Raw genomic sequence first — 63,419 nt, forward strand, 5'->3', positions numbered from 1 at the left:
TCATTTTTCTTATTATTTGCCCGACTTGATTCCACAAGATTCACCTTTGAATCTATCTCATTTTCATTTTCTTTGTGGTCCCTGATTCTATTGGCCTCCTCCATTCGTACGTGTACGATAGTAGTTTCCAGAGAAATACCGTTCTTTTTATGTTTCATTCTATTCTTATATTGTTTCCAAGAGGGCGGTAACTTTTCTATTAGTGCTCCTGACAAAAACACTTCATCCAACTTAATTCCTTCTGTTGACAGTTCATGAATTAGATTTTGAAAATCATGAATCTGATTTGTGACAGGTTTATCGTCTGTCATTTCATAATGAAGGAAATTAGCAATTGCATGTTTCTTAGCACCTGCATCTTCCAATATGTACTTCTTTTCTAAAGCAGTCCATATGTCTTTAGCAGATTCATAAGAAGCATATACGTCATATAGTTCGTTGGACAAAGAGTTTATAATATAGTTTTTACAATTATTTTTATCTGCTACTTTGGTTTGATTTGCTGGATCTATAGTAAATGATTCAGATAGTATGTATGAAACTTTAAGGGTGGTCAATGCGAACATCAGTTTTTGTTTCCACCGTTTAAAGCATTGTCCAGCGAGCGGTTCAATTTTGGCTAACTCAGCAGAAGCATTTACTGTTACTGTAGCCATAGCCTATGTAATTCAACAAATTTGATTTAAAGATTGTTAGAATATTTGGTTAAATTAAATAGACTAGTAAAATCGAGAACAAAAATAAAATAAAATTTTTGAGGAAGAGAACTTATTGAATTGAGTCGAGGCGTGACTAAGTTACTCGGCTTGAAATTGAATTTGCTCCCCTTGGACAAAATCCCAAGTGCAACAGGTTTCCAGAGCAATCGACTTCCAGGATACAACAACTATGTCCCAGTCTCAGCGGTGCACTCACTGTACATGGCTCGAACTACTTGTAGTTTAACCCGAAAGTGCTGAGTTGACTCAGCGACGAACTCAGTAATCAAAATGTTTAAAACCGAATATCAGAGAGTGTTTTATAAGAGAAGGATTTTCGTATTTTCAAACATAAATCGGAAGTCTTTATATAGACTTCAAAGTGGTGCATAAGCACCCTTTACAAAGGGTTAGGTCCATTGGGTTTAAACCCAATAGGTGCGACCAATCGGAACGGACACATCTCTCTGGTTTAAAACGAAAAGGCGCAAGTGTGAGTACACTATCGCAAATAAAGTCCCGCGAGTACCCATACACACACACACCCACGCGAATACACTCACACTGCACCCATGCTCAGCCCGTCGCGTCGCGCACGCGGACTCGGACTCGGACTCGGACTCGGACTCGACTCGGCTAGGCTCGACGCGCATGGTCAATGGCATAGATTAGAGTTATTGGCATAGCCCTCCCTTCCCCCCCAGGACCAAATTCACATGCCCCCTGAAAGGGGCTCAAGTCCAAAGCAAAAAAGCCTATCTTATATACAAGAGAATTTACTTTGTCAAATCCGATGTGGGACAAAACCTGCAATCCAAAAACACCAAAAGTTAAATGTGGAGGGAAACCACCGAAAATTTGAAAATTAAATTTTAATATTATTTTAAAACAAAATACAACATCTTTGCCGATTGATACCCTGGTCGCCCAGCAGGTGCTTTCGCTGGAATTTTAGAAGTCAACTGTCTAAAGTATTTCCAATTTGGTGGTGTTCCATCCACCGTACATGTGGCATGCAAGGCAATCCGAGCCCTCCAAATTGCGGTTCCATTTTGGATGGAGGATATACTGGAATTTACAGTGATTGAATGACCTCAACCATCTAATCTTATTTGTTGAATTTGGACGTCTGGATATTTTATATTTAGCCGTCCATTGATTCCCCAATTAGTCTGTGATTTTCGTTCTGTGCTACATCCTTGGATTTGGATGGTCTGGATTGACATGCATGCAGGCACGTGTATGGCAGATGTGATGCCATGACAGTAATATTTTAATCTTTATTTTTTTGAAGTCTTTCGTAATTGGTATCCTTCAGTCCAGATATGAACATTCAACTAGTGGGACCCATAATTTGGTGGCCCACGTGAAATCGCTAATATGCCATGTGTGTTTCCCACCATTTCTTAAATGGTGGTGACTCATCCACTAGACCTCTGGCACGTATGCAAGTCATTCCAAACCGGTGAAATAGTGGCCCCTCTGAAATGAAACTGATTGGGAGAGATCTCAACCTTCCCAAACAGGCCTTTGAAATTAAATGGACGGTAAGGATCATCTGGCAAGGGCAGTTTTTGTGATATGCTTCTTTGACAATAGAGCCTGCAACTTGGATGGTCTGGATTGATGTAAATGTAGCCATTTTGGACAGATGAGACCATTACATTACTAACTATTAACTTATCTCCACCAAGTGGATGGTTGGGATCATCTTTTTTTCTTTTTTTAACGCACGCACACACACCCCACACGCTCACACCGTTGGGATCATCTGAGAATGGTGATCTTCAGGACATGTCCCATCTATGGTGATATCGTGATGTAGACAATCTGGAATTATGTACAATGCCATATGCAAGGACTGTGGATTGGTCACCACCTCGAGGAAGGCTCAAAAACACATGCAGCCTTTGAATGCTGAAAAGCACATACAGCAATTGAGCCCCATAACCTTTACCCTATTTGTTTTTTTTTTCCCCCTTCCATTGGCAGGCCAACCTACCGTCCGATTGCTTGGGCCATGGCTTGTCTGAGATGGCCCAACTAGATGAACAGTCTGGATGTCTGATGGATATTTTTTTCACTGTAAACACTCACAAATTTGCATGCTAGATTTTCCATCGGCTTGCTGTTTCTTTTCCTTTTTCCCGCTTAACTTTAATATGCCATCAAACTTCCAAATATGAAAATAAACAACATATTTGGGTAAAACTCCATCATGGTAGGATTTCGCTCATTCATACAAATTGAGTAGTATCCTAATGCATTGCGACTCTATAAATTCCTACTCAATTATGAGCCAATTCACCATCTTCTTTTGGCCCACCACTCCATTTATCAATATCTTTCAAGATTTTATTTAAGGGTGTGTTGGTCTCACCAAGTGTTGTGAAATTTCATGACATTTCATCATTAATCAGTCTAACTTGGTGCAAAATATTGTGAAATTCAATGATATCAGGAGAAATTAAATGCACCTTTTTTTTTAAAGAAAGACCCCACACACACACCCTTGCGCTCACGCCGTAGTGGGATTTCACCACCTATGGGAACTCGAAACCAAGACCTGGTGTTGAAACTTCTAAAAGTCTACCACCGAGGTAAGGAATTTCAATTTAATGATATTTGAAGAAATTAAATGCACCCTCAATCATGGTGTGCCGTAAAGGCCGTTATAAGGCCGTTACAGCTGTTACGTAAAGGTAACGGTGGCAACCGTTACATGTTACGGGGTCGTAACGGCCGAAACAATCGTTATGGAAAAAAATAACCCATAATTGCCATTAACGGCACGTTACGTCCCCTATGAAGGCCATAATAGCCCCGTATTGGTATATTACGGGACAGATACATGTTTTTCATACTTTTTAATCAACATTACGGGGCATATACAGGTTTTTTCAGGGTTTTTTTCAATAACTAAATAAATGAATAAAAGAGACTGTAACGGCCATTATGGGGCCGTAATAGCCGTTATACCCCGTATCGTAAAGGTAACGGTGGTGGCTGTTACAGCCACCATTACCATTACGGAACACTTTGCCCTCAATTCCTACTTTTGTTTCATTTTATTTAAAATGATATGACGAGTCTTCACTCTTTTTTCAATGTCAAAGACTTTCAATTTTAATTTTAGCAGTATTTTAATTAAACTGGTCAAGATTTATGAGACTAGGTTGGGTCAGTGGTTAGCTTGACTGAGTCTTGACTCATTGGTCAACCGAGCCAAATTTGTAGCTCTTGATTGCAATCTGGCAAAATGCCAAAGCTAGGTTAGTGAATAACTAGTCTGAGTCTTGACTCATTGGTCAATCAAGTCGAGTTTGTGTGCTTGACTGCAATCTGGCAAAACGACAAAGCATCGTTAGAATTTGCTAAGCATGTCCTACAAAGTGGAAAACTACAAAATTCCAACCAATTTGGCCATAAATGGCGTCGCTTGAGAAACCAAGGTTTCTTGGATTGGATACCTTATTGAAGGTTTTGAGCATTGGTGCAACGCACAACCCAATGTTCAGGTTGTCATTTGCTGTTCTTATTCCAGTAAAATCGGAAGTAGATAGTTTCCTTGCAAGACCCAAAAAAATTTCCTTTCCGAAAAAAATATTGCCTTTCAAAAAGGCCATGTTCATATACAAATAAACCATCCAAACCAAGGATACTAAGATCTCGTTTCATGAACAAACATCTTTGTATTAAATAAACCAATGAAGATTCTTGGCCTTGTTTTTCTTATGATTGTTTTTCGTATGATTGTGACACCTTACTCGCTTGTAATGACATGGGGTTGAGTGCATCAGTTTGATGGAGTAGTGACTGTCTTTCTATTTTGAGATCAAAGATACCAACAAAGCCAATTCTGTCTTGGGTATGAAGCTTAATCAATTCTGATCTGACAAACTTGCTTCAGTGGACGAAGCCAACTGCATATATATCTGTTTGGCAAACAGATATGCTTAAATCATGTTGAAAATCAAATATATCAATAGTCAATTGAAACCTCATCTACCATTGTTTAGATGACTACTACTTTTGGCCTTAGATTGTAGTAGAAGTAGAACCATGCAAATAGTCCCGTCCTAAGTCATTGTTTAGGATTAGAACTCATCGTGCTCATCAGAATCTGTTCAGGATGGAAATGACAAATGATGGGGGTTTTGTTATTTTTGTGGTTGGAAGGTTTGGCCTTGGATACTTCCGTTCCTGATGGGTAAAGTTAGGTTAAAGAAGGGGGCCCTCGATATAATGTTACAAGCACTATTGTAGTGTCAACCCTACTGTCTAGTTGGATTCAATTGAACTCTTGAACTTCAATACAGTGACTGTCATGGCCCAACTTCAGGCCATGAGGTTTTGGTGAATAAGCTAGTAGAGAACCTTTTATCTGGCATGTGGTATTTCAATCCTAGTACAATAATAATTTGAAGTATTATCATCATTATTTGAGTCCAATTATGAAATGTCGTTATTGTTGTTTTTACTCCTATTGTTCTTGGTGTTGTTATATAAACTAGGGTTGCGGCATGTACAACGCATGTAGAGAGAGTAGGGGAGAGGGAAAAAAACAAAGAGAGAGAGAGAGAGAGAAGGGGGGGGGCAACTCATCCCCTCTTGTTCTAGTTTGTTGTGGCCCACTCGAGTTTTAGATTTGCCTTGTTTTTGGTCTGGTGTCCTAAAATGAGTGGGTGCAGCAATTCTATGGAGCCTTTGTTGCACAGGCTCCCTAATGCGACGTCATTTGTGGGAGCTACACGCAAAGAGAAGGAATGTGAGAGTGGGCTACTGCATGAAAAAATGCCCTCGGTTGAAGGGCCAGACATATCCCCTTTCCATTTTAACATTGGATGCTTATGCCTTTATGCCCCTCCCTTGGATTGATTGCATGAGTAATATTGGCAAAATTGGCCAAGCACTACTCGCGAATATAAATATAAAAATTACACACACACACATACATACATATATATAGTGATGAATTTATGAATAGCATGGAATGATTGCATTGCATGAAATTATGAACCTTCATTGAATACTTTCTTCTCTCTCCCTCTGGCAGAGCTTTTCAATTGAGAAAACGACTGGTAAGAAGTGTTTTATGTTGTCTGCAAGGGAGCTTTCGATTGTATGGGGAGATACTCCGAGCTACTGGAATTGGATGAATCATCCCCAATCTAGGTTAGTCCTTTCTATCCTTTCTACATCTCATTCTTCCTCATGGGACTGCTAATGAGATAGAGAATTTGAACTTTCAGTGTTGTGAAAACCAGAGTAGACCGTCCAGTGTAGTTCAACAGTAACTAGAGCCATTTCCAGTTCAGTTCAAATCAAACCTTTCTAGAACTCAGAAACCACTTAAACCAGGCTGAAGATCATGAACCAACAGTTGAGCTATTTGGATTGAACTGGGACTGAACTGGCAGCTTCCCCGGTTTGGTTTTTACTTTTGCTGAGTTCCCTATCTTTTTTCTTTATGATAATACCAGAATACCATTAATAACTATGTCTTTATGGGAATGGTGACTGCTGTTACATTGAGCTTTGCTAAGCCCACGCAGGTATGCACATGTTCGCACCATACATGTGCCAGCATGGCACGATAGGTCCAAGATCCAATCCATCCATCAGAACATCACCACTATATTGATGCCCTAGTGCAAAAATCAGGTTGATCCACTGCTCAGGTGGGCTGCAGTTTGCATAACATCCGCCTGTTTCTAATATTGGGGCCTGCATGCAAATTGGACCAGATTTTATTTTAGGGGGAAAATGTAGAAGGCAGACTAACCTGATGGATGGATTAGATCCTGCACCTATGTGCCATGCTGGCATGTGTGGCATGTGTATGAGCTTTATTTATTGCACACGCTTGTGTGCCCGGCAAAGCTCCTATTACATACTACTGATAATAATATGTATGGTATGGGACTGCTAAAACGCCTGCACCTTCAGGGACAGTCCTTAGGGGGCATTTGGCGCATGGGATTGGAAGGGATTAGGTGGGATGGGATTTTTATTTTTTTAAAAAAATGATGATGGTACATCAGGGATTGTCTTGAATCCCATGAGGGTTGGCTTGATAGGTGGAATGTTTGGATGGCTTCTTGGCAGAAAACACAACCTGCGGAATGAAGGTGATGTCCTCTTTGGGTGTTGGTGTAACCACATGGGTTATGTAAGGATCCACTCCAAACCTTGTTTGGATAACGAAGAGGGCCTGGTTTGAATCATTACACAAATCCACCGAAAGGAGTGTTTGGGTCGTGGCGTATAGATGATGGAGTGTCATGGGCTAAAGACAATGGACCATTAAACCAGTTTTTAGTCCGTAGCCTCAGACCAATTCCAGGGTTTCCATACATCTATCCGTAGAGATGTAATGAGAAAGACGCAAGAGCCTGCAAGCCTGAAACGAGGGACTTGCAGGGTCGGCTGTGGGATTTGCTTCCATCCCATATCCAGAACTTTGCAGACCTGTGGAAGTGACCGAACGCATTGCCAAGTCCAAGGCGGGATTGTGAAAATCCCTTCCCCAGGCACAGCTTCTGATACGGGTGTCCTAACCCCGGGATTGCAACTGTCACCAAACAGCTGGCTGTTCAGATAAAGTGTTTCCAAATCCCAGTCCCACTTACGCCCTTCCAATCCCATGTGCCAAATGCCCCCTTAGTGCTGTGCACAAGGCTTCTTAATGATCCATGGGACAGTCCAATCATAAGAAAAAATGGATGGTCAATATCCAGCGAATAAGCAATAGATACAGTCATCGTTTTGAAACTGAATCTGATAGGCTTTTGCTTATGATTCCAAAGAACTCTGCTGGCTCCAGCTCTAACCATCCAAATTTATGGCTCATAAAAATGGATGGTTATCGCATGAGGACTGTCATTCAAATGGCCAAAATCATCCAATCAGTGTGATTTTTGCATGTGGTACTCTAGATCAATGATTGAACTGTCCAGAGTGTCATTTACAAGCTTTGGACAGAATGATATATATAGAGAGAGGAATGCTCACCTGCGCACCAGTTCTCCCCGAGAAACTTTTGAGAACTTTTTCAAAACTCATCACACGTGATGTGGGCCCAAAATCTGAACTGTCCATGTGATGCAGCACCCCATGATTCCCCCAGGGCCCCGGCTTTTACCCTTATCCAAAACTTTGGTGGGCCATGGCAAAAGAGAGACAAATCAAGGGAGGAAACTGTTTCCTTTTTCCTTGGCCCACCAAAGTTTTGGATCGGAGTGAAAGTCAAGCCCTGGGGGTTTCATGGGGTGTTGCAACACATGGACAGTTCAGATTTTGGATCCTCATTACATGTGTTGAGTTTTGAAAAAGTTCTCACGAGTGCACAGTTGAGCATTCCCCTATAGAGAGCACGTCAGTTCTCACGAGAACTCATATGAACTTTTTTAGAATTCATATCCCATGATATGAGCACAAAATTCGAACCTTCCATGTGATGCAGCACCCCATGAAACCCCCATGGCCCAACTTTCAGCCATTCAAAACTTTGGTGGGCCATGTTAAAAGGAAACAATTTCCTGCCTTGATTTGTCTCTCTTTTGCCATGGCCGACCAAAAGTTTGGACAAGAGCGAAAGTTGGGCCATGGGGGTTTCATGGGCTGCTGCATCACATGGACGGTTTGGATTTTGTGCTCTATCATGGGAGATGAGTTCTGAAAAAATTCTCACAATAACCCATGAGAACTGGTGCACAGGTGAGCATTCCTCTCTCTGTCTGTATATAATCAAACCCTGAAGATCACAGCGATCACCAAAATCCCAGTCCTGATCATAGGAATTATTGAATTTTAACCAGAACTTGACCAAGTAGCTTATCTTCCGGATATCCATGTCAGCTCTTAATCTAGTCAGGCCCATTCATCTCTTTTCCTTTGCAGGTTTGCTGAAGTAGCCGTGCTCAACATGGTCTGTTGGCTAGAGATCCATGGGCTGATCGACTCCTGCATGCTCTCACCCAAAACGAGGTACAGTGCTTATTTCGTCATGGGATACGATGTGGGTTCATATGGGCTCGAGTCCCCCCCTGCAGAAGTGTCAGTTAGATTAGGAGAATTGTCCAAACACTTCGCCTTCCTTCAGTCCGAGGAGAACCGGAGGAATCGGGACCAGCCATTGAACATGCTTAATCACCATCCTGAGGCAGGGAACGCAACACGGGTCCCACTCCCGAGAAGCGATGGTTGGTCGGAGATTGAGCTAGGAGATTGCTACAATGATGAGGGAGATGAAGGGGTGGTTAAAATGAGCTTGTTGGAGGTGGCAGGTCGTCACTGGAAGGCCGGGATTATCATTGAAGGCATCGAGATAAGACCCAAGGTGTAAGTTCAGTGTAAATGGGCGCGCCCCACCTTGTGAAATTGTCTATAACCTACTTGTTTTCTTAACTAAATGTCCACAACTTGCTTGAGAGTTCAATATTTACCCAAAATCACCTTCTTCCTAATCACTCCATATTTTCTTTTGACCTTTTTAAGTTCCAACTTAGCCGCCACGTCCCACCTGTGGAGTGTGTTTTGAACATTGAAGTTACGAACAAGTTGGTTTTGGAAAATTTTCCTATTCTGTTGTTCCTTTAATACATGGTCAGGGTAGGGGCTGAGGCTTTAGAGAAACATATACAAACAGGTCTTTGTATCTATGACTAAAATGGACCTTTGGCATTGGCATCTTCGGCCTTCTTTTTTGTTAACTATAGTTTAATTCTCTTTTGAATTTGCTATCATTAGTTGTGTTCTGAAAGTTCCTATATTTGCATCAGAGCTGAATGAATGGCCCATTGTGAAAGATGGGTCAGTGTTCTTGCTGGAATGAAACTTGTTTATTGTATTCAACCCATGTAATAGACTATTAGATAGCACACAAATCAATCACTTGCCATTACTGACTTTACATTGCGCTGGGTTTACTTGGATGTGTGGTGTTGTATATATTGCATCTGTCGGAAACCAAGTCTTATATATTGCGCCTGTTGAAAACTGAGCTACTCAGTTTACCTTCTTTTTTTTTTCATTCAATCAATGTGGAGGTTGCTAGTTGGAAATCTGAGTTGTATCTACAGTCTGTCGAAAACTGAGTCAACTCGGATGAGTCATGTTGGTTTGGTGGCAAATACTACCGGTGGCTTTCTATTCAGTACTTTTGGATGTGGGTCATGTTGTATATATTGTCTGTGGGAAACCGAGTCGACTCGGTTGTGTCGCATTGGCTTTGGTGGCAGCTAACTATCCATGGCTATATTGTATTCAAAAGCAGACAGGATAGGTCTAAAACCGACTCAAATGGAACAAGTCGGGTGAGTTATAGTGTATTAGTCTCTTGGCAAGTTGCGGTCTGAAACTGCCGTTTAACCCATACATGCTGCCTGAAGAATCTCCCAGATCAGAGGGTTCTAACCCTTTGGTCAGTAGCCCTGCCTGAGAATAAGGGTTTGGAATAACAGTTGTAGTGGGTTAATGAAAGGACCAGTCTGAGAAATTGGAGTATAATTGTCTCAACGATCTGGATCATCAGAATGTGGGCCATGCTTGTGCATTGGATCCATGAGAACTGCTTCCTATATGGTCTATTGAGTTCTTTAGGATTTTAAAACCAGGCAACTGCCACCCTTTTCTCGGCCGGAAATTTATTGGGAGATTTTTAAATTCTTAGGATTTTCTCGGGGTGTTATGCTACGGGGGAAAATTAAATTATTTAGAAATATTTATTTAATGTTAATAATAAAATTTAACATATCAACATTAGTACGATAACACAGCTTGCGATCAGCGGTGTGGAGGTTGTTGTACCAACCTCACATCAAGCATACACGTGGCAACTGCCTGCGGTTAATAGGAACTACTGTGATCCGGTGGGCCACCACATGCACCAGTAACTTCCCAGAAGTCTTGTGACTACTGAAACTGTGTTAGATGTCCCTTAAATGGCATGCAACTGGACCGATTTCACATGATTTTCCAACGACCAACGCTCTTGGGCTGTTGTCAATGGCTCAGCTCACCTTTTACAATTGCCATGTGTACCATCCACCTACGGGGCCCAGCCGTGGGCAGACCATAGCTGAGAAACCATATCATAAGGAAATGGAATCTTCTTGATTTTGTAGAGGGGCGCCTCTAGATTACTACTGCTGCTAATGGGCCCTCATGGAAAGGTGAAATCCATCTACGGACTCATAACATGCTTCGTGTTCCATCCTGGCCACATGTTCTGTGTTATAGACCATGGACATTATAGAAACTTACGTGGATGAGTAAAACCCAGAATATTTCAAAGACCTGAAGATCGCTAATCACTTAAAACCCAGGCCTTTGATTTGGACTGTCCAATTTATTGATCTGAACTGTCCCCAAAATTACATTAATCATATGATTGTATCCTTTGATATGGCCTTATTATCTATAGCCATCGTTTTCCCAAGCCATGGATGGGATGTGAAGTCGCCCCCCACTCAAAGCAGACAAGCTGACCGGAACCCAGTCAATCCAACTTAACCCAAACTCGGTCAAAATATAATAGTGACTCATCCTCCTCACATGTGGCTCCATGTACAGCTATTCTACCATTTCAAATTATGATCCCACTGACCCCAATGTGGATGGAGCTCTAAAATTATACTTACTAAGCAATCCTAACCATTTGATTAGTGACTAGTGGGTGTCAAATGAATGGTTAAAAGTAAACTTGTAACTTGTGAGTGGACCATTTAAGAGAAATATGAGATGCTTAACAATATATTCTCGGACATTATTTTCTTGTTTTGTTCCATTCACAATTTGTCCAGGGATTTGGAAGGTTTGGATTGCTATACAAATGCACCAAGTGTACGTTTTAAAAGCTTGTACCATTTTTATTTTTATTTTTATTTTTGCAAAACTAACACGAGATTCCATCTCCGGAGGACATTCTCATTAGCCCTATATTTCACCTTATCGTTCCGCTCTTACGAATACTTCAAGTTAGAACACATGATCATAGGGGTGTACATGAACCGAGTCAATTTGGTTAGCTCACTCGACTCGACTAAAAAAAGCTCGATTCGACTCGGTTTGAAGTTGAGTTCGAGCCGAGTCGAGCTGAGTTTTTTAGCTTGAAAAAATTTCAAACCAAGTTTGAACTTGCCCAAGCTCGACTTGATTTGAATCGAACCCCAACTCGAATTGAACTTGGATCGAACTAGTTCAGTGACTCGGTTACTTTATTATTGATGTTGCTCATCAAGTGTTTGATGAAATGACTCAACGAAGTGTCAGCTAGTAGCAAAGAAGGTATGTATATGAAACAAATACCATTTTTCCTTGATTTTGATGTTGCCTATAAAGTGTTTGATGAAATACTTGTAGACAACCACCGCTATTTTACATACAGTGAAAAATTGAAATTGCACTACATGTGTTTGTGAAAATACCGCATAGGCTCAATTTTGGCTCGAACTCGGCTCGAATTGGCCCGGGCTACTAACTGAACCAAGTCGAGCTGGCCAATCAAGCTCGAGGACTGGGCCGAGTCGAGTTCGAGCTGGGGTCAGCTAATGGCCGAGCTGAGTCGAGTTAAGGCCAGCTCGACTCAATGTACACCCCTAATGATCAGTTAGGATACACAGTTTACATAGGTAACCACTTGTCTTCACCACTAGTTTGTAAAACAACCAACTCTATAGGGCCCAACTGTTATTATTTGAGGAGCCTGATCATAAGAAGTGTGCTACTCATCCAACCATCACTTTCGTGGGTTGAGCTCTGCGTTGAGCTCGATAAGGTCATATGAGGCAACGCCTCCTTGCTTGGGGCAATTATATAAATTTGTTGGGGGCCTTTAGGAAACCCTCTTGTGATTTTTCTACCCCCAGAAAAACTCTAGGAACCCCTATTTATAGTTTTAGGAAACTCCCTTCCACATCCTTGTTGCGAAAGGACTTGCGAAACGAAATCCGCGCAAAATCGTGGAACGAATCTGCGTAACTACGACTGGTCGTGTGCCACCCACGACCGGTCGAGCGCTACATACGACCGGTCAGCGCCACCTACGACCGGTCGTGAACCACCCACGACCGGTCAAGCACTCCAGAGAAAAATAGTCCGAACTCGCTGGATTTTGAGTTGTGTTACGACTCGAACCTACGACTGGTAGTGCAGGGCTCACAACCGGTCGAGCACGAGACAAAAATCCCATCAAATCTCCACCTTTTTTACCCGGGAGGAATTCACATTCTTTAAGCTAGCCTGGTTTCTACAAACCTCAAACTTCTCCTTGAGCAAAGCCTTGGTCATCATGTCTGACCCATTATCATCCGTGTGGACCTTCTCAAGGTGTAGCACCTTCTGTTCCAAAGTATCCTTGATCCAATGATACCGAATCTCTATGTGCTTCGACTTAGAATGTTAACTTGGATTCTTGCTCAAGTGTATAGTACTCTAATTATCGTAATAAACCACGTGCTCTTCCTGCTTCAGGCTAAGTTGCTGTAAGAACCTTTTCATCCAAAGCATCTCTTTACATGCTTCTGTGACTGCAATGTACTCGGCCTCTATCGTCGACAATGCTACGACCCTTTGTAGCTTGCTCTACCAAGAAACCGCTCCCCCTGCAAACGTGAACATAAACCCCGATGTAGACTTCCTGGAATCTATGTCACCTGTCATATCTGCATCTGTGTAGCCCTCTAACACAGGTTTTCCGTCACCATAGCATAGGCTCAACCTGGATGAGCCTCTTAGATACTGTAGTATCCACTTTACCACTTCCCAATGCTCTTTGCCAGGATTGGCAAGATACCGGCTGATAACACCAACCGCATATGCTATGTCTGGGCGTGTACACACCATAGCATACATTAAACTTCCTACGGCTAATGCGTATGGTATTTTCTGCATCTCTTTCACCTCTGCCTTCGTCTTGGGACACTGCATGTCGCTCAATCTGAAGTGACCATCCAGTGGAGTACTGATTGGCTTCGCTGCATTCATATTGAACCGCTTTAGGACTTTCTCAATATACCGCTCTTGTGACAGCCAAAGCTTCCTGCTGCTTCTATCACGAGTTATCTTCATTCCTAGGATCTGTTTAGCCGGGCCCAAATCTTTCATCGCAAAAGACTTGCCCAACTCCTGTTTCAGCCTGTCGATCTTCTTGATGTCTTTTCCTATAATGAGTATGTCATCAACGTATAACAGTAGAACTAAGAAATCACCATCTGAGAACTTGCACGTGAAGACACAGTGATCCGACTCCGTTCTGTCATACCCATGCTGTAACATGAACGAATCGAACTTCTTGTACCATTGCCGTGAAGCTTATTTCAGCCCATACAAGCTTTTCCTCATCCTACACACCATATGCTCTTTGCCCTTGACTTCGAACCCCTCTGGTTGGTGCATGTAGATCTCTTCTTCCAGGTCATTATGGAGGAAGGCAGTTTTAACATCTAACTGCTCTATCTCCAGATCCATGCTAGCCGCCAACCCAAGCAACACCCGTATGGATGTCATCTTCACCACTGGTGAGAATATCTCTTCGAAGTCTATGCCTTTCCTCTGACTGAATCTCGTCACCACAAGTCTGGCCTTGAACCTCATCCGTGAATTCTTCTACTCAACCTTCTTTCTGAACACTCACTTGTTGTTCAAAGCTTTTTTGCCCTTAGGCAGTTTCACCATATCATAGGTGTGGTTCTTATGCAAGGATTCCATCTCCTCTTGCATAGCTTTCAATCACTCCTCATGCTCGTCAGCTAGGGCCTCAGAATAGTCTTCTGGCTCTCCCTCATTAGTCAGCATAATGTTCTCATGCGGCGAGTACCTCTTGGACGGCTGTCTATCCCTAGATGACCTCCTCACCTGTGGCTCAACAGGTGGATCAAGTGGGCACTGCTCCTCTGTTCCATCTTCTAAAAGAACTCCCTCGTCCTCTGCACCTTGATATACTCCCCCGTTATCAGGTACCACGGGAGGAATAATCGGATCCATGTCCTCTAGCTCACCTAAACTAGGTTGGTTCTTCTCTGGCTTACCAATGTCTTTTATACACCGATCTTAAAAAAATACCACATCTCTGCTCTTGACAAGCTTCTTCTCGGTCGGATCCCATAACCTGTAACCGAACTTTTCATCACCGTTCCCCAAGAACACACACTGCCTGATCTTCATATTGAGCTTGGACCTCTCGTCCTTTGGTACATGAACGGATGCCCTGCATCTAAACACCCTGAGATGACTGTACGATGGATCCTGTCCAGTCCACACCTTTTTAGGTATTCTCCATTCAACGAGGCTGATGAAGACCTGTTTATCAGATATACCACCGTGTGCATTGCTTCTCCGCAGAACGTCTTAGGCAACTTCGCGTGGGATAACATGCATCTGATTCTCTCAACAATGGTGCGATTCATTCACTCAGCTACACCATTATGCTGTGGGGTCTTGGGAATCGTCTATTCATGCCGTATACCCAGGACTTGCAGTACTCATGAAAGTCGTTAATGTATTCACTACCATTTTCAGTGCGGATGCACTTCAATGATCTACCTGTCTCTCTCTCGACCATAGCATGAAACAATTTAAACACATCAAAGACCTCGTCCTTGGATTTCAATGCATAAACCCAAACCCTTCTAGATGCATCATCTATAAAAGTAACAAAATACAATGCCCCACCCAAGGTTTTTGTCCTCATAAGACCACAAACATCAGAATAAACCAAATATAATGCATGCATTTTATTAACATGAGAAGCAGTTTTAACAAATGAAACTTTATGTTGTTTTCCTGATAAACAATCATGACAGATTTTAAAAGGCATACCTGTCACGTCTGGAAGGAGCCGCTTCCTAGCTAGTACCTGAAGCCCTTTTTCACTCATGTGGCGTAGACGCCTGTGCCACATGTCAATAGCTGAATCTTCCGCTGCGTTTAACCCACCCTTGCACACACTGAGACATGCCTTGTAAAGGGTGCAACACTTCTTTCCTCTAGCTGCGATCAACGAACCCTTGATGAGCTTCCAGCGCCCACCAGCAAACCGCCTTTCATAGCCATCATCATCCAACCTTCCCGTCGATATCAAGTTGAGGTGAAGGTCTGGGATATGACTAACATCCCTGAGAACAATGTGCAGCCCACATCGGTCTTCACACAAATATCACCGACTCCCATGATTTTTGATATGCCAGAATTTTCCATCTTCACAGTCCCATAGCACCTGACTTGTACCTTGTGAAGAAGTCCCTGCGTGGAATCGCATGAAAATAAGTTCCTGAGTCAATCACCCAGTCGATGTCCCGACTCGTAGCGGTGAGACATACATCATGATCTGCTGAAAGAATAACTACAACGTCGCCATCTGAAGTAACCGCAGTGGAATCTGATTCATCTTCATTTCCTTTTCCCTTCTGGTTGTTCTTAGCCTTATGACATTCATGCTTATAGTGGCCTTTCTTGCCACAATTCTAGCATTCAATATCTTTTCTGTTACTCGACTTGCCTCTTGATTTATCTTAGACCTTCCCGCCCTTCCTGTTCTTTCATCTCCCCCGTTCCTGTGTCACAAGGGCCTCTTGCTGAGTAGACCTCTGAGACTTCCTCCTTGTCTCCTCATTGAAGAGACAGCTAGTCACCTGTTCCATGGATATCTTTTCATCTGGCGCAGAGTTACTTAGAGACACCACCAATGTCTCCTAACTGTCAGACAACGAACTAAGCAAAAGTAAAGTCTGCAATTCATCATCCAGGACCATCTTCATAGAAGAGAGTTGGTTCACTATATTGTTGACCTCATTCATGTGCTCGGCCACAGAACCACCGTCTTTGAACTTGAGATTCACAAGTCGCCTTATCAGAAAAATCTTATTTCCAACTGTCTTCCTCTCATACAGCCCTTGTAATTTTAGCCATAGGCTAGCGGCTGAGGTTTCTGTAGATACATGGTGGAACACAGAATCATCCAACCATTATTTAATAAACCCCACCACTTTTCGGTCCATCTTCTTCCAATCATCATCAAACATATCCTTGGATTTTGCTGATATGCCTAAAATTGAAGAATATAAGTCCTTATAATAAAGCAAGTCTTCCATCTTAGCCTTCCATATGGTCTAGTTAGAACCATTGAGGCAGATCATCCTTGATGAGCCACCTTCCATAATTCAAAACCGATCCTACCCGTTCAATGAACTTAGCTCTAATACCACTTTGTTGGGGGCCTTTAGGAAACCCTCTTATGATTTTTCTACCCCTAGAAAAACCTTAAGAACCCTTATTTATAGTTTTAGGAAACTCCCTTCTGCATCCTTGTTGCGAAAGGACTTACGAAACGAAATCCGCGCAAAATCGCGGAACAAATCTGCATAACTATGACTGGTCGTGCGTCACCCACGACCGGTCGAGCACCCCGGAGAAAAATAGTCTGAACTCGCCGGACTTTGAGTCGTGTCACGACTCGAACCTACGATTGGTCGAACACCAACCCACGACCGGTCGTGCAGGGCTCACGACCGGTCGAGCACGGGACAAAAATCCCATCAAAATTTACATGGAATTTTATGTAAACATTAGCTTGTTCGGGATAATATATATTTTGTCATGAAAGAGAGAGAAAGAGTTGTCGTTGTATTAAGAGCTGCTATTTCATTTTTGACTTTGAGTATAGTGGATCGATGTGAATCTATGGACATACCGAAAGAAAACCATGTGAATCTTTGCGTTATAGTTTGCTTCTTCTTCTTCTTCTTTTTTTTCCTGCTTTCTTTTGATTTTGATATCGTTGTGCATGTGGTCGAGAATAAATCTTTCTCCCAACACTAAAATTCTGTATACATAATATATTCTCCATCCGCTACCTTAGAAAACTAATTTTAATCGTATCCTCTTTATTTGGTAAATAAATTTGGAGGCTCAGGGTGGAAGAGAGCAGTCTTTGGCACAAGGTAATTGCGGGTAAGTATGGGCTGGAGAGCTCAGTGAGGTGGATCGAGAAATCCTCATTGTATAGAGCTTCTTTTGCTTGAAATCTATCGGCAGCATGACATGCAAGGTCATTCCAAGAATTGGCATATCTTTGGGCAACAGCAAGAACATTAGTTTTTGGAATGATGTATGGATAGGCAGTTCATCACTTAAGTCGTAATTCCTCCTCCTTACGAGCTAATGCATGAATCAGTCCATATCAGTGGCTGACTATTTCTCCTCCATCCACAACACTAGAGTTTGGCTTCCCCCTTTTCACCAATAGGAATAAAATCCTCATAGTGGATAACTTGTACAAGAAAGACATGATCATCATCGACAGATGCATCTTGTGCAGTAAGAACGAGGAATCGGTGGATCACATCTTTCTTAGCTGTCCTTATTCTTTGTGGGTGTGGAATCATATCCTGGCTGCCTTTGAGGTGCCCTGGGCCATGTTGAACTCTATGGAGGAGTTGTATTTGGGATGGCACGTTATGGGGCCCTCTTCTAAAGAGAGGAGCTGAAGGACGACCATGTTGGCTGTTCTTTGGAGTACCTGGCAGGAGAGAATTAGAAGATGGTTCAAGGACAAAGGAGAAACTGTTGGGTTCACAATTAGTAGAATTTTTGCTTTCATTGGGGAGTGAATTATGTAATTTTCTTCTTCTTCCTCTTCTTCTTCTTCCTTTTTTTTTTTTTTTTGTCTTTTCTTTTCTTTAATTACTTTTGGAATAAAATTACTACTTCTAAATAAAATAAAATATCAACCGTATAAAGGAAAAATTAAGGAGAACAATGCAAATTTCTCTTAAGAAGCATTTGGATCATTAGTTGCATTAGATAAACTTTTTCTTTTTTTCTGTTAGCTTGTTAGTACACAACACTGTCGGTTCACACTTCACTGTTAGCCACCCCCACTAAGGATGGATACGAAGACCTTAGTGTTGAAACAAGTTATCTTTCACTCGGTCTACCACTTGAGCTATGGGTCTGGGTATACATTAGATAAACTATTTATGCCTTGAGTAGCTTATCTTGGTTTATACTTATTCAACTGAAGTACTTGTGAAATCTAAAAAAAAAAAAAAAACTACTTATAATTGATCATATCTACTCGTCTCAAATAAGTTACTTATCTATTGCTGCAAGTAGAAAAAGTAACTTTTTTGGTAATATCCAAATGTCCCCTGATGTGCCTAATTTAATGCGGCATGGCTAGCATGAGTTTGGATCATCAGGCTGATTTTTACACTTCTCTCGCCCCTCCCCCCTCCACACTTACACATGCGTGCGAATCTATGGTTGGCCCCCTTGTTCTCTAAGGTGTGGCCTTTCTTAGTTGTAGATCTAGATGGGCTTTGTCTCTAAGACCTATAATCAAGTTTCGAACCCAATGAAGGGATTGGATTTTAAATATACAACATGGTGGGCCCCAGAGCTTGGGGTGCTCTAAGAGTTGCATCAAACCAGTGTTGATAGGGACTTCGGTCCCTTTATGTCCGTAGCATTTGAGTTGACATGGAGTTGTCCGTGAGCTACACAGGCTTACTTTTATATGTAGCACACGTTCCAATCTTTCAAGTACGTGGATCATATGAGCGTTACATGAGCCATCCCAGTCATGTATGAAAATGTCAGGCTGATATGACCAACATTAAGGGACACGGTTTGGCTGGTGAACCCAACACTGGCCAGCTAGCTAGTGTCAAAGCTCTAAGGGCCCACTATGATGTATATGTTTTTATCCATGTTGTCTATTTTTTTACCAGCTCATTTTAGGGCATGATCCAAAAAAATGAGGAGGATCCAAAGCTCAAGTGAACTATACTAAAAGAAACGGTGGGGATTGAACGCTTGCCTTTGAAAACTTCTTGAGGACCCACTACAATGTTTATTTGCCATCCAACTTATTTATAAGGTCAGATAATCCTAGATGAAGAGAAAACACAAATATAAGCTTGGAGATAGAACACAAATATTAGCTTAGTACAAAACTCCCGGGGCCCTCCAAAAGTTGTTAATAGTAAGTGTTCAATCCCCATTGTTTCCTGTGGTGTGGTCCACTTGAGCTTCTGATCTGTCCCATTTTTAGACTCATGGCTTGAAATAATATAATGCAGGGGCATTTTCACACTGGGCTCGAGTGGGGTCGTCTGTTGGATGCAGGGGCACACTCGAGGTGGGTGACCCATGCGATTTGGGGCCCATGGGGGAGGGCTCGTGTTCGAGACTCCTTACCAGGGGTGATTAATGTGCATTTCACACCGGGCTCGAGTGGGGTAGCTCGTGGGATGCGGGGACACATTCGGGGTGGGCGGCCCATGTGATTTGGGGCCCCGAAGGGGGTTCGGCCGAGGTCTTAACCCATGAAATGTGGGGCCTAGGCTATGAGATAAAGGGATTAATTCGCCATACTCTAACAGTTCGAGCTTGGCTGACCAAATTGTTTGTATAAAATGGACGGTTGGTAGGTTCTTTTAAACCATCCATTCTTCTTCTTCTTCTTCTTTTTTTTTTTTCACATAGCAGGGCCCACTAACGAGCGAACCCACCTGAATTGTTTAGCATGGTCAAGTGAGACCCATGGCCTGATGCAGATTGTTGATCTGATGGGCTCCTTCCAGTGGGCCGGTATGTCATGCATGTGGTGAAAGAGACTCTCTCTTTATTACCCATGGCATCCTCTAGATGAGACAATTTTAGCCATTTGATCCCTATGAGTGTACATTCTACTGAAACAGGCGCCAAAGATTGACCGGATGCGATCTTTCAACCCAGAGAGTTTTGGGGCAACCATGGTGGGGTCCACTAAACCAACATGGCAGACTTATTGATTTGTGAAGCCCCACCTTGAATGGATAGTGACCCAAAACTCTCCCAAGCTAAAAGATCATGGCAACTCAATATCTATCTTTTCAGTTATTTTTGACATCTTCTATTTCAACTCTCTACTTGCACACGAGTATCTCAAATGGATCCTTACTCATGCCTTGGTAGACTCACAAGAGTTTCAACACAAGGTCATGGCTTGGAGTATCCATTGTGGTGAAATCCCACGGTGATGTGAGTAAATGTGTCAAAAAATGGAGTGCCCCAAATGGGGAGAACTCTTAGATGTAGAGTTATACACATTGCGGTACATCCCAAATGGGGCTATAGTTCGATAAGGTACAGAATCATGGAGCAATATAGCCCACTTGCACGGAATAAGAACTGTTGCTGGGTTGTTTTGCTTAACCATCTATTTGTGTGAACCAATTAAAGGGTTGGGATCTTCCTATCTGGATAGCTTCTGGTGCGTCCCACATAGGAGAGGCCATTACATCAATGTTTTTGATTATTAAACCTTTAGCATGCAAGGAATCATGTGAACCACAAGGGTACTCATGCTTAGAAACTAGAGGTATGTTTGTTTCACTAATAACATAAATGGATAATGATTATAAATTACTTTATTTTTTTGGATGATATTAAACTCCACATATACTTCATAATTCTTCCATCTCATTGTATGTTTCAAGATCTCAGAATGCGGAAGATCATTGGTGGTAGACCCGAAAGTGCTGGCCTCTACTGGTTTGATAGGGGTGTTCAACCCAGTGTTGTTGCTCATCTCATTTCTATCAATCATGAGGATATTTATCGATGGCATTGTCGTTATGGCCATCCTTCTTTTTCGGTTTTATGTTGTTTATTTGTCTTTATGTTCTCAGCATAACATTAAGAAATTTCAGTGAGTACATGTGCTTTGTCAAAACAAAGACGGGTTTCTTTTCCTTTGATTTTAAATAAAGAACATGTTCTTATGTTTTATTTCATTCAATCTAATGTGTAGGGACCATCTCCTGCTACCTCTTCCATGAGGTTTCGTTATTTTGTCTCTTTTATGGGTGCTACCACCAAGAGGACATGGATCTATCTTTTTAAAAATAAAAGTGAAGTTTTTGAAAATTTTAAGTCCTATGTTTGGTTGAGAAATCAATTTAGCGTCACCATCAAGATGCTCCACTATGACAACGATGGAGAATATCTCTCTACTGATTTTCTTACCTATCTTCGCCAACATGGCATTGAGTCAAACACTACTTGTGCTTCCATTCCTCAACAAAATGGGGTAGCCGAGAGGAAAAATTAACAATTGCTAAATATTACTCGGTATCTCCTTACTGAGATGCAAGTTCCCAAACGATATTGGGGAGATGTCGTCCTTATTGCATGCTACTCGGCCAATTGACTGCCTCACTCTGCTCTCAATTTTCAAGCTCTTATTTCTTTATTCAGGAAAGTGCATCATGTCACTGGTATCCCTCTTAGGGTGTTTGGGTGCATCGCTTATGTGCATGATTTTCTCATTCCCGTAAAAAGTTATCTCATCACTCCATTTTATGCATGTTTGTTGGGTATTCTCCCACCCAAAAAGGTTACAAATTTGTTAATCTTAATACTTGCCAACGTTATGTCACCCTTGATGCTTCCTTTTTTGAGTCTCTGAATTTCATTTCTAAAGTCCTCGATTCCTTCCTCATCCCTTCATGTCACCCCTATATCCTTTTTAGATCTTACATCCTCTACCCCTTTACCAGTGGATCAATCATTGCCTTCATCTCCTCCATCATTTATCTCACCTTCCTCTCCTCCATCTCCTCCATCTCCTTTCTTACCACCCCACCATTACCACCACCACCACATCGTCATTCTATCCAGCCAACTACGTACCATACCTACTCACCTACAAGATTACATTTGTTCTCAAGCATTGTTGTCAGCACCACCACATGCTTCTCATCACCAGTAAAAGAGGGGGAGTGTCAATGCACCATTACTACCATCACCATCATCCGTGGCTCTGGGATCTATTTATGCATCGGACCTTCCCACCTCTTTATAGAAAGGTACTCAATTTTCCACTTCTCATCCTATCAACTACTTTGTTTCATATCACTTGATTTCTCCTTCTTACAAGTCATTTATTACCAATGTGGATTCCATATCTTTCCCTACCCAGGTGAATGTTGCATTAGCACACCCGAACTGGAAGCATACCATGATGGAGGAGACGTTTGCCTTGGAGAAAAATCAGACATGGGAGCTCATTGATTTACCTGTGGGAAAGCAGGCGGTGGGTTGAAAATGGGTGTACACTCTCAATCACAAGCCTGATGGTACAGTTAATCGGTATAAAGCTCGCTTTGTTACAAAAGGCTTTAGTCAGGCATATGGCATTGACTACACTAAGACGTTCGCTCCTGCAGTCAAAATGAATTCCATTTGTGTCCTTTTGTCTCTTACAGCAAATTTGGGCTGGCCACTTCATCAACCTGATGTAAAAAATGCATTTTTACATGGTGATCTCCATGAGGAAGTCTATATGAGCCTACCAGCTGGTTTTTGCTGAAAGGGGGAGAAAAAGAAAGTGTACCACCTTCACAAGTTTATATATGGCCTCAAGCAGTCGCCACGTGCATGGTTTGACAAATTTACTTATGCAACGTGGGATGCTTCTTTTCACAAGTGTAGCTCAGATCATTGTCTTCTGGAAATACTCAGTAAAGGGGAATACAATTGTTTCAGTTTATGTCGATGATATTATCGTCATGAGTGACGATTCTCTCGCAATCTCTAACATCAAATCCCACATTTCTCACCTTTTTGAGGTCAGAGACTTGGGATCTTTACATTATTTCTTAGGCATTGAGGTAGCTCATTCTCGGCATGTAATCTCCTTGTGTCAGCGTAAATATGCGATGGACCTACTCACTAAGACTGGTATGATTGGCTGTAAGTCACTTGACACTCCTCTTGAGGTCAAACATTAGCTCACTTCATTGGATGGTGAGGCCCTCTATGATCCTGGACCTTATGAATGCCTCATTGGGAGGCTTGTTTACCTCACTATTACTAGGCCGGATATTTCTCATGCTATGAGTCTCCTCAGTCAGTTTATGCATTTGCCTCGAGTTACCCATATGGATGTTGCATACTGTGTGCTTCGTTATATCAAAGGCTCTCCTGGCAAGGGTCTCCTTTATTCCAAGTTCGGGCACCTGAATATTTTCACATTATTTAATGTTGATTGGGCTGATTCCAAAGATGATTGGAAATCTATAACCGGCTATTGTTCTTTCGTTGGTAGTAATTTGGTTACATGGAAGAGCAAAAAGCAAATAGTGGTGGCATGCTCCAATGCCAAAGCCGAGTACAGAGCTATGGCATAGACCACCAGTGAATTGCTTTGCCTGAAGAAATTCTTGACTGAAATTGGTTTCTCTCCTTTTACACCAATGCAGATGATGTGTGATAACCAAGCTGCTATTCATATCTAGAGCAAGCTGTTGGGGGCCTTGCACAAAACCTTAGGATTTAGCCTCTCAAAACAAACCAGAATTATGGGATAATAAAGCAATAAAATAAATCAAAGCATAAACCACACCACACAAGAGATTTTTACGTGGAAAACCCTCAAAGAGGTAAAAACCACGGGACCTCGTCCAAATCAACAATCTACTATGAAGTAGAACGTTATAACCTTCTTCAATCATGCAGGAGTGGATAAACAATAAGAGAATAAAAGAAAAACGGAGAGATCTCACCGATCACGAGGACGTAGAAGCACTGATATGTCGAGTGCACAGTAGATCATCTCTACGAGCATAACCTCCCTTCCACAAGCTTCCTCTCTCTCTTTCTCTCTCTCTCACACACACACCTAAACCGTTTAACAAACCCTTGTAAAGCTTTAGAAAACCCTCTTGCATTGCCTAGAAAGGCCTAGGCACCCATATTTATAGATTTGGAAACCCCCTTTCGCACCTCTTGCAAAACCGCCTCCAATTTCCACAGTCCGCCCAAGATTCAAACTCAAATCTGTGTAAGCTCAACTAGTCAAGCAGAGTCCTCGACTGGTCGAGTACTGTTCATTCGACTGGTTGAGTCGGCCTTCGACTGGTCAAACACTGTTGTCACGAACCCGAAAATCTGGCTCACAAAATTCTCGATGGCCGAATCCGGTGCTGACAGCCTCCGTAGTACCCCCCATTCTCGGCTCCCAGCATGCATACGCCAGATTCTGATCCTGGGATCATATAAAGAGGATTTTCCAACGTACATTTGTCTTGTAATAAGTATAATCACAAGTTTACCAAAATCACAAAGGCAACATCATCATCACATATCCACTAATATAAATATTTGAATACAGTGCTGAAAGGGAAATACATATATCGAAATCAAAGCTCTAGAAGACCGTTGCACGCTCTATGCTCAATGCTGCTGCAACCTAACGCCACCTGCATGCATCTATCGTGCATAAGCTTACAAAAGCTTAGAGGGTGGTGTAAGTGTGTGTGCAAGACAAGTGCCAAGTATACAATATCAGAGTAATGAGGAAAAATGCGAGTAAGTCCATAAATACTTTCAGCCGTACCAAGGCTATGCGATGCAAGACATGAATACTATCGGCCATACCAAGGTCATGCGATGCGAGGCCTACATAGCCGAATATCATATGCGAGATGCAATGCAAGTATAACAGTCATCATCAAGTACACATATTAGTACAGTTCCTCTCTGGGACATCGCCGGGTCTAGTACACTCCACACTGACTGCCGACTCCCTAACCGCACAGCCCAACGAGCGAAATAGATCACATTATTCGCCTGACCAATAGTCTGCCAATACCTACCCGGATTTTCAATAGCGGACTCATTTGCGAGTTAGTCAAACTCAGCCTAGCTTACAACCCCCCCACTCGGGTGGATAAGGCCACACCCCCTTCCAACCGACCACAACACAGTGGGAGACGCGGCCTATAGTATTCGGCACTCGGGCGCTCGTGTATCCACTCAGTCTAGACGGTGGAGCATCTCCTTGTACCAAAAAGGTTCTGGGACTTTCACCCAAGGACATTCTAAGTGCCCACAGTGCTAGAACCAAGTATTTTTGGTATCCGATACAGCCATCCACGATGTACCTGTGGAGCCATGGCCCTGATGTTGCTAAGACGTACAATGATCAAGTCACACATATGCGAGATGCATGAGTCACACCATACAGTCATGCAGCAATCCCGTACGTACCACGCGCTCATGTGGGTAACTCCTATCAATGAGTCCTATAAATAATCTACCCAATGGCATATGCAATGATCAGTCACTACTCATATCAAGCATACATATGATGCATATGGGCATAAGTCATGGAGTTACACTAAGCATGTTATAAGGTGATGAATTATCCTCGCAACAAAGGTGGGCCTAGATGGCATATGCACAACAAGTATGTGCCTATCAATGAGCCCTAGGGATAACCAACATCGCTCCCAAGGCATAGCCCGCCATAAACATCATTATATAAACCATGGTGGAATCACACATTGCAATGGACCTTGTGTACATCCCATTGGGCCTCAACCCATGAGCCTTAGATACATCAAAGGGGCCGCATCACATGGGCCTCATATATATCAAGGTGGGTCTCAACAATGGGCCTTATACATAACATTAGGCCTAATCAAATGGGCCGAATCAAATAGGTCAAGTTGAATGGGCCGAGTTAAATGGGCCAAACCCAACTCATCTAATCTATCTTTAGAAATCAATATATATATCATATCATATCATATTAAAAGATCAACCGGACCGCACTCTAAATAATAGTGGTGATAATGATTTCCACCATTAAATTCTCAAGGCCCACCATAACGTTTATTTTCTATCCAATCTGATCGTAAGGTCACACAGACCTGAATTAAGAGTAAAAACAAATTTCCTAATGATCCAAAACTTCTGTGCAACATAAGGTTTCAATGGCAGACACTCAATCCCCACAGCTTTTTACCATGTGGTCCACTTGATAGGTAGATCTACCTCATTTACCTCAAGCCTTAAGGCTAGCTTGCCACTGGATGGACGGTTTGGATGTGACCCATACATCATGGTGGGTCCCATAGGGATAGACAACATGGATAAAGCATATACCTCATGGTGGGGTCCCCTGCCGTCTAGAAGCCCAGCCAAAATGGCTGGACGGCATAGATAAAACACATACGTCATAGTGGGTCCCACCGTCCAATGGTATGGACGGTGTGGGTAAAACACATACACCATAGTAGGGTCCCACGTGGGGCCCACCATAACGTTTATCTGCCATCCAATCTGTTAGTAAGGTCACACGGGCCCAGATGCAGAGGAAAAACAAATTTCATATCGATTCCAAACTTCTGTGACAACCCAAAAGGGTTTCAATGGCAGACGCTCAATCCCATTGTTTCTTGCCATGTGGGCCACCTAAGTTCCACATACGGCTGATTTTTGGGGCGGCCCATGGCTAGAAGGAGGCCCACTAAATGCACATCGTTGATGTTCTACACACATCACAGTGGGGCATGCAGCTAAGACCCACGTCCCTGCCCCATTCACGGCAACGCAGGACGCTGCTGCGTCCTCTGACAGTCAGCAGCAGCAACGCCTGTTGCTGCCTATTTTTTTTTTATTTATTTTTGAAAATAGTTTTCCTGTAGTTTTTCCCATGTGGGGCCCGCATCAGGAGGATCCACTCCACCCATTGAATTTTATGGCTCAAGACAGACCAATCAAGCCCAATGTTCGAGGTATTTTGGTGTATAGAAACATTAGGGTAGATTTCAACGGTAGAAAATACTGTTTTCTATGCTATGGGCCGCCAGATAGTCGAATTAGCTTCATTTTTCTGCTCAACACCTAAAATAAGTTGGGAAATAGGATGGACGGCGTGGATTAAATGTACACATCAAGGTGGGGCCTACTTGAGCAGCCCACCCCAAAGCTTAGAATCAAAATGATATTTTTATTTTCTTGACAGTAACCACACCGTCAGTCCATACTTCACTGTCTAGCCACATCCAGCGTCCCTGGACGCTGGATGATTTGCATTCAACACATGTAAAGTGGGCCCCACCAACAGATGGCTTGAATAAAATACATGCTTCATGGTGGGGTCCATCCGGGTGGGCCACACGGCCACCTCATCACGAAAAAAATGAAATAGAGAGAGAGAGAGAGACACGTGATGATGGAGGGACCCTGGCACTATGGGCCCTCCCTTCCGTGATTTACAACGTACATCAAGTGGGTCCCATTTCATATGGGCCCACCGATCAAAATCAACGGTGGAGATCCTTTCCCCACCGAAATGCAAGATCTAAATGACCCTATTTATGTAAGGAAAAATAAACATCATAATGGGGTCCATGGAGAATGGCCCCATCATGGAATGATCATGAAAATTAAAGTAGGCCATTGGCCACATCTAGGGTCCAAAGTGAGATCCACACCATCAATTGGTAGGTCTCACTTGGCCCATCATCAAAATGAAATCTAGGCCTATAAAAGCACCCACCGTTTGATCTTCTTGATCCAATAGAACACTGAGCTCCTTATGTCTCACTTTGATGGAAGGTGATGAGAAATGAAGGACTAGGATGATGGATCTTAGGATGGGAAGTGGGCCACACGTATCACTTTTCTCTCTTGGAATTGCTTGGATGTGCACCTCTTTGGTGTTTGAAAAATGTGAAGAGAAAGAGAGAGAGAGAGAGAGAGAGAGAGAGAGAGAGAGGGTGGTTGTAAGAGAGGTGATGGATGTGAGGTGATAGTTGTACTTGACATGTATGGGTGTATAAGAGAGAGAGGGAGAGAGTTGACTTTGGGGTTGCTCTTGTACTTGACATGAGGTGATTGATTGATTGATAGGACATAATGTAGAGATTCTCTTGGGATTGTAAACGCGTGGTGTTTTTTCTCGAATTGAACGTGAGCCCACATCTCCTAGCTAGGGTATCGGATCGGTATGCAAGACGCGACGTTGAAACTGCGCTGACGGTGCGGTCGCAATAGCACAAGTCTCGGATTAAGCCGACTCAAGTCTATGAGATACTCTTAGGGTCGTGTGCAAACGTCAATTATAAGTCGCGAGTCGCCAGAATTCAATCGGAAGGACCGCAGAAGCCTACGAAATAGTACGAGCTAGGATACGGGTCTTACAACTGTTCACTCGACTGGTCGAGCACTATTCACTGAGCTCGCTGGACTTTGAGTCGAGTGACCCTCGACTAGTCGAGCACTGTTCACTCGACTGGTCGAGCAGCGCAGTGATTCTACTGTTTGTGGCATCTGAACCACACCACATCTCCTCTGACCTGAGGAAGAAAACCCCATCACAATCCTGTATTCTATGAGTGCAAAAAGCATATCGAAGTTGATTGCCACCTTATTCGGAAAAAAAAAATCAAGGCCCAAGAGATTGTTACTCCATATGTTTGCATAGTGGACCAACTTGCCGATGTGTTTACAAAACCTTTACCAAGAGATCGGCATATGATAATTTCTTCCAAGCTTGGCCTATCCGATATTTTTGAGCCATGCTTGAGGGGGAATGTTGAAGGAGAAGCGGTAGGGCTGAAAGTTGGGCAGGTTCAACCCGATCGACCCGTGACCGACCCGACATTGGGTTGGGCTTAGGCAGAATGTATCGGGTTTGGTCTTAGGCTTGGGCCATACAAATACTAACCCAAGGCTCGGGTTGAGGTCTTGGGTTGCCCGATCCAACCCGAACCCGATCAATATATAAGTTCCTTATAAATTACATATAATTGAGTGTGGATCATCTATGTTGAAGGCACGTGAAATTCTAATGCCGTCGGGTTTCATTGGTCCACGTCATTTTCAATTACCTAAGCTAACAAGATACACCGGATTTCTCTCTCCCAAATAGATTGCTTAATATACAATATGACTTTTAAAGGAGTAATTGTCCTATATATTAGATTGTTAATTTGTTTAGAAAAAATATCCTATATATTAGATTGTTATATCCTATATATTAGATTGTTTGTTTAGAAAAAATCAACTTTTTTACGATAAATAACTACATATATAATCAATAAAATTATAGGTACTAAAATAAGATGTGTATTGAAAATATAATAGACTAATGTAATGATGAAAATATTAGCAGATATTTACCCAACCAACCCAGCCAACCCGACCGAGCCCGCTTGGGTTGGGCTTGGGTTGAGAATTCCCAACCCGAGGTTGGGTTGGGTTGGGTTAGGGTTGAGGTATAGGAACCTTGGGTTAGGTTAGGGTTGAGCACCAACCTGACCCAACCCGCTCGACTTTCCGCCCTAAGAAGCGGCCAAAAGATCGCAACAAATGCATCATCCGTCGATGACTTAGCTCATCCTTATTTCTATCTCATCCCTATCTCTCATTTATTATAGTAATTTTAATATAAATAATATAGAGATTGAGTGCATTACGCACCTCTTTCTTTTCTCTTCTCATTCGAACTTTCAACAAATAGTGGTATTGCTTACCTTATTTTTATAGAGACAAAATAATTAAGATGATGATACTACAATGTAAAATTGTAATAATTACAAATTTCTTTACCCGTTTATCATTACATTTATATTTGACTTTCTATTTACATATAAATTAGCAAAACAAATGAACTTTAAGGGCCCATTTGGATACCACCAAATAAATTACTTTTTTTGCTAACAAAAGTATATAAGTTTGGTTTATGATTAGTTATAAGTAACTTTTTACCTAAAAATACACAATCACTTTAGTTAATTTTTGTAGTTTTCCTACTTTTCACAAGTTGCTGGAGAGATGCATCAAGTGGGATGAAAGAGAGAAGTTAATAAGTATGTCATTTGTGAAACATACTTATCTTCTTAATAAGTAGAAACTAAGATAAGCTACTTGTGGAATAAGCAACTTATCTTAAGCAACTTACGATCCAAACACACCTAAGGCCCCATTTGGATACCACCAAGTTAAGTTTTATACTTACTACAGTAGGTAAGTAACTTATCTGAGATAAATAAGTTTGGCTTAACATTAATTATAAGTAACTTTTTTTTAACTTATAATTACTAACAAGTGGAATCCAATATAAACTACTTAATATGTAAGTAGCTTATCTTAAATAACTTAAGATACAAATGCCTAATTCAGTGGCATGTGCTTGGCTTCTCAAATTGTGCAGATGGGGAGCCATGGTTTAGTGGTTGAGGTCATTAGTATGATGCAAAGAGATGGGGGCATATTAGGTGAGGCCTCAACCTCACTCAAGACGGTGCGGCCCTTATCATGAGGCCTACTTTGATGCATGTATTTTACATCCATGTTGTTCATCCATTTGTTTGATCATTTTAGGGCATGAGCTTAAAAATGAAGAACAGTAGTAATTAACCATTAATGAGCTACATAAGTTTTGAGTTAAGTTAGTATTTGATTTTCCCTTTCTTACCAATCAGTTGGATTGGAAATAAATATTATGAATACATTTTGGTCCGCCCCAGGAAGTTTATAATGGTTGGGCATTTAATAATCACTATTTCCCATGCCATGGTCCACTCCGTGATGGATCTTCTTCATTTTGGGCTCGTACTCATAGATGATTAAAAAAAAAAAAGATGATCAGCGCGGATACACAATTAATATCGAGGCGGGCCGGTGGTAAGGGCCGCATCATATCCGCTCCTAGAGTGATCAAAAAAATGAAAAAGATCTAACGGCCATTGTCTTAAAATTGGATGCTCGGATTTCTCAACCAATCTGATTTTCAAGCTCTGCCTTATAAATGTTGGTTTCCACAAATTCCTCGGTGTAACTCGAGCCAATGCATTCCACGTGTACAAGCTACAACTGCGTGCGCATGGAGCATCGTTCGCCGCTGGCAGAGGATCGAATAAACTCCCCTTTTCAGATATCAATGCTTCGTAACCAGAACAATGGGTCATACCTGTCCACATTGTCGCCCGAAGATCATCACCTTGGCTACTGCAGGGAGCGAGTGCAACAAAAAGATCCATGGGCCCGACCTAACGTGTGTAACATCCCTTCCGTTCATCAATTTTGCAAGATCATATTAAAACAGGAGCCTAAAAATCAAACCAATCCAAATACCAATGGGCCACACCACAAGGAACAGTAGATATAGGGACAGCCGACAGTGGAACCTTCATGGGGCCCTCTGTGTTGTTTATATGCCATCCAACCCGTTCATAAGATGATTTCCATCCGGAGAAGGAAAAAACCAACATCGGCCAAACCCAATTCGGTGGGTCCACCATCGAGGTTTCCATAGTAGGCGTCACCATCCCTACTTTCGCCTGCCGTATATCTTACCTGAGCACTCGAGTTTTGGAGCAGCCTTATCCATGGGATCTGAATCAAGTGATGATGGACGGAGTGGTTGTAACTTACACATCACAGTGGGCCCCACATGGCTTTTGAATGCTGGTTGTAGTCGCCAACGTGTTTAAAATTGCATGTCTAAAAAATTAGATTAAACAATGATTGTTTATCACTTGCATGAAATGTGAACAGTTGAGAAAAATCAATCAAATTCAAATTCTATCTACCGGTGTGGACAGGATATTAAGAGCTGCCTGATATATTAGGAAGGAAATTTATTTGAATATGATATTTGTAAATAAAAAAAAAGGTCTCCTGATGGATGAATCTAATCCAGTGCACATGTGGATGGTGGTTTGCACTTATAGATGAGTAAAACTCATTTGGTTGAACACACTAGGTTTGACACATGTTGTCTTGAATAAGTTAATTGGATTTGGGTTAAATATATTTGCTGTTTGTGAAGTATCTTAAAAAAAAACATGTGAAGAGTTTAAATAATTTCACCCAATTTATCTCTTTATACATATATATATATATATATATATATATATATATATATATATATATATATATATATATATATATATTTCTTTGCATCTCCACGTTGGGTAATAGATTGGCCGGACTTCTCAGTTATTGATTAGTTTCTTACGTTAATAGATTATTATTAATTTTTACACTAGTCTTGATTTTTAGAGAAATTACTTCATAAAAAATTGGATGAATTTTAATAAATTCCATGTGCTTTTGTACATTAAAAATAAATAAATCCCACCCTGTTATATTCATGCTGTTCATCTATTCCACCAAATCATTTTAAGGCATGCCTAGAAAATATAAGGCAATTCTACGGTTCAAATAGAAAACGACACATAATATTTATTATTATTATTATTATTTTCGTACACACACACACACCCCACATACTCACACTGGTGGAATTTCACCACCTATGGGTACTAGAACCCTTGACCAGGTGTTGAAACTCCTGGGAGTCAACTACCAGCGCAAGAGCAAGGACCCTTGAAACAGTGGCTCAAACAGACCTCATTTGTTGAAAGCCAATACTTTTGTAGGGCCTATATTGATGTTTATTTGTTATCCAGCCTATTTATAACATCATCCAAATATGAATTAAGGAAAAACATAAAAATCAGCTTAATCCATATATTACTGTGGCTCATCCAACCTGTTTATAAGATCATCCAGATATGAATTAAGTAAAAACATAAAAATCAGCTTAATCCATATATTACTGTGGCTCCCAAGCAGTTATCAATGATACATCTTCAATTCCCACTGTTTAACGCTGTGTATAGCTCATCTGAGCTTTACATTTGCCTCATTTTTTGGCACATGACTGAAATGAGCTAGCAAAATGAATGTATTCAAAATATTTTTTCTATGGGGCCTCACAATTTCTACATTCAAAATATATTCTCGACTTTATTTAACACCAACACATTTTTTCTGTCACTGTCAACTTTAGCTATAAATACAAGGGAAAGTAATAATGACCATCTACTATGCACATAAAATAATGAGACCCCAACATGCCCTTAGATTTAACCCTTTTATAGAGTTTCATATTATAACCATTTTGGGATCATCCATTTACCAGAGAAGCCGCTTTTGGTCATTTTACCATGCAACCAGCTTTCACTACCCATAAGAGAGATAATAGCAGCTTCAACTTCCATACATTTCAAAAATGAAAATACACAGGAGCTTGAATGTGAATGGTCACACATGTGGCATGTGTAATACATATGCATGGAAAATGATGCTCTAGCATGCACCCTTGCAGTAGAGATAAGAATACAATTTTTTCCTGTAATTATTCACTATCTTATTATAGTAAAAACATTGAATAAACGTGTAATTATTTTTTCTTAGTTTGTGGTATTGTCAGACCATATATAAGTTGTCTGCCCAAGCTTGTTTTGTAAAATTATCCAAGGAGAAAATTGGGAGCTGGACGATAAAAAGGCATTTAAAAATTACTTTAAAATTGCATTATTTCATACGGGTAGATAAAATTAAACGGTCCAAATCATTGTACTTAGGTGTACTATGACCCGGACTATCACATGGGAGGGCATTTATTAGATAGTTAATAATGACAAAAAAATCCAATGGTCTAATTTGAACAGACAAGTCTCCCTAAATCATAAGTTTACAGTTTCTCAACCAACCTAAGTATTAGCCTGTGACTTAATGATGGTGGTTTTCGTAATTTAATCGGTTTAATTTGAGTTGATACATGCCACGTTTACCATTTTCAAGTGCTTGCGTAGAGCTGTACACGAGCAGCAAAAGCTCGGTAACTCGCTCGACTCGACTCTGTAAGACCCGTGTTCAAGACCGTACCGTTCTGTAGGCCTCCATGGTCCTTCCGGTCGAATTTCGGCAACCCTCGACCTGTATCCGACATTTGCACGCGATCCTAAGCCGAGTCTTGTATACCAAAGTCGACTCGACCCGAAACTTGTATCTTAGCGACCGCGCCGTCGCCGCTGTTCCAACGCCGCGACTTGCGCACCGAACCGATACCCGTGCCAGAAGATGTGGACCCGTGTTCATTTCGAAGAAACGCCACGCATTGCGAATTTCAAGGGAATCTGTACAACATGTCACATCAATAAATCAATCAATCAATGTCAAGTACAAGTTATACCTCAAGTACAAGCATCCATTCCTCCTTTTTCCATAAGTCAACTCTTTCTCTCCACCCATTCCTCTTTTATCAAAATTTCAACCCAACTCATACATCTCCTTACAACACTCATTCCACCCATCCCATATCAATCAATCACCTCACTATCTCTCTAATTTTTCCAAGCAACCTCCCAAATCCCATGAAAGCACCATACATCCAAGCCCCCTCTCTCCCAAAGCCAAGTGTGGCCCACTTTTCTTACCCTCTCATCTCTCATCCCCACCATCAAAACTCTATCAACCACCGTTAAAGTGAAGGTAAGGAGTATAGGAGTCCAATGGAGTAAGAAGAAGGCTGATAGGTGGGTGATCGACCGTTAGATTTCATTTTATTTAGGAATCACTTGTTGTGGGACCCATCATGATGTATGCATTGTATAGGGAGGGCCCATAGTGGCGGGGTCCCTCTCATTCTCACCAATCTCTCTCTCTCTCTCTCTCTCTCTCTCTCTCTCTCTCTCTCTCTCGTGATGGGCGTGGCCCGCTAGATCCACACGTTCCTGGTTAGGACAGTGAATCTCCACCATGATATACGTGTTATCCACACCGTCCAGACAATTTGGACGGTGTCGGTGCTGTGGATCCCACACTGATGTACATGTTCTAGATCCACCCTGTCCATGAAGAGGACATGGGGCCCACCTTGGTGACGTACTAAGCACAGCACGTGGACCCCACCATGGCAGTGTGCGGAGCCCACCATGATGCTTGTGTTATATCCATGCCGTCCAGCGTCTCTGGACACTGGACGGGTGTGGCTAACATGGAGTGCGTGTACAGACATGGTGCGTATTAACAAGCTAATATATATATATATATATATATATATATATATATATATATATATATATATATATATATATAATAATAATAATATATATAAGGTATTTGGGTGGGCCGCTTATGCAGGCCCCACCTTGATGTATAAGTTTAATCCACGCCGTCTATTCCATTCCCCAGCTCATTTTAGGCGTTGACCCGAAAAATGAAATCAATCCGACTATCTGGCGGGCCATAGCATAGAAAACAGTATTTATATCATTGAAATACATCTTGATGTTTCTATCCGCCAAAACATACTGCATATTGGGTTTGATCGGTTTATTTTGAGCCATGGAACGCAATGGCTGGAGTGGATCTGCCTGATGCGGGCCCCACCTATCAGAATTCCTTGGAAAAAAAGAGGCGGCTGCAGAGGACGCTAGCAGCATCCTGCTGCCTGACGCTGGAGACAACTATGGGCCCCACCGTGATGTGTGTAAAACATCTACACCGTGCATTTGGGTGGGCCCCTTAGGGCAGTGGGCCACCCCCAAGAATCAACCTACACATAACTCAGGTGGCCCACGCCATAGGGAATAGAGGTGATTGAACGTCTGCCATTGAAACCCTTTTTGGGTATCAGAAGTTTTGGATCATTATAAAATTTGTTTCTCCTCTTCATCTGGTCCACGTGACCTTGTCAACAGATTGGCTGGAAAATAAACATTATGGTGGGCCCCACATGGGACCCACTGATGTATGCGTTCCACACCTTCCATCAGTGTGGTCCCCACCATGAATTATGTGTTGCCGATCCCTATGGGACCCACCATGATGCATGTGTTGCATCCAAACCGTCCAACCATTTTAAAAGATAATTTTAAGGCTTAAGACAAAAATTAAGATAGATCTAATATCAAGTGGACCACACCGCCAAAACAATGGAATTGAATGCACACCATTGAAACCCCTTTTGAGTTATAGAAGTTTTGAACCAATATGATAATTGTTTTCCTCACTGTTCAGGTCTTTATGACCTTATGAACAGTCTAGATGGGAAATAAATACTATGGTGGCCCCTATGAAAATTTTAACAATGAAAATCACTATTTCCACTGCTAATTGTGATGCGGTCCAAATGATATGTTGATCATTATCACCAATGTTGTTTGTGGTATGGTCTAGACGATTCTTTGGATATGATTCATTTTTTGGTATGCTCTATAATGATCATGGATGAATGGTGTATTGGACTTAGCCCATTTAACTCGGCCCATTTGACTTGGCCATTTGATTTAGCCCATTTGACTAGGCCCGTTGTCGAGGCCCACCTGGATATATATGAGGCCCATGTGATACAACTCATCTAATACATTTGAGGCCCAATGGGATGTACATAAGGCCCATTGCAATGTGTGACTCCACCATAGTTTATGTGATGATGCTCAAGTCAGGCCGTGCCTTGGGATCAATGATGGTTTGATGCCCACATTCTAAGGACGATGTTGGTTAAATGTCCGCATTGTCACTCTCCCTAGGGCCCATTGATAGGCCCATACTTGTAGTGCGTAGGCTGTCTAGGCCCATCTTCGTTATGAGCAGAGTCCACCACCATATAACATGTTTAGTATAGATCAATAATTCATGCTCATACGCATCATATGCATGCTTGATATGAGGAGTAACTGATCATGGCATGTGTCTTCGGGCAAATTGTTTATGGATTCCCTGATAAGCGGAGTTGCCTTTCATGAGCGCACGGTACGCCCAGGATTATTGCATGTCAGGTAGAGTGATTCATGCACTTGCATTTGTGTGATTGTGATTATTGTATGCCCTAGCAACATCAGGGCCATAGCCTCCACAGACACATCGTGGATGGCTGGATTGGATACCAAAAATACTGTTTATAACATCAGAGTGCCATATATGTCCCTGGGTGAAAATCCCTAAACCGTATGGTACCAGAGGATGACTCCAATGTCGAAACTGAGTGGATATATGAGCACACGAGGGTTGAATACCAAGAGGCCGCGTCTCCCACTATGTCGTAGACGGTTGGAAAGGGGTGCGGCCTTACTAACCCGAGGGTAGGGGGCATTACTAGGTTGAGTTTGACTAGCTTGTGAATGAGTCTGCTATCGACATGTCAGATAGGTATTAGCAGATTATTGGCCAAGCGGATAGTGAGGTTTCTTACACTCACTTGGATTGTGTGGCTGGGAGAGGAGTAGTGCCTTTGGAGTGTACTAAACCCTAGTGATTATCCAGAATGAGAACTGTACTGATATCTAATGAGCTGTATGAGGATTTGGATGAGGATTGACATGCTTAAGTTGCATCTCCATCGCATGGTCTCGATATGGCCGATAGCATTCATATCTTGCACCGCATAGCCTTGGTACGACTGATTGTATTCATGTACCCATCAACATGATTCCGCATTACTCTGACATTGCATTCTGAGCACGTTCATATTGCGCACACACTTACACCACCTTCTAAGCTTTCTATGAGCTTATGCACGATTGATGCGTGCAAGTGACGCCAGGACGCAGTCATAGCCTCGTTGTAGTTGGAGTGTGTAGCTGAGCTTTTGAAGTTTCTGTTACTTTCATTATATTGTATTTTCCTTTCATACGCATTGTACTCAAAGTTTTTAATCATAGTAGATTTTGTGATGGTGTTCTTGTGATTATTGTTCGTGGGTTATGCTTATGATTATGCTTATACTGAAACAAAATTATGTTTGAAATCCTCCTTGTAGGATCTCAAGATTGGAACTTAGTGTATAGGTGCCGGGAGCCCAGAATGGGGTACTACGGAGGCTGTCGGCGTCGGATTCGGTGATCGGGAATTTTGGGAGCCCAGTTTCCGAGTTCGGAGCTTGACAGACTCGGATCGAAACTCTGTTCAAACCGAGTCGAGCCATTTTTTTGAATCTCAGAACATTTCGAGTCGAGTCCGAGTTGAACCTAGCTCGACTCGGTACATGGTATATATACCATTAAAAAAAAAAAAAAAATCCTACCCCCTTTTTAAAATACATCCCGCCCACACAACCCTAACCTTACCCCACCTCTTCCTCTGTCTCTGTCAGTCTGGACGGTGAAGCTCTCCTCCCCCTCTCTCTCTTTACTCTCTGACTCTCCCCCATCCTCCCTTACCTGCATGGCCGTACCGACGCACGACTGTTTTCCTCGCTCTCTTCCTTCCTCTCTGTCAGTCTGGCCATCGAAGCTCTTCCCTCTCTCTCTACTCTCTCCCTCATCCTCCCTTACCTACACAGCCACACCGACGCACGGCTGACAGCCCGTCTTCCTCCCTCTCTTCCTCCTCTGTCAGTTCAAAAACTCGACTCGAACTCGGCCGAGCCGAGCACGAGCTGTTGTTCTGAGCTCGAAGGCCAAGCTGAGCCGAGCATGAGCTAAGACTCGAGCAGTCCGAGTCGAGCACGAGCTGGGCAAAGCACGGCTCGGCTCTACTCGTGTACACAGCTTGCGTATCAATCTCCCTAGGCAGCCAGAGTAACAAATAACTCCCCTCCGTTACCATCTAAACGGCATCTTACTTCCACGCGCCCGAAACCGATCCCTTTACTTCCCTCAGGTGCGGACGCCTCGACCTAAAATCGCAAATAGCAGCTGGCTTCAAGGGCATTTTAGTCAATCTATTCCATCGTCCCCAGCTCCTCGTTTTTTCCCGTCTCCGAATGGAGACGTGGTTTTCGACTCCTCGAACAGTGTAAAATTCTCTGCCCGCGATCCGATCTCATCTTCTAGCATCCCTTTGCGTTCGAATTCGGATTCCCTCCGATCGCCGTTTGTTGTTCACCAGAATTCTGAAACCTGGTTTCCGCCACTGATTTACAGTAACTAGTACGTTATTCGCTTCTAGTCTTCTCATCTTCTAGATTTTTATTTTTCTATTCAATTTTCTACTGAGCTCTGTTAAGGATTGTACGATTCCTTGTATCGATTTTTCCTTTTTTGTTTTTATTCTAATTTGATAGGTTTGATTATGGTTTCTACAGTATAATCAGATACCATCTCAGCTGCAATAGCCAAAATGTTACAAATTTCATTAACTACTAAATTGCCCTTGACTGTTAGAGAGCACGGCAGCTGCATTTGATTATTATTATTATTATTAAAATTTTTAATTTTTTTATAGATTAGGACAAGGCATACCATTTTGCTTGGATTAAGTTGAGACATAGCAAAGCTTCTTGATCTATTTGTATCATGATTTCTTTTTTCTTTTTTACCTTAACTTGAAGGTTTGCTTGCTTCTATATTGTTATCAGACACCATCTCACTACTGCCAAGTGCAATACATAAAATGTCACCAATTTCATTAAATTACTAATTTGCCCTAGATTGTTAGGGAGAACGGCCACTGCATTTGCTATTTATTTTTGAGATTTTTTTTTGATGCACATCTTCTTGCAGAGGTGATATGTTTCGAATACATGCACACATGGTTTTGCTAACTTCCCCATCTTCATGCTAATGTCCCAAACTTTTTAAATGGCACATGGGTTGACCTACCATCTATCTGAACCATTCATTCATTCGTACAACTAGGACCAAGCCACGGTGCAAGAATCATTTTGATTGGATGATCTTAACCTGTTGAATGGGGCCACAAGTGGACATTGTTTAGAAGCCATAAATCACATGGTTAAAATAATCAAATCAAAGTGTTACTTTAGAGTCATAAGAAATACAAAGTGGGATTTATCTTAGATGTTTCAAGACAATGATTGGACCTAATTTGTTTCTCCAATCAATCTTGATAGTCCATTTTCATACTATTGATCAGAAGCTTAGGATTGCCTGATTGGCATGATCTTTGCTCCATGGCTTGCTCCTAGTTGTATGAATGAATGAGTGCTTTGGGTCGACAATTGGTCACCCTGTGTGCCATTTGAAAGGTTCGGGGATGTTAGCAAAATTTGTGTGTGTGTGTCAATCTTGACAGTACATTTTCATACTTTTGATCGGTAGCTTAGGATCACCCGATTGGCATGATCTTTGCACCATGGCTTGCTCCTAGTTGTATGAATGAATGAATAGTTTGGATTGACAGCAGGTCACCCTGTTTGCCATTTGAAAGGTTTGGGGACATTGCTAACATCCCTATGAAGGTGGGGACGTTAGCAAAACTTGTGTGTGTGTGTGTGTGTGTGTGTTATCATGCACATCAGATCTGCTTGATTTGTGTGGATATGGAATGCAGATAAGGTTGTCATTAGGAGTAGATATCTTATTTGGGATCTTCTCTGTCTTTGGAGAAAAGGGTGCATATATATAATGATATATCTACTATGAATGACTAATAAAGAAACTCCATTTTCTGTTTCGCAAACAAGGTTGTAACCCGAACTGCGATGACCCATCCCATGGTTTCATACTTGGGAACTGAAGGAGCTTACCAACCAGTATTAATGTGGTCATGCACTTGAGCCGTGGCAGGCATAATGGAACAACAAAAAGTTACCAAAGGGGGAATGATACCAAGCCATCTACACTCTTCCAGCGAAATCTGCAGCATTAGATGCAGAAATGGCATAGGCAAACCGGGAAACCAAGCGGAAAACGTGCTGGTGGCTCAGTTTTCGGGCCGGGATGGTGGGACTGAAGGAGATAAACAAGATGCTTCCAAGCTCTCTTAGCAACACACAAAGTGCAGATATTTTTGAACCAAAAGAGAATAGACACCATTCTCTGTGCAAGAGAGCTTTTTATAGAGTTAATAACCAACAATATTCCTCCATCAACTTGTAGCCAATAAAAATACCCTAAACCTACTCGAGCCATAAGAAACAAGTGTAAAAGCTCTCCCGCAATCAAAATAAAGCTCTTAATCTATGGACCAATAAGAAAAAGGGAACAACTCATAAAAATCACGGGAAATAGCTAAACTTGCAACTCTATAGATTCCATGTTGGGCCCTCACAATTCCAACCAATCCATATGTGTTACGTGCTCTCTAAAGCATCAAAATGACATGAAAACATGCCCAAAGTCGAAGAGATTGGAAGGAAGCAGGCTAAGAGGGTGTGCAACACTTTCTTTGGACTTCATGTGGCTCTGGTAGAGGAAGTGGTAGAGCAATTTCCTTTGCTAGATTGGATGCTTTAGACGTAGTATCCAACAAAAATTTCTTGTTGAGTTTTTATGTTTGCTACTCTTGGCTTTTGACAGCTTCCCTATATTAATCGTAACTTTCTCAAACAATATTGGAATTGTGCATTCTTACACTCATTCGAAAGATGACTAATGAGGACATCCGTGCATCACCATTAGTCCGAGTGTACGTGAGGAGGTGGAGAGCACCAACACGAATATCTTTGTGGCTAGACGACCCGTACATGGGGTTCGCTAGGTCCAGATCATCGTCAAAGCCACTTGTAGAAGACCCCACACCGGGAAGATGCATATTGAGGTGCATTGGACCGTTGATCTTCATCGACACACCATTTCGATCGTTGGATTCTGATCAGGGACCTTTATCACCATTAGATCAAGATGTGACCACCTATGGGGCCTGATGGACGTCACATATTTTATGTTTGGACCTTTTTATGAGTTTTATATTGTGTTGCTACGTTTGTAATTATCATTATTTGAGCATATAAAAACGGGGGGGGGGGGGGGCGAGGTTAGCTCTTCCCATGCTATTGTTTATTAAAAACAAAACTTCAAGTTTCTTCTTCCTTCATGATATGTGAAGAATTCTCCATGTGACTTAGAGAATAGGTTTGATGAGAGGCCAATCCTGCAAAACAGAGGTGCGAGGCTTCCACTTTATCATCCATCTTCATCCTTTGCCCCTTAAAGAGAGGTATTTCCTTCCAAACTTTTTTTCTTTCATCTTTTATTTGAACCTAACCCATCGAAATCTCTCTCTCTCTCTCTCTCTCTCTCTCTCTCTCTCTCTCTCTCTCTCTCTCTTAAATTATAGATATCATCTTACACAAACCCCACCCTTGAAGGTCCCAAACCCTAGCCCAACACATCCACACATGTGATCGTAAGACCACATGTGACATGTGTGAAGCCCTAGAGCTGGCTGTACGGTCCAACCCTTTTCCCCTTTTGGGTTCCTTCTTGTCCCACATCAAAACCCCTAGATCCCTCTCTGTAACCCTAACCTAAACCCTAGATTCTCTACTTTTCAATTTTCCCCAAATCTTCCAAACCCTAAAATCCCAAACCTCCAACCACTCAAATCCCTAATTCCCTTCAATTAATACCCAAAGCCCAAAATCCCTTCACCAATTATACAATCTAAGCCCTAAATTCACTTTTCCACATATCCCTTACACCGTAGGTTAACCTAAAACCCAGTTGAGCCAACCCAGGGAAGCTCTTTCCATGCTATTGTTTATTAAAAAAAACTTCAAGTTTCTTCTTCTTCCTTCATGATATGTAAAGAATTCTCCATGTGACTTAGAGAATAGGTTTGGTGAGAGGCCAATCCTACTAAACAGAGGTGCAAGGCTTCCACTTTATCATATCCATCTTCATCCTTTTCCCCTTAAAGAGAGGTATTTCCTTCCAAACTTTCTTCTTTCATCTTTTATTTAAACTTAACCCATCCAAATCCCTTCCTTTCTCGTTTTTATTTTTTTGTTAATTTTTAATTTTTATATCATCTTACACAAACCCCACCTTTGAAGGTCCCAAACCCTAGCCCAACACGTCCACACGTGTGACTGTACGACCACACATGACATGTGTGAAGCCCTAAAGCTAGCTGAACGGTCCAACCCTTTTCCCCTTTTGGGTTCCTTCTTGTCCCACATCAAAACCCCTAGATCCCTGTCTATAACCCTAACCTAAACCCTAGATTCTCTACTTTTCAATTTTCCCAAAATCTTCCAAACCCTAAAATCCCAAACCTCCAACCACTCAAATCCCTAATTCCCTTCAATTAATACCCAAAGCCCCAAAATCCCTTCACCAATTATACAATCTAAGCCCTAAATTCACTTTTCCACATATCCCTCACACTGTAGGTTAACCTAAAACCCAATTGAGCCAACCCTAGGTCGTATTAGCTTTCCCCTTTGAAATTAAACCAATTCCTATGCTAATTGGATGTTCTTACATCCAAAAGATCCTCTCCTTTAGTGTTTAATGATCATGCATTGCGTAGTTTGATATGTGGCCTGAACCTCTCATTGTTATATGCTTGAATCTTGATGCGTGTGATGAATTAACATGATTTGTGAATTTTAATTATTTAGGTTAATTTGCTGATTGCTCTCACTTGATTATCTAGCTACATGCATGTGTCCTGCATTAATGACTTGATAAGATTTCAAATGAAACCAATTTCATATTGTTTTGATCTCCTTTGGCATCCCAAAAGTGGGGGCCACATGTTGCTGCACATGATCTGGACATATATTTGAATCTGTGGGGTCCATCTGTTTTATGTGGGTTCTGTTGGGACTGAGTTTTGGACTTGATGTGTGTGGGGCCACGGGGCAATTGGTGTTGACCTTTGTTATCAACTTTGGTGAGTCCAGTGGGCTAGAAATTTGGGACGATCTAGACTGTTGAATCTGTCCATAGAATGGTTGGTATGATCTCTTGATCAAAAAATGTATACCCTTACACAAAGCGACAAACATATTGGCCTTTGGATTGATTTAGATAGTGGTCCTTATGGGTCACTGATGATGACCACTATGTATCTTGTTGAAAATTCAAGCTTTTGAATTGTTTGATCATGGGCCTTGTTGAAATCAATGGTGGAGGAAATTTTTGCTAGATGCTGCCCGTATTAGGGAAGTAGAGTTTTGATAACTCCTAGGGAATCGATGAGGGTACGACGCAACCTGTCGAGAAGTAGGTCGGCTGGAATCTCCAGGGTGCTTGGTAGAGGGAGAACACTAGAGAGGGGACATAGGAGGGCAATAGCACAAGCCCAAGTGGCGCCCACCGGGCGACTGCTAGGTAAGCGAGCTTAGGGGGTAATTGTGAGAAAGATGGAGATCCTTAATCATCGGGGGGAAGAAAAAACAAAGGAGTTTATGTGTAGTGGTTTTAGTATTATCGGGGAACAATAATGAAGAGGTGGAGGAGGTAGCGAATGGGTTCAAGTAGGGAGGAGGGGACCGGAAGCCTGGTGGAAAGGGGGAGTGGAGGGAACCCTGAAAGAGCTTCCGACACCGTTCCTCAAGGGATTACTTGAAGGGTGATCGTCGATCAACTTTTCTAAGGTGTTTGGACGAGCAAGAGAGGTTATGGAGGTGGTGATTCCTTGTTTTCGGGGGTCGAGGCCTCCTTGTGTCTTCACTTTTGTTCTCATGAGAACGGAAGAGGAGCTGGAAAAGGCGAGTTGCTGAATGGGGATAGCTTTGCTAGAAGGAAAATGTTGGTTCAATGGGCTAGATTTGGCCTAATGGTGGGCATACTCTCTGGTTTGGAAAGCGCATAGTTTGGGTTGGTTCTCGGTGAAGTCTTTTTTACAAGATGCTTTGCCCTGGAGGTAGCGCAAACCAAGAGAGGCATGCTTACCACTTTTGGTTTTACAGCGTGCCCCCAGAGGTTGCTCCTTTCGTTTGGTTCATGGATCAGAAAAAGGTCCTCACAATATATAATCTTCAGAAGAGATCATTGGTCATTCCTAATATGCGTTGTCTTTGCGAGCAAGACGCTGAAACCATTGATCATCTCTTCATTTTTTGTCTCTTTATGATTACAGTTTGGGAACATTTTATTGCTATCCTTGAGGAGCAATGGGTTATGCCAAGTTCGGTTAGGGCCCGTTTGGATACCACCAAATAAGTTACTTTTTAACTTAAGTAATTAAGTTACTTTTTTTCACTTAAAGTTAGTTTGACAAGCATCATGGTAAAAGTAAGTTATGTGCCAAAAGCTACTTATCTTAATAAGTAATTATTTTTAGCTTTTTAACTTATGACTTTTCTACTTCTCTCTTACAATCAGTGTCAAAGAAGGCCCCACGTGGTGGACTGTCCACATTAATGGTGGAGATCACACGGTGGACAATCCACATAAAAGGTGGGCCTCACATGATGGATGACTCCATATTAATGTGGGCTCACATATGGATGGTTCACATCAAAGGTCGGCCCCATAATGATAAAAAGCCCACATCTAAAGTGGGCTTGTATGATAGACGACCCACTTCAAAGGTGGGCTCCACATGATGGGAAGTGGACATTGAAGCTGGGCCCGACATGATGGATGGCCCATATTGGCCCCACGTGATGGACGGTCCACATCAAAGGTTAGGCCCTGATGATGAATGAGCTACATCCAAGGCGAGCCCTGCATGATGGGCAACCCACATTGAAGGTGGGGCCCACATGATGGACATTCCACATCAAAAGTGGGCTCCACATGATGGGCAATTAATAATGGTGGGCCGCACATGATGGATGATCCACATCAAGATGGGCCCCACATGGTGGACGGTGCACATCAAGGTAGGCCCCAGATGGACGGTCCACATCAAAGGTTAGCCCTAATGATGAGTGGCCCATATCCAAGGTGGGCCCTGCATGATGGACGGCCCACATTAGAGGCGAGGCCCTAATGATAGATGGTCCACATCAAAGGTGGGCTCCACATGATGGGCGGTGGATATTGAAGGTGGGCCCCACATGATGGGCAATAACATTGATGTTGGGCCCCCCTGCATGATGGACGGCCCACATTAGAGGTGGGGCCCTAATGATAGATGGTCCACATCAAAGGTGGGCTCCACATGATGGGCGGTGGATATTGAAAGTGGGCCCCACATGATGGGCAATAACATTGATGTTGGGCCCCACTTGATGGATGACCAACATCAAAGGTGGGCCCTACATAATGAATGGTACACATTAAAGGTCGGGCCATAATGATGAATGGCCCACATCCAAGGTGGGTCCCATATGATGGACGGCCCGCAACAAAGGTGAGGCCCACACAATGAATGGTCCACATAAAAGGTTGCCCCCAAATGATGGATGGTGGATATGAGGGGGACCAAACAAACTTGAGGGATAATTACTTATGATGTTGGAAACCAAACACGCTTTTCTACTTTTTGGTTGATAAGTATGCTGGTTACCAAACATACTTATTGGTTGAATAAGTAGAAATCAATATAAGTTATATAAATAGCTTATCCAAAGTAACTTATGATCCAAACACCCCCTTACGGACCTCCTATAGGCTTGGCATGGGGGAGGCCGAGGTAAGAGAGACCGATTTTCTTGCCATATTGCGTTGCCGACTTTTTGGTGGGTCATTTGGGATGAGAGCATTATTCGGAGTATCCCCGATATTATCCGTATCTCCTGCTCGGCGATACCAATAACACTGGCAGTAATAGTATCAGAAATTCTATATATCCCCAATGTATCGATATCGCCGATGTATTGCCAATATTTTCGACTATGTTTGTATCGCCAATGTCTCAATGATGTTTCGATAATACTGCCAATGTATCAATATTGCCAAAAATCCATTTATTAACAAAAAAATCCATTTCATTTTTTTAAAAAAAATAAAATAAAATGGGTGAATGGTTGTATGACAAAATGCATGTTGCATGGATGTATGGATGGATCAATTATGGATGTATGGATGTATGGATGGATGGTTGGTTGGGTTTGTGTGTGTGTGTGTGTGTGTGTGTGTGTGTGTGTACACATGCATGGATGGATCATGCATGTGTGTTTATATGTAAGTATGTGCATGCATGGATGGATGGATCCACCATTTTCCCCTTGTTTACCTCAGTCAATGATACATGCCTTTTAGGCCTCATTAATGGCAACTTATTATTTGATTCTTAAATATGCAAATATGCATCTTTTTTCGTTATTATTTGATTATTAAATATGCAAATATGTGTATTTTAGCATCTCTTGAAATATCATTAAAAAACTCCACCATTTTCCTCATGTTTTTCTAATGTTTCCCTAAGTAACTGTTACATGCTTTTAGACCCCCACTAAAGAGAAACTTATTATGTACGGGTCTTTTTTGCAATTACTTGATTCTTAACTTTGCAATTATGTGTATCTTACCATCTCCTGAAGTTTCATTGAGAAATTCCACAAATTCCTCGTCTTTCTCCAATGTTTCCCTTAGTCAACGATACATTTCCAGGTATCAACGATATCGATACATGTTTCTGTATCCCCGACCAGCGATAACGATACCAATACTATGAACACTGGGCGAGAGAAACAGAAGATGATTCCATAACTCTTCTTCTTCCTTTGAGGCTATTGTGGAGTCCATTAGATTGTTGGTTTCTAAGTGGCTAGCCACTTCTATAGCTGTCTCTGGTTAACATAGCTGCCGCTTTTCTTTGCGGCTTTTGGCTTTTGTATTCTTTCCCCGTTTGGCTATTGCTGGCGGGTCTTTTAATAAATTTCATCATCCTTTAAAAAAAAAAAGTGAGATTATTGAATGTCTTCTTAACTTGTCAAGTTTGCAAATTGCAAGAACATTTTGTGAAATGTATGCAATGAGATTTGTGACCAATCATTTTCTTTCTATTCTATCCACCATCAGACTTTAGATAACTGGGCATTTCTATTCTAAATGCATCTTTTGCTCTACCCCACCTGCTTTTCTAGGATTATCTGTTAACGGAAGTGAGAATTTGGTGGAAGATGCTATGGTATTTAATTAACACTAACTAGATGGGAGGAGATTTTAATGCAAGGGCATTTTCACATCGGGCTCGAGTGGGGTAGCCTGTGAGATACGGGGACACACTCTGGGTGGGTGGCTCATGTGAGGCAGGTGGCTCATGTGAAGCGGGCCCCACCCATGTGAGGCTGGTGGCTCGTATGAGTCGGTACCCATGTGATGTGGGGCTCATGAGGGGGGTTCGGCCAAGGTCGTAACCCATGCGATGTGGGGCCTGGGCTATGAGATAAAGGGATTAATTCGCCATGATCTATCGGTTCGTGCTTTTAGAGCAAGTGGTTAATTGTCCTACATCAGATTTCCTCCTAGGAAGTATGGATGTTTCCTCTATCCACCTTTCTTCTAAGCAATGCCTGCATGTTTGGGATTCTTCTTTTCCTGCACAACAATAACTAGCACTCTAGTCTAATTTTAAAGGTACCAAGGATTATCTCTGCAACAGATCTGATGAACAATACTCCTAAGTAGTCTCATGGACTTTTGGAACATGTCATATTAGCTTAAACTTGTGGCACCAGCACCCTTGCCAACTAGTATGATAGTTTGAAACCCTGGGCGGTTTTGCTTGCTAATAAATATCTGTTTTTTGGATGCATGGACATGGATATTGTTTTTTTTTTTTGAAGACTGAAACATCCTTTTTAGCTGAGGCACATTGCTCCTTAACATTCCTTTATGCAAAGAAAGGGATACACTGGATGTGTTAAACGTAGTAAAAGACTTGCCAATTTTGTTTATCTGTTTCTTTTTTTTTTTTTGGTTGATGTCTGGTGAATAAAATTTCATCAATCATCCAAAAAAAAAAAAGGGGAAAAGAAGAAGAAAAGAAAAAAAAAGGGTGAAATGTTGAAAGTATAACCAGTGTGTTTAAATATCGATGATATTGGCGGATATATCCCACAATATATCTTGTATCCCACCTGTGCGATACAAAATGCACAAGTAGTGCAATATATCCCACATGTTTGATCCGGTGAGCATTTTCGATTTTCAATCATTTTTTTTTTCTATAAATCATATTAAATCAGTGTCAAATTGTTATAAATCCATGATTTTTTCATATTTTGTATGAAAAATCATAGATTTTGGAGTTTCTATTTCGAGATTTGAAGGAGATGGGCCGAGTTGCTGAAAATTGGAAACAAAATAAAATTTTCTCAATTTTTTGCAAATTGGTTGCAATTTGTGTTCAAACATAAATTCAAACATGTATGTAACCTAATCTAGTGATTCTACTTTCGTTTTTGAATGTATTGCTTATGTTTCCACATGTTTTCTTACATTTATAAATTATATGAATAAACTTTTAATATACTTGCATCAATTCAGTTAGACAACGCGTAGATTAGGACTCCATATAAAGAAAACCTATTATGTGCACTTTTTTTTTTTTAATAAATAATATTTTGATTTATAAGTGTTTTGTGATGTAGTTTTTAACAATCACTGAAGTTTCATTGAAAAATTCGACCAATTTCCAAAGTTTCCAACAACATCAGTACATTACGCGATACAACCGATATATCCCATGCGATATCTGATATGTATACGTATCCTAGGAATGCAATACATAACACGATACCGATATTTCAAACACTTGAGTATGGTAGCTTGCTTTGGAGTTCCAGTAAGACTTCAACATCATTGTTACTAACTGGGTCAATATATCTCTTTCTTTTGGAGAACCACATTTTGCAGAAGTCCCTGTGAATGTTGCTATAATATTCACTTAAGTACTTCCTCAAGGAGAACCAAATTCTGATGAAGATAGCTTTATAAGTTCGACAACCTTCATTCTTGGTCTTCCCTTATGTTAAAAATTTTCGTATGGATGTGTGCCTTCACTTTTGCCTTTCCATTATTTCTTTCTTTTCTACTTTTTTTTTTTCCTTCTGAAAGATAATGGCGACTTTATTCAAAGCGAGGGCAAAAAAAAAAAACATCAGGAGGGGATCGAGGTCATAATTACAATAGAAGGGAAGAACGAGCGACTTTTAGATAGCCTATCAGCCAACCCATTTGCTTGTCTGCCAACTTGGGCAAATGAAATGTTTAGCTTCAAGGCGAGTTACTGAACTTCATTATGTTTACTATCTACCTGTCCCAAAAAAAGGTTATTTTCAGCATATAAGTTATTGCTTTGGTCAACATTGATGCAGCGCACTAGTCATGAAGTTCATCATCTTTAGCTTTTCGTTTCTTCACATCAGTAGAAAAATGTGCTCACCTACTCACAAACCCTGATGCATCCGGGCCACAACATTGAGTCTATCTATGTTAATGAAAGTGTAAGATGATGAACCTAGCCTTGCAGAGACTAGTACATCAGTTGATGCTTAATAACTTAAGATAGAGACACACCCTTGACCTAATAAGATTGCGTTTAGATGATGAGTATTTGTGAGTGACCCATTGCTGTCTGGTGAATTTCTGATTAGGATAAGATATAGTTGCATAAAGCGTGAATTGAAGCGGCAACATATTTGGGTGCGGGAGAACGTCTATTTCTCTCTCCCCCCCCCTCTCTCTCTCTATTTTTTATTTTTATTTTTGACATTTTTCAAGTGTAAACAGGTAAGAAATGGGAGCAATGGCGCGAGTCTGAAGCATGATTCTAAGCGGGAGTGACACTTACAAGGATCGTTCAATTGGCAACATTACACTGAGAGCATACAGTGTGATGTTATCCCACTTGGTTATTGGTGGATGTAGATCAACATATGCAATATTGTGGTTATGCCAACACTTACTTGTATGGACAAACAAAGGAAAATCATCATGAAACCCATGATTGAGAGATGGCCCATCAATGGAGGCTCATGGGAAAGAGGTCATTTCTATGATGCAGGAGACTGCCTGAGATGGTGAGTGAACTGAAACGGTGATGCTACTGATGCTGAATGAGACAGACTTCCTGAGAGTTAGCAAGGAGTTCACTGCCAACTTCCACCTAGTTCGAAGAAGATTTGCTATGGCAGCGCATTGTGTTTGAGGTTGGACACTGACTTCCAACTCGAGGGCGAGATTTCTGAAGCTGGGATGAAGGGAGGAACGGATGCATCCTGGCCACACATTTAATGGTGCCCAAGGTGGACCTCATGTGTTGGTTGATGATTGGATAAGGCTTGGATTATCATCTGGTTGGTTTGGATGGCCGAGATTTATATGGTTGGATTTTGTTGCCAATAGATCCAACTAGGTACTATTCTCAACAATATATTTTATTTTTTGTCATTTGGGGTCCATTTCCAGCAGATTTTCATCTGAATGCTATTTTTGAGAGAATATACAGCCATAAGCAGCCATATACTATTCTCAGAGTTGGAAGAATCTACAGCCACGTGCATCCATATAATCCACCATATGATCGGATGATCCTTCTTGGAAAGAATCTTCAGCCAACAACAGTTGTATACTGTGTATCTTTCTGATATTCGGCAGATTCTATTTTTAGAAGTGCTTTCAATCACAACTCGCAAGCACTCAACCGCTCCTATTTTTAGAATGGGAAAAACTCTGAAATGTCCTATATTTAGGGCTATTTTACTTAAATAACCCTAAAGATAAAATAATAGGTCATTTATCTGCAGATTCTTCAGGTTTTTATTCAAATGAACTTTTGACAGAAGTCAAGGGGTTTTATTAGATGAATGGAAAAAGTGCTTCTTGAGTAATTTTTTGTTCATTCCGAATTCATTCTGAGTTTTGAAACTCTGTATGACCGAAAAGAGGCGACACTCCACACGCATGTGGAGTGCCACCTGTCCCCACCCAGGCACATGTGACAATATGAAGCATGTGTTAAAGGTTTGAGCTTACTATCAGATGGAATAAAGTATTTAGATCTTTTAGCCTAAAAATCAGGCCATTTCACACTTCACGTGGTCCACTAGCCATGCAAATGGATGGTTAGCAATAATTGTTTTAACCATCAGGTTACATTGTATGTTGCTTCCTATTTGATGATTATATCAGCCTTACTTTCATGCCATATTATTTTTAAGATGGGGTCCATGTTTTAGATGGTTTTGATCATCATGTAATGTCTACACGTGGCACATTTAGATCTCCCTAACTGGTGTGCATGTATGTCGTGTGAAAGGTGGATGAGTTGTAGCATTTGAGTCGTTATGGCAGGCTTTCAGTAACTGAGTTTGAATGGGTCTTCTCATAGATAAAAAACAGTGATACTTTGGCGCGTGGTTGATATCCAGGCAATGAGAAATTGTACACATGACTTGCATGTAACTCAATGTAAATCGTCCATATGGTGAGTCCTACTTTAGATGGATCGTGAACCAAAAGCTACAATAATTGATCATTTAACTAGTCAATTGGTGGGGCATTTATGGGATGATTTAGATTGAAAATCTGACAGTCTGAATTCAACAAACCAGTGTCTGTGAACCAGAGGTTAAGATTGTTCAACCAATTTGAGGTGATGATCTAGCTACAATGGGTTGCTCAATTTGGACAGTTTAAATTCAGTTCATTTATGCCACATCTCAATTAGGCCTTGTGTTTAGATTTTGTTGGGGCTGACAAATGCTCCATCAAGCATTGTAGAGATTATGCAAAACATTCTCCGTATGATGCTTAATCAAACTATGTAATAGACTATTAGATGGCACTTGTTTGTAATCAACGTATGCGATAGTCTATCGCATTGCGCTTGTGGGAGTTTTATGCTCTCATCGTGAGGTGGGTTGCATCAGGTTGGCAGCTGTCATCAAACTTGTGCCATAACTTCCAACATGAATCCGAGAAGGATTCATGTAGCTGATCCCAGTTAGTTGGGTTAAGGCTTAGATGATGATGATGATTCTACATATAATCGTGGTATGCGAAAACGGTTACGTAATGGCCATAATAGACATTACGTAATGGTAACGGTGGTAACCGTTACAGAAAAAATGACCTGTAACAGTTAATGGAGGAAAAATGGCTGTAACAACCATTACAGCAAAAATGACCTGTAACAGTTTTTTTTTTTTCCAAAAAAGAGAAAAAGAAAAGAAAAGAAAAGAAAAAAGAGTCCGTAACCGTTATGGAACACCTTGCATGCAATGCCCTTGGTCTATCAAGAACAGTTTTAATTTAATTTCATGTTAATATGGATAAGTCATTACTTCACTATCTTTCTTCAACTGTTATTTTAATCTCATGCTTGCATATGATGCCCCTTTTAAGTGATGTGTGTGCATCCGCACGTGTGTGTGGTAGAATACAATGTTGCTAACTAGATTCATGAAAAAGAAATTGGGTTGAATCAAGGGTTCCACACTATACAAGACTATCTCTTATAATTTCATTTTTATTTGCATGTTCTCATTTTTATCTCTTTCCATTTGTGCAGGTTTCACGCGTTTTCTTTTACAAGGTCGAAGGTTGTCAGCTTGTAGCTAATCAATCAAGAGCATACCAGCCTTCATAAAGAATGGTGGTAGTGTGAATGATTGAGTGTTCCCCTTTCATGTCTTTCTGTAGAAGCTTCCATGTGATGCATATAAGGTGGCCTTGTCTTTATTACAATCCTTGTCCTTGATATCTACCGGGTTTTCTCATATCTAGGCACTTGCCTAGATGGCATGATTGGAGGTCTTTGGATCACAGAATCATTGGAGATTCCTTTATTTTGGTCAACCCATGGCTGACCATGCTTTAGTTGTCGCAGATCATTCTTTAGTAATTGGGCAAGAGTTTCCTGATGTTGAAACTTGCCGAAGAACGCTAAAAGAGATTGCAATTGCTTTACACTTTGATCTTCGGATAGTGAAATCGGATAGGAGTCGATTTATAGCCAAGTGCTCAAAGGAAGGATGTCCCTGGCGTGTCCATGTAGCAAAGTGTCCAGGTGTTTCAACCTTTTCAATTAGGACGTTACATGGTGAACATACTTGTGAAGGAGTTCGCAACCTTCATCATCAACAGGCTTCAGTCGGTTGGGTTGCCAGATCTGTGGAAGCACGTGTTCGGGATAATCCACAATACAAGCCAAAGGAAATATTGCAAGACATCCGAGAACAACATGGAGTTGCTGTGTCTTACATGCAGGCTTGGCGTGGGAAGGAGCGGAGTATGGCTGCAGTTCATGGCACTTTTGAGGAAGGATATCGACTTCTTCCTGCATACTGCGAGCAAATCAGAAAAACAAACCCTGGAAGTATCGCATTGGTTTCTGCTACAGGGCAAGAGAACAGCTTCCAACGCCTCTTTATTTCATACCGTGCATCAATCTATGGCTTCATAAAAGCTTGTCGACCACTTTTAGAACTCGATAGAGCACATCTAAAAGGAAAATACCTGGGGGCATTACTTTGCGCTGCAGCTATTGATGCTGATGATGCGCTATTTCCATTGGCATTTGCTGTAGTTGATGTAGAAAGCGACGATAATTGGATGTGGTTTCTATCAGAGTTGCGGAAACTTCTTGGAGTAAATACCGAAAGCATGCCTAGACTTACGATATTGTCTGACAGACAAAGGGGCATTGTGGAGGCAGTTGAGACACATTTTCCCAGTGCTTTTCATGGATTTTGTTTGCGGCATGTAAGCGAAAATTTCCGCGATGAGTTTAAGAATACCAAATTGGTGAACATCTTTTGGAATGCTGTTTATGCTCTGACTACTCTTGAATTTGAAGCTAAGATAGCCGAGATGGTAGAAATCTCACAAGATGTCTTGCAATGGTTTCATCACTTTCCCCCTCGTCTTTGGGCTATAGCATATTTTGAGGGTGTACGATATGGGCACTTTGCTTTGCGTGTCACGGAATTATTATATAATTGGGCCCTTGAGGGTCACGAGCTTCCCATAGTGCAGATGATGGAACACATTCGGCATCAATTAACAACTTGGTTTAATGAGCGTCGCAATATGGGTATGGCATGGACATCCATTCTTGTACCATCTGCGGAGAAGCTTGTTTTAGAAGCTATTGCAGATTCTCGTTGTTACCAAGTACTTCGTGCAAATGAGGTGGAATTCGAAATTGTGTCAACTGAGAGAACGAATATTGTGGACATTAGTAGTCGCCATTGCTCCTGTCGCCGTTGGCAACTTTATGGTCTACCATGTGCACATGCCGCCGCTGCACTAATCTCTTGTGGGCAAAATGTCCAATTATTTGCTGAACATTGTTTTACGGTCGCAAGCTATCGTGAGACCTATTCGCCGGTCATACACCCTATTCCAGACAAAAGCCTTTGGAAGGAGCTAGTTGCAGGAACAGAGGGTGGAGGTGCTAAAGTTGACATTATAATACGTCCGCCTAAGACTCGTCGACCGCCTGGCCGCCCCAAAAAGAAGGTTCTTCGCATAGAGAACTTTAAGCGCCCAAAGCGGGTTGTTCAATGTGGCCGTTGCCATTTGTTAGGACATTCTCAAAAGAAATGCACATTGCCGCTTCAGTAAAAAGTCGTGTTCATTTATCATCTTCAGTTACACTAGAACTAGTCTAGTGGTTCATTTGTAATTTTAGTATATGTTCTAATCATTTAATTGAAATCAGAGACTTTGTCCTTTCCAGTATTGTGGTTCAGCTCTTTTTATTTATGCGCAGTGGCATTTATGGAGCTTATCTTTGTAAAGCTCGAACCTAAGTTCAATTCCTTTGTTTCCTGCGGTTAACTTTTCATGTTGGCTTTTCAGTGTAGATTCAAAAGCAGCAGTTAATAAACCAAGGCGAACCCATGGAGTCCATGTATGCTCCACTGGAGCAGTTGATTAAGGCAGCAGCAGCTTGCAGAGAGAACATCATTGTGATCTATGATTCTATTTGAATCTAGTTCATGCATTCATCTAGTAAGTATGTTTTTCTTTACTCAATGATTTTGTTCTATTGCAAAGCTTTGCTTGCTAGCATGCGGAATGCTATTGAAGGGACTAACCCAATCTAAATGATTCCGTAATTTTGTTTAGATCATTACGGTTGTTATGCTCAAGATCTCAAAAAATGTGGGAAATTACAATTAGTTGGAAGATTGTCATGCCTTATTTTGTTTGAATTTTACAGAGGAAGTGCATCATTGACACAAGTTATGTACTTATTTATATCCTATCAATCATCTCTTTGCGTTCTTTATCCTTTATAACAATGAAATTTGAGTTGCAGTTCAAAAGGGGGGGGGGGCAATAGGGTTTGAATGGTTGATTTATTTTTTGGCAAAAAAATGGTGGAAATTTTATTGTGGAGTTTTGTAATGTTGGAGCATTTGTTAGTGCATAGATATGGCTAGTTATAACTGTTTTTGAATGGTTTGAGGAATCCTCTGCCCTGATTTTGGTTTAGGGTGTGATGAATATTCTGAAGGAAGCATAGAGGAGCTATTGGCTTGGTCCAAGTCTGAATCGTTTTTATTCTAGCTTCCGTTAGGTCTAGCAATTCCTTAATTAAGGCCTGGCTGTCCTTGGAAATTCATTTCCTGATACTGCGAATTACTGGTCTAACTCGGAGATCTCTCAGCTTGACTCCCTATCAAGTAAGCATTCAACAGCAGGAGGGTGGAAACATGGATGTGGAATTCCCAAAACTGAAAATGAAAGAGAATCTTTAGAAGCACCATATCAAGCAGTTAACAAAAGACTATAGGTTGACCTTGGAGCAAATTTACATGTGAGCTGTAGGAAATTTTGCTTGAAGCTGGGGAAAAGTTGGTTGAAATGAAAATGGATTAAGTTGCATTTAGTATATCTTTTCAAATCAATGCACAACAATTTAAAAAAAAAAAAAGGAAAAATAAAAATAAAAAATCTTGTAATCTGCCTCATTAGTCATAACCAATACAGTCCATTCAAAGTCCAACATATTTCCTAGAATTTGACACTAGACTGGTTGGATCTCGTTTTGAACATTCCCTGCAAATCTTCAGCCGTATCATTCTTTTCCTCTCAACTTGATAACCAGGCTGTTGTATTGCCCGAAGAGAGATCTCTTGGGTTCTGCCCACCTGAATCCATTGATTGCATGATGGGGACATCACATTACGGATGCCATTACGCACATACAAGAGGAGGGTTTGAGCCCCAGTTTCCCTATGGCTAAGCGAGTACCCGTTCGAGTCCCGAGGAGGTGTTGAAGACCCCAAATAGCATGTGGATTGCGTGGAGGATGTTTTCGGACTGTTGGATTGCGAGGACTTCACGATCGGACCATTGGATGCGACTTGATCGTGGCCCGCCGTGATTGTGGACGTCTTCAAAGTTCATCGGATAGTTTTAGTTTCTTAGGATTATAGCGATTTTTGTTTTGAGCACTTAGTTTACTTTTGTGATTTTATTTACATGTTTTATTGGTTTTATGCTTTTACAGGGGGGTATTTGTAATTTACAAAGTAGGAGGTTAAAGGCAAACATGTTTTTCACTAATGGTCTTTTTGTAAAAGACCAACTTTTAGACTATAAAAGCTTGGACCTCCAACCCTAATCTTTTTTCTTTTTTTTTTCAATGTGATGTTAATGAAAAAGTTTGAAGCTCTCTCCTCTCTCTTGTGTTTATGGAGAATGTGGTGTGAAACCCTATTCGGTGTGAATCCGAATGAAAACTACCTTGGTGTGAACCCTTGTTTATTCATCTCCTCTCTTCTCACGCTCTAAAGGTATTTTCTCTCATCTTCTCTCTTTTCCTCTCAAATCTTCTTCTCCTTCATCTTTTTACCTTTTCTTCTTAAACCCAAACCATCACAACCTATACCCGAACAAAAAATCCAGCTGTACGTGTGAATCCATACGTTTGTATGACTGTACAGACTGTTTTGTGGACCTCACTTCAACCATTTTCTTACATCCTTATTCTTCTTTCTTCAATCAAATCCTAACCTAAAACCCTAGATTTCCCTTTCAAGTAAACCCAAATTTTAGATTTTCCCAATTTCCAGACCCTAACCCTAATCCTCACCCTAATTTTCCTAAACCTAGAATCCTTTAGAATCCCTTTAGGACTTAGGTGATTCCCTCTAAAATAGTTCTACCGTCATGTTTTGGATGGAATTTCTTAATTCCATTGTGCCTATTTCGAATTAACATACTAGTTCGTTTGTACAAGCATGTGGTAGCCTAGGATTACTTGTAATTGCTTTTTTGATTAATGGTTTGATTTATGATGAGGTTGCTGGATTTTCATACTTTTGTTGCTCAAATTTTAATTGAAAATCTGATTTCATCTATCATCCTAGGTAAGAAAACCACCCTGCATCAAATTTTGGTATCAAAGAAGGTTAACCATAGGGTAGATTGATCTTAAACTTAGCTTAGGATGTTCATCATCATACTTAGCATCGTTTGCATCCTGCTGATTTTTATTTTTTTTTTGAACTAGTTATTTCACTGTGTGCTGCTGAAATTTGTGGTACTAGTTAATTCACATGCCGCATTGCTGGAATTTTCGAGTGTTAGTTATATATTGTGGTATATTGCTGAATTTTAGTGCTAGTGTTTCTTTTGACCTATTGCTGAAAAACTAGCACTATTATTTCCTTTTATCCCATTGCTAAATTCTCCTAACACATTAATTCTTCTTGCTACATTGCTGAATTTTAGCACAAGGATATTTCATTAGTTATGTTGTTGGATTTTTAGGATTAGCTGTCTCCTTGGTCATATAGAGTCACATAGGTTCATATAGAGTTGTCTAGGGTCATATAGGGTCGTGTAGGGTCTTCACATTAGGTTTCCCTGTGGATGCCCACACCATCTAGGCGTGCAATGCAGGACAATTAACCACTTGCTCTAAAAGCTCAAACCGATAGAGCATGGCGAATTAATTCCTTTATCTCATAGCCCGGGCCCTAAATCCATGGATTAGGTCCTCGGCCAAACCCTCCTCATGGTCCCCAAATCCATGGGTTCTGCCTCACATGAGCCACCCGCCTCACACGGGCCCCAAATCCATTGGTTCTGCGGTCCACCCACCCCCGATTGTGTCCTTGCATCCCACAGGCCACCCCACTTGAGCCCGATGTGAAAATGCCCCCGCATTAGCGTGGTTTTGGTCTTTACCCCACAATGAGTCTCGAGCAACTCACCAAGCTCATGCAAGCTATGAACACCCATTTGGCAGCTATAGAGGCGCAAGGTCGAGCCAACAATAACCAATTGGCAGCCCAGGATAACCACATTGATCAGTTAGAGACCTCCTTACGAGCTAACCCCAACACCGAGGAGGATGGCCGGTTCCAAGTGGGAGGCCTTTCACATAACGATCTGTCACATTGGAGGACGTCGAGGAATCCAGGCCCGAGGTGGTTGCCGTGGTAGGGCACATATCGAGCACCCCATAGAGAGTTCCATGATCGCTATGATCTATATGAGCGGGTCATGAAGAACGTGAAGGTAGATGCGCCGGGTTTTGATGGTCGCTTGGATCCCAAGGCGTTCCTTAATTGGTTAGCAGACATTGATGACCACTTCAAGTGGTGTGAAATGTTTGATCCCCTTCGAGTGAGATTCGCCAAGATGAAATTGGTGAGCCAAGTGAAACTGTTTTGGAAAGATGGCGAGGGCCGGGGAAGAACCTATCACCCTTTGGGTTGAGATGAAAGAGGTTCTGAAGGAGAAGTATCTTCCTCTCTCTTACCATAACAAGCTCTTGGATAAGTGGCAATCCCTTCGCCAAAGATCCATATCCGTGGCTGATTACATCGACAAGTTTGATGAGTATATGATGCGATGCAACATCTAGGACCCATTAGTTACCCTTTCCAAATTTAGGATGGGCCTCAAATCTGAGCTTCAGCGGGAGCTTATTCCTCATGCCATTGATACCCTTGAGCACGCCTATCAGGTGGTGCAGGAGTTAGAGTAGTACGTGAAACCGTAGTTCACGAGGCGATTTGACCCCTGCGAGTCCAATGTTAAGGCTAATCGCCAGGGGACCGAGCCTAACTTTGGGAGCCAGTCCCGGGCCCCAGCTGGTGCGCAACCTAACCCTAGGGCTGCTAAGGGTCAAGGTGCGGCTAGTACCAGTGCAAGAGGTGGGCCCATGCGGTATTACAACTGCCAAGGGTTTGGGCAGTAAGCATACAACTGCCCCACAAAAGAGCAAATCAAGACACTTTTCATTGATGACTCTTGTGAGGATGTGGATGACCAGGGCGAATACGAAAAGGAGGTGTATGAGACCGAAGGAGGTGCCACTTGCAGTAGTCATGTGCGCCTTAGCTCATGCTAAGGTTAGCGATGATTGGCGTCAAAACACTATCTTCTATAGTGTGGAGAAAAGAACTATAAGGTGATAGTTGATAGTGGTAGTTGCATTAATGTGGTCTCAGTTACCACTATTAGCCGGTTGGGTTTGACACCCATCCCTCACCCTCAGCTCTATAGAGTGTTATGGGTTGATGCGTCTTCTATTCCGATTTCGCAACAGTGTATCATTCCTATTCAATTCACATCTTATAGAGATATACTGTTGTGTGATGTTGTGCATATGGATGTGGGTCACATCATTTTGGGTAGGCCTTGGTTGTACGATAGAGATGTGACACTATTCAGTCGCTCAAATACATGTTCTTTCATCCAGGTCATGTGGCACATCTTTATTTTTGCTTTATTTTTCAGTTTTATTTTAGGTTATTAGAGATTTATGTTTTGCTCTTGACCGTTAATAGATTCGGATGGTCAAGAATAGTTCTAGACTTAGGGTTTGCTTAGGTTTTCTTATATATACTTGTTTGATACTTGAGACTTGAGATGATAAACATATTAAATGAAATTTCTCTACATTGCTTCCTCTGAGCAAGAAAACTCCCTGTTAGTGGAATTTGGTGTGAATCCATTGGAGTGATTCCAACTCATCTTTCTTATTCCTATCAAGGTATTTCTTTATTCTCTCTCTTAAACCCTCATTTTCTAATTTCTATTGAATATATTTTTTTTCTCTTCTTTCTCAAACCCTAACTCCATCATCATCAACCTAACTCATCACCGACCAAACCGACTCAGCCCTACCACACCGTCTGTACAGCTGTACAGACGTGCCCGTACACTGCACGGACATATCCGTATAGCCGGCTGTATGGCCTCCCACTCGTTGATCCTCTCTCCTCTTCTCTATTTTATAAAACCTTAACCCTAGCCCCAACCTTTTATAAAAACTATAAATTCTCAATTTCTTGATCTCCAAACCCAACCACTAATCCATTCAAACCCTAGCAAAGCGCAAGTGAATCCTTGTATTTAGAACTAATCCTGTGCAGCTGTGCTAGATGGAAGTTCTACCTTCCATTGGGCCACGTCCGATTAGTAGCCGTAAGGATCTATTTTGCGTGATTGTGATGTGGTCTTGAACTTGAGCTTAATTGGATATTTGATCTCTTTAAATTTTTGGTAGATTGGCTTTATTTTATGCTTTGATGTACTCTGGTAATCTGTTAATTAATTTATTTGCATCATCCTGCACCATAGAGTGTAATGAAAAGCTGCTTAAGTAAGGCTCCACTAAGATAAAACCAAGGACATCATGAAGCAAAGACTAGTGAGGCCTACAAAAGAAAGATTTGAAGCTTCTTGAATATGCATAAATCATACTCTTTCCGTTTCTTTTTGGTTTGTTAGTTTTGTGCTATTATTCTGCTTTTCTTTCGTACCTGGTCATGTAAGGCTGTTGAGAAGATGGGTCAAAAAAGGAAAAAGAAGGGCCTATGTTTCCACTATGAAGTAGTACAGGAAGGATTTGAAATAGCTTCAGCGACAGGTGTGTATCAATGGAAGGTGGTTTTTGGATCAAATCTGGTTTTGGCTGGATTGCAGTAAGTGGATTTAATCTCTACTATGCTAAAAGGTTTAGGGTGCATTTGGTAACACCACCAGAAGCTACTTCTGGCAGCTTCTCTTCTTCTCTTTCAAAATAGAAGCTATTCTTAAAGTGTAGAATGGCTTCTAGTTTGAAAGAGAAGGAGCTACCAAATTCACCCTTACTGCTCTCGGAGGATCATTAAGTAGTCCTTAACTAGTTACGATGCCAGACTGCTCATTAACTCTCCATGAACACCGTAATTGTTTTGGATAACCTTTTTTTCTTCAATGCAGGCAGGATTCTGAAAAATGGGATAGATGCCCAATCCAAAGCTACTAGAACTAAAGTCATGTCTCCCGTTTCTCCTGTCTGAAGAATTACAGGAGCAGCCTAAAATCCTGTAATGTTGCTAGAGACAAATTGACATGCGTCTCTGTAAAGCTTCCTGTAGCGTTGAGAACTTCCTGCTAATATGTCAGGATTCATAATTCCCAAGATGATTCCCTGTCATTGATCTGTTTTTGGATTGTGGTGATGACTATATTTGGAAAAGCTGATGAAAATCTGCATATTGTCCGAAAATCAGTGATGCATGGGTGTTGCCGATTAAACTCGAAAGGAGATCTCAGTTTTAACAACCCATAAAAGAAAGATGAGAAAATATGCCAACTTTTTCTTTTTTTCCTTTTAAGAGGGTTTTATGTCATAGGGATTTCCCTTCTTCAGCTTGGCTAAGGACCTTGATTACTCTTCTCCTTAAGTATGGTAGAATCTTTTCCAAATAGAAAGGGAAATGCTAGTTCCTTGTGGAAGGAAGCTCCTAGTCATGATCTTGGCTTCTTTAGACTTTGAATGAAATGGATGCTTCTGGAATTTTGGGTCCTCTCATTGTGTATGGGGTTGAGGGAGAGATTGGGTGGTTCATCCAAGTACCTATTGCTTTCAGTGAGAGTACGATTACATCCAATGTTTTAAGGCTCAGATGAGTCCCGCGCATCTCTAACCTGGTCGGACCCAATCTGGCTTGACACTACAACTGGGCTGAAAATAGAGCACAAATCTGACTCGGCCAAGTCGCTACTTGACTGAAGACCAAACAAGTACATCCAAGTCACTGAGTCTTAATACCATGGTTATATCCCTTGTCATTTTAGGGACATCAATCCATTTCCTCCCATTGAGTCTGAAAGGAGTTCAGACTCAGACATCACCACCCAGTGAGGGTAGGCATAGGTTGGAAATGGAATACTCACTTGGAATTGTGGAAACCCATGCTCAGGTGGATACTCTGCATGGTAAGGCGAGAGTGCTGTCCATGGTGATCTGGTATTCAACCGATCACTGCATTCCTAGGGCTGCTGCCTTTTGTACTGTGGCCCCCTTTTTTTGGCCTATGATGAATCTATTTGTAATTTGCACACCTTAATGTTCATGGTGGAAGAACAATCACTTAACATGAAATCACCTGGGTTTTCAAACATTTTAGTTGCAAATAATCACTTCATGCCAGAGAGGTGTGATAAGGTGGGGCCACCCATGGCCTGATTGCATCACCCATGCATTGAATTTTGGGGTAGTGCAATGGGTAATTAAAATGTGCATTGCACTGCTCACAAGTTAGATTTCCTACCCGTGAAAGGAGCCTCTAGTCTCCTAAAT

At 41.5% G+C, this 63,419-nt stretch overlaps 2 protein-coding genes across 3 annotated transcripts in view; both read left to right on the plus strand.

Annotated features, from left to right (window-relative positions):
• The window catches only part of LOC131239012 (F-box protein PP2-B10-like), a 10,734-nt gene extending 1,122 nt beyond the window's left edge, over positions 1–9,612 (plus strand). Inside the window, exons 3-4 of the mRNA XM_058236575.1 lie at positions 5,755–5,873; positions 8,601–9,612. Coding sequence (XP_058092558.1) covers positions 5,755–5,873; positions 8,601–9,045 — 564 coding nt within the window. The 3' untranslated portion in view covers positions 9,046–9,612. The remainder of the gene's footprint in view (positions 1–5,754; positions 5,874–8,600) is intronic.
• Positions 9,613–38,904: 29,292 nt separating this feature from the next.
• Positions 38,905–55,555, plus strand: LOC131240468 (uncharacterized). Of its 2 annotated transcripts, XM_058238716.1 has the most exons (3): positions 38,905–39,208; positions 50,603–51,227; positions 53,385–55,555. In XM_058238716.1, exon 3 carries the CDS (start codon positions 53,675–53,677, stop codon positions 55,439–55,441), a length of 1,767 nt encoding a protein of 588 aa, XP_058094699.1. In that variant the 5' UTR covers positions 38,905–39,208; positions 50,603–51,227; positions 53,385–53,674; the 3' UTR covers positions 55,442–55,555. The 2 variants fall into 2 exon arrangements, with proteins under 2 accessions (XP_058094699.1, XP_058094700.1); XM_058238717.1 differs by lacking the exon at positions 50,603–51,227.
• Positions 55,556–63,419: the final 7,864 nt, after the last annotated feature.

The sequence above is a fragment of the Magnolia sinica genome, chromosome 3, assembly GCF_029962835.1.
Source record: "Magnolia sinica isolate HGM2019 chromosome 3, MsV1, whole genome shotgun sequence".
In the NCBI taxonomy this organism is placed as follows: Eukaryota; Viridiplantae; Streptophyta; class Magnoliopsida; order Magnoliales; family Magnoliaceae; genus Magnolia; species Magnolia sinica.

Bases quoted from the DNA above. Each gene is read 5' to 3' on its own strand.
- LOC131240468 (XM_058238716.1), top strand. From the start codon at position 53,675: ATGGCTGACCATGCTTTAGTTGTCGCAGATCATTCTTTAGTAATTGGG.